The 71,624-nt window shown below is 44.5% G+C and overlaps 2 protein-coding genes across 2 annotated transcripts in view; one reads left to right on the top strand and one right to left on the bottom strand.

Annotated features, from left to right (window-relative positions):
- Positions 1-22,950: 22,950 nt before the first annotated feature.
- On the bottom strand, positions 22,951-47,981 carry LOC306982106 (TSC22 domain family protein 1). The gene is made up of 3 exons (XM_079581904.1): positions 45,342-47,981; positions 25,633-25,684; positions 22,951-23,313 (listed from the first exon to the last, which is right to left on the bottom strand). The coding sequence occupies exons 1-3, from the start codon at positions 47,249-47,251 to the stop codon at positions 23,053-23,055; spliced, it is 2,223 nt and encodes a 740-aa protein (XP_079438030.1). The 5' UTR covers positions 47,252-47,981; the 3' UTR covers positions 22,951-23,052.
- Positions 47,982-53,208: 5,227 nt separating this feature from the next.
- The window catches only part of LOC306981997 (von Willebrand factor D and EGF domain-containing protein), a 28,528-nt gene continuing 10,112 nt past the window's right edge, over positions 53,209-71,624 (top strand). The window contains exons 1-23 of the mRNA XM_079581739.1: positions 53,209-53,308; positions 57,686-57,864; positions 58,342-58,570; positions 59,193-59,258; positions 59,458-59,690; positions 62,657-62,746; positions 62,819-62,957; positions 63,067-63,281; positions 65,409-65,482; positions 65,558-65,840; positions 65,926-66,128; positions 66,196-66,872; positions 66,940-67,076; positions 67,145-67,306; positions 67,452-67,556; positions 67,882-67,996; positions 68,838-69,097; positions 69,168-69,387; positions 69,894-70,031; positions 70,135-70,518; positions 70,864-71,034; positions 71,106-71,416; positions 71,530-71,624. The exon at positions 71,530-71,624 is cut by the window's right edge and continues 184 nt beyond it. Coding sequence (XP_079437865.1) covers positions 53,233-53,308; positions 57,686-57,864; positions 58,342-58,570; positions 59,193-59,258; positions 59,458-59,690; positions 62,657-62,746; positions 62,819-62,957; positions 63,067-63,281; positions 65,409-65,482; positions 65,558-65,840; positions 65,926-66,128; positions 66,196-66,872; positions 66,940-67,076; positions 67,145-67,306; positions 67,452-67,556; positions 67,882-67,996; positions 68,838-69,097; positions 69,168-69,387; positions 69,894-70,031; positions 70,135-70,518; positions 70,864-71,034; positions 71,106-71,416; positions 71,530-71,624 — 4,562 coding nt within the window. The 5' untranslated portion in view covers positions 53,209-53,232. The remainder of the gene's footprint in view (positions 53,309-57,685; positions 57,865-58,341; positions 58,571-59,192; positions 59,259-59,457; positions 59,691-62,656; positions 62,747-62,818; positions 62,958-63,066; positions 63,282-65,408; positions 65,483-65,557; positions 65,841-65,925; positions 66,129-66,195; positions 66,873-66,939; positions 67,077-67,144; positions 67,307-67,451; positions 67,557-67,881; positions 67,997-68,837; positions 69,098-69,167; positions 69,388-69,893; positions 70,032-70,134; positions 70,519-70,863; positions 71,035-71,105; positions 71,417-71,529) is intronic.

The raw sequence follows: 71,624 nt of genomic DNA, 5'->3' as shown, positions 1-71,624 counted from the left end.
AACACTAACCCCCTCCACAGACCAACACTAACCCCCTCCACAGACCAACACTAACCCCCTCCACAGACCCACACTAACCCCCTCCACAGACACACACTGACCCCCTCTACCAGACCCACACTGACCCCCTCTACCAGACCCACACTGACCCCTCTACAGACCCACACTGACCCCCTCTACCAGACCCACACTGACCCCTGCCCTATAACCGAAACTAACTGTGACGTTTCCTCTGTGGTTTGTCGAAGGCGCTGAGTCACTCGCTGGGCGTCACCCGATCACCCTCGGCGTCGCGTGTGCGGAGGTGGAGTACTGGTGGGGCGCGGTTGATTGCGCGTCGTCTCGGGTTCGCGGGGCGGGTAAGAGTGGGTGGCACGGCTCTCAGGTGAACTCCGAGGAAAATGACAAAGCTAAAAATACACAGGAGATAGAGGCTCACCCTGAAAACAGCCCGAGCGATGAGAACAAATACAGGAGAGAGATTTGTGTGTACATTTGATATTATAAACTTTACAGCACTCATGAAAAAGAGAGTCTCGTACTCTCATCGGGCCCTCCCTGTATCAATAGATAAAGATACAATAAAACAAATAGTGACAAGCAAGTACTGTCACCATGGATACACCCTGGTGGATACAGTACCAGATTCTACAGAGTAATGGAAACACAAGCACCTAACCAAGTGGTGTAGAGTAGGGAGTATGGTAGGGTAAAGATCTTTTTCTACAAATTATGACTGAAAATGTACTCTTCAGTTACACCTCCTCCTAATCCTGGTCCCTAGCCCCGAGCCCAAAAGGTTATCCCTGGCAGTAAAATTGTTATTAGTACGTACGAGGTGTTGTTGCCATGGAGACGGCACATATAGTGGCCGAAACAACTTCCCTAATCATTTATAATAGAGTTTGGTGATGTAATGCCACCCACCCCTGAGTCACTTATGCAAACACCATCCGCAGTTCAAAGTATACCAGACAGAAAGGAGATAAGCTAAATACGCAAATACTACTGCGTTTGTGCATCTGTGCAGTTGAAGGACAGGGTTGTGTAACACGGAGTCCCACATGACTGTCTGTGCGTTAAATATGTATTGCAGCTGTGGAACATGCTTATTTGTGATTAGCCACGTTGCATATCGTGGAGAAGGAAGTGGGTAGGAAGTTATGTATCTTCCAGACTTTAAGTCAATATTCAGAGAAGGGGTGGGGTCGGGCGTTCACCTTTTGCTCACTGGCCAGTGTGGCTATGATGGAAAAGTGCACTATGCAACTTTTTATGTTTTTCAGTGACCCAGAAGATGCCTGGGTGGTTAGCATAGCGCTTTCACTTACCATCCCAATGGCCTGTGGGACACTCCAGGATCAAATGTTGTTTTTTTTGGTTTTCACTGCTGATTGAACCGTATCCATGGATACGTATACATTCCATTCCGAAAACCTACCAGAAATCCTAAATAAAACGGAAATAACATTGATCCTGAAGCCACCGAGATGGAAAGCGGAGGCGCTAAGCTAACCACCCATACAGCCACTGGGTCACTGAAAGGTCAAATATACAATAAAATGAACTTTTGTTTTTATATAAAAAGTTGCATAGAGCACCTTTGATGAAAGGCGTCTTTCCCAGTCAAAAGAGGACTGTAGTAATGGTCAAGAATACAGACAGGACAGCAGAGGGCAGCACTACAGTTTTAAGCATTTTGACACACTGGCCCACAAAGAAATTATGAACATTATTATCATTATAAAGAGGATTACAGGAGTGTGGTTTATTTTATTTTGAAGGGAAGCCTCTGACTCCAGACTTTCAGATTTTCATCATTAAAGGAATAGGCCACCGTTTTTACATACTGAGATATGTTCTTACCTAACCTTAGACGAGTTAATATATCCCCGTCTGGTCTTTGTCCGTGCGCTCTTTCACGCAAACGGAGCACATACGCAGCCTCTCCCACATGTCATAGAGCTCCAAAAAAGCTCACGATAGAAGCTACCAAGCTCTTCCACGTGTTCCCTATTTAAATAAAGTTACATGAAGTGTTTTCATGAGAAGTATATTTACACAGAAATGTAACATGTCGATTTTATAAGCAGATAAAAAGGGGTACTATATTGTGAGGCGTAATGATACGAGGAGCAAAACGTCCGCGCAGTAACTCCTAAAGACTTCCCCCGCTCACTTCCGTCAATAACCTTTAGGAGGACGTTGTGCTCCTGTATCATTACGCCTCACAATATAGTACCCCTTTTTATCTCCTTTTAAAATCGACATGCTACATTTCTGTGTAAATATACTTATTACTATTTAAATAGGGAACACGTGGAAGAGCTTGGTAGCTTCTATCGTGAGCATTTTTGGAGCTCTATGACATGTGGGAGAGGCTGCGTATGTGCTCCGTTTGCGTGACAGAGCGCATAGACAAAGACCAGACGGGTATATATTAACTCGTCTAAGGTTAGGTAAGAACATATCTCAGTATGTAAAAACGGTGGCCTATTCCTTTAAGTTATTGAAGGAAAAGGGGGAAATGCACATGAACTACTGTATTTGTCTTTCTTGGCTTGGCTTTCTCAAAGTCCCTTAAAGTTCCCACTTCAGTCACTCCACAGTCAGTGCTGGTTGTGGTGTAGCCACCGCTGCCCTGGGATAGACTGACACAAGTGAGCTTTTGCCAATCCGTTCCATCTGACCACCACCAACTCACTCATCACTCACTCAAGTTTCCTGGTTTTCCGCACACAGTTTTCCATCTAGGTCCTACTCGAGCGGGTGTAAGTGGGACATTGTGTCCTTGTAAATCAGGACGTGCCATCATGTGATTTTAAATTGCTGATTAATGTTGCTGATATTTTGACAGCAGGCACCGGTCCGAAAACTAGGGCAGCATTTGTGATATGTGTGCAGTCCAAAACTGCGGCAGTAACGGGGAGCGCTGTGGAAAGTAGGACAGCAGCAGCAGGGGCGGGGGTGTTAAGTCAGCGGGGGCCGGAGAGCGAGGGAGTCCCTGGCTGCCTTTTGCGTCATGGCAACACGCAGCGAGAAGCTCAATCGCAGACCCAACTGTGACATCTTTAATTTAAAGAAGGAAGAAGTTGGATTTTTCATGCCTTTCACCTGTTTTTAGTGGGCATTTTGAACTCGTCCAGGAGCAGAAGACTGAAATGTGAACTGAATGTAATGCCACCCTACACCACATTGCAGGGGTAGGCAACATCAGGCCCGGGGGCCAAATCCGACCCTCCAACACAAAAACTCAGTCCCGCAACACTACGGGAAACACTATTACACAAATCAGAGACTTAAATGGGAGAAAAATGGGAGAAACACTGTCACCAATTCGGTCATATATTGTGTCCAACGCTGGCATTTGTAGGAAAAGCACTGGAAAAAGATTTATCATTTTAGATTAGTTCAAACCGACTCATATTCAACATAAATAACTTTTATTCAAGTAATTTTAAGTCATTTATTTGTGTGATCCTTCAATTTGGAACCCTTTCAAGACTTTAATGTAAAAAAAAATGTACACTCCAAAAAAGAGCCTTAAAATACATTACAATTTCTTGCTTCTTTTTACAAAAATCCTGTGGCTTTTGGATCATTTTGATGATGGGCTGTGACTCCAGTGACCCAAACGACCATTTTAAGATGGGAATTTTTCCAGTGTGGTGATTTACTTTGGGCTAAAATCGTCATCTTCGGCCCTTGGTATTTTTACAATGAAGAAAACTTGCCTATCCCTGCCATATTTCCACATCTCGTATTCATATGGCTCACATCTTTTCATTTATTTAAACAAGCACAATTCTTACATTGACACACATTGTATATGCTTTTAACAGAGGCCTCTTCTCCTCTGTTTGTAGTGTATCTTTAGAGTGCTTACAATTAGCAGCATTGACAATGGAAACGCTTATACATTTCACATCATACTTATTCACTCGCGACCCGGCCCCGGATAAAGTGGAAGAAAATGTATGGATGGATGGACTTATTCACTGATGAAAATGTGATGAGACTTACAGGACGTCTTTAAACTCTTCATAAAATGATCAGAATCAGTGCACTACATTTATATTCGTTGTCTTATTTCATAGATATTATGCTCTACAGGTGATTGTATAAGTCAAAAGCTCGACACAATCATGAGCATGTGCCTGTTACTGAACATGTGTTAAAGTTCAAGTAAGTATTCAGTATATGGAAGAAATACAGAAATGAACAACATGTTTGGAGCGCTCTAAACTAAACAGGGTTGACACAAGGACTTTAATCTCCGCTGAGGACACTTTATGTGAGAGAAGGGCTAAAGTTGAACACTGGCCGAACTCTTGTGCTCAGTTCCTTCCGAAGAGTTTGTCCTGTACATACTGTTCCTATGCATTTCCCCTTGCACGCACACGCTAACCACAGCTGCACATTTATCACAGGGATTTTTTTTTTCATTGGGCATCTCCTCCCCCGAATGTTGCCGCCCCTCTGTTCCAATTCTATAGGAACAAAACATTTGCTTATGCAACGTTCTCACATATGGAGCCGAGATAATCATCATAATCGGATCAAACGCACAGTTTGAATGGTCACAAATACCGCAAAGGTGTGCAATTCATCTTCCATATGTTTCATGTTGATAACCCTCCCTCCCACTCCCTGAGGTTCTCATTGTGTGTAATCCTGACTCTGGGACCAGCAGGAGACCTCTCCATGGGGTTGTCACCGTCTTTAGTCCTGACTTTGAACCCACTGAAGCATTGAAATGATTGGTTAAAGGAGTATCGAATATGGAGGAGCCATTCCTGGAGAATGAGTTTGCCAACTCGTGACATCAGCAGGAGGAACAGAACATTTTGGGACATTGAGATGGAGACACTGTCTTTCAGAATCTTTCAGCTTCTTCTAATCTGCACATATGAGCCACTCCAAGCTTCCATTCACACAGAATAGCGTTAGCGTTTAGCGCAGTAAAAATATTTGACGAAGAGTGTTTAACGTGCACTGTGGAGCTGAGTGTGCAGTGAAGGCTTTGAACTGGGACGGGGCGGAAGCGCTTCTGTGGAGGGTGTGATTCAGAGTGACACTCTGATAAATCATTATACTAAAGGTGACATTAGTGTGCGCTGTGAAGACAGACAGGTTTACAAAGGATTGCAACGGGAAAATCCGTCAAAGTCAACAGCATTGGAACATTTGGGCGTGTCTTCAGACGACTTAAGCTGCTGCTGCTGCTGCACTATTGTAACACTATTATTGGAACTGGAATTATTCAAGTAATAATTACTCCTAACAAAGAAGCTCTGCAAATCAGGGCTTAGTCAACAGTTGCATGTAAAATACTTCTGGTTATTTTCTTAGTATTTTCAATCTGGCATCAGATGTTGAGTATTACATGGGTTTAAACTGAATTGAAAAGAAGAGGCTCAGGTGGGAGAGAATTCCATTCCTCTGTGTGGAGTTTGTATGTTCTCCTCGTCCATGCAGGGTCTCCTCTTAACAAGACAAGGCATATTTATTTATTTATAACATACACAACGCTACTGCACCTTACAAACGAAAAGTGAATATATATATAAACAGTGAGAACCAGATGTTTACATAGACTTTATAAAAAGACACATTTTCATTTTTTTCTCACTGTCTGACATGAAACTTTTACTTTTTTTCAGTCAATTAGAATTTTAAAAATGATTTCTATTTCTAATGACCATTGTCACGTTTGGAGGAAAAAGGGGGAATCTTGCAAGCCTGAGAACTCCATCCCAACTGTGAAATACGGGGGTGGCAGCATCATGCTGTGGGGTTGTTTTGCTGCAGGAGGACTGGTGCCCTTCACAAAATTAGATGACATCATGAAGAAAGAACACTATGTGGAAATATTGGAGCAACATCTCAAGACATCAGCCAGGAAGTTAAAACTTGGGCGCAAATGGGTCCAAATGGACAATTCTCAAAGCAAACTGCCAAACTGGTTACAAAGTGGCTTAAGGAAAACAAAGTCAATGTTTTGAAGTGACCATCACAAAGTCCTGGTCTCAATCCAGTTAAAAAGTATGGGCAGAGCTGAAAAGGCATATCCAAAACGCATATCACCTCCTGAAAGTGCACATTGTCGTTGTGTCCTTGGGCAAGACACTTCACCCACATTGCCCCCATTGTCTGCGTACACTGGTGTATGAATGAGAGTATGAATGGGTGAGTGGATCCTTGCTGTAAAGCGCTTTGAGTGCCTAATGTAGGTGGAAAAGCGCTATATAAGTTGAGACCATTTACCATTTTGACCATTTTGACCCAAGTTAAAAGGCAATGCTACCAAATAATAATGAAATGTAATATAAAACCGTGAAAATTCTATCTCTTATTCGTCTGGCATTTAGCAAATAGAAATCATTTTTCAAATTCTAATTGGCGGAAAACAAGTAAAAGTTTCATGTCAGACAGTGAGAAAAAATTGCAAATGTGTCTTCTTATAAAGTGTATGTAAACATCTGGTTCTCACTGTTTATATATATTTACATTAAAAACATACATAATACGTATATAATTACATTTTAAGAGTTACATAAAAAATAATGTACAATGCAAGAATTACATTTAACCGTAGGCATAGGAGAATCTTTAACCTCGACTTGTAATGTAAATACTAATGTACTGGAAGTTGATTCCATTTACACGCAGCATAATGGCAGAATGCTGCGTGTGAGTCCATCCTCTTCATGAACAATTTCAATGGGAGACTAATGTCATTCACACTGTAATATCAGTCTGGTTAAAATACCAAAGAATAACCAAAACATCATAAGGACAACAACAAACAAACAACAAACCGGAATACCAACGACACTTTCTCTTTTAGGTACAGAAAGAAACATTTGAGCCCTGTTACACTTTTCTGCCTTTCTGCATTTGAAGAAGCAGTCGCCACAGTATTTCTCATGTGCACCACGATAGGATGTCTCTGTTTTTGCTGATGTCCACACCTCTGTCCAGGCCTGCTCGGGACACTGTGTGCTGGATGGCTGAGACAATGCAGCGAAAGGGGAGAGCATATTCATGTTCCGTAGCGCAGCTGAACTGGAACACTCTGTTCTGATATCTACCCCCTCACTGCACAACGAAGGGGTATGGATCACTGTTTACTGTTGACCTACATCTGCTCCTCCGTACACTGTCTGTGGACATCAGGCCATCTACATTTCTGAAAACACCTTAATAACAATAAGTTGCCGACGTTCACTCACTCCCGTTGTTTATTCTTGTTTTCTTTAGTTGCATTTGTGGCATTAAAATGTAGGGTTAGTTTTGGGGCATTAGAATAGTTTGGACAAGCATTAAATGAGCTGCTTATAAACCCTGTAAAGTCAGTTACATGAAAGAAGATATTAAAGGAGTCAAACTGACTGTTTTGCGTCATGTTGCGCTGCAGTGTGTACTTCCTGGATTGACTCTGTCCTCCACATTTTAAAGACCATAATTCCTCCCCGGACCTGCTCTGCGCTTACAGTGCACTCATCATGACGCCATTGATTTGCCAGCATGCCGTTAGCTGTCATACACACACTGCTGCCTGTAGAGGGCGCTTCATGACTCATCAAAAATGCTGACCAGCCCAGTCTCTCAATCCTACAGTTCTTTCTTCTCATACACATAATTTCACATTTAAAAGTAAATGTCTTTGCTGCATTTGCAGAACAATATGGTTTTAAGGCCCAGTTATGCAGGACATAGATACAGACAGAAATGTGTCACAAAAGGGGGCGTGGCCTAGCCGAGGCGGAAGAACACCTCTCATGGGAATCACAATTTCTTTCTTTTCTGCCGTTTTCTGGCTGCCTCTAAACATATTTATCACATACAAATAAAGTCAAGCCAAAATCAGGTCCATATGGATGTTTTTTTCATCGCAAATTGTTCAGTAGAAAAAACGAACTCATTGCTAATGTTAGCATATGTAGGTTCTTGGTTAGCTTTATCCATTTTTTGAGTATTTATGGGCTGTTGAACCACTTTGCTCCATGTCTCTGTATATTTAGTAGAAAAATATATTCATAATTCAGCATTTGTTAAAATAATGTGGAGAAACGGGAGAAAGTTCGTTTTTTCCCCCCTCTTTGTTCTCCCTCTGGCTGCTTCATATATTGGCAATTCCAAAGATGGTGTCTGTATCCAGAGAGATCAAAAAGAGTACGATCTTCGGCACAGTGTAAAGAAGGAGAAAAAAAATAAAATCCAAGTATTGATCATGGCCTTTTATCTTTTCCCCTCATAATACTCAGACTATGGAGAAATGTGAGGCAGTTTTGTTTTGCCCGTGAGAGGATGTAGTAAATGCAGTATATCATCATCGTCTGTCATTACAAAACAGGCCGCGACACGTACAGCAGGGTTATATAATGAGCCTGCTACATGTATGTGGTAACGCAGTCACTGAGGCAACAACAACTGTATACTGACAACCTTCTCTGTGCTTCTGGACACAATGGTGACTGATTTCATTCATCTCTGTGGACACCAAATTAGTTTGACCTTTTCTGAACTAAGAGAGTCCCACCGAGATCCAGAATCAGTCTATCAGTCGATATGTTAGCATCCACGTTTGCCTCAGAATGGCGGCTTGTGTGTGAAATGTCAATGCTGAGGTGCCTAAAAGAAAGCCTCATGTGCCACGGCGTCCTCTGCGGTGATGATATAAATGACTCGTTGTCGTCTTCCATCTCATCCCCCCGTCTCTCCACCTCTCTCTCTGCTTTCTCCGGGCCGATGCTGGATCCACGTGTCCGCAGTCTCGTGTTGGGCTAAAACGTGCAGAGAAGATTTAAAGACACAGTCGCGTTCCCTCTCGTAGGGAACATTCCCGGTTCCAGCCTGATTTGTGGATCTGGCGAGCGGCGCTGATGCAGCACTTGCTCAGGGGGAAAAGATGGCAGGGTCACAGTGTCCTCACCGGGTCAGAAATAGGCAGTGAGGGGAGCTGGCATTTGCATGGGTTTGGTCTAAGCTAAGAACCTCCAGAATTCAGTCACTAAGTTTTAAAAAAGGCCTGTGTAACCTTCAGTTGTAATGCCTTTTTCGACCGCCGCTTCTCTCGCGTCCTTAAAGAAGGCTGTGGGTTTAAGTCAGGCCAAACAGAATTCTTTGAGCCGACCTCAATTTTATGGCTTTCCTCATCCAGAGCATAAACGGCCCGGCCTATAATTAACCTCGTCTATAGGACACTGCTATCAGAGAAGTCAGATAACGTTACATTCAACCTCTGAGTGTGTATTGAATATGTACAAGAGAAACTCTGTTGTGCTTGGTCATCATCTGCTGAGTGTCACAGAGCTATTTGTATCCTTCCCCTCTGCGTGTGGGTGTTGAAGGACGTCCCTCGGCCTCAGTGACAGCAGTGTCCCAGTGTCCTCTCTTAGTGTCCTCTCATAGTGTCCTCCCTAGCATCCTCCCATCTGCCCACACTGTCCTCCCTAGTGTTCTCCCACAGCATCTCTCTTGTGTCCTTGTTAGTATCTTCTCTAGTGTCCTCACATAATGTCCCCTCTTGTGTCCTTGCTAGTGTCTTCTCTAGTGTCCACCTTTGTTTCCTTGCTAACATCTTCCCATAGCGTCCCTCTTGTGTCCTCGCTAGTGTCTTCCCATAGCGTCCCTCTTGTGTCCTCGCTAGTGTCTTCCCATAGCGTCCCTCTTGTGTCCTCGCTAGTGTCTTCCCATAGCGTCCCCTCTTGTGTCCTTGTTAGTGTTCTTCTAGTGTCCTCACATAATGTCCCTTCTTGTGTCCTCGCTAGTGTCTTCTCTAGTGTCCTCCTTTGTGTCCTTGCTAGCATCTTCCCATAGCGTCCCTCTTGTGTCCTTGCTAGCATCTTCCCATAGCGTCCCTCTTGTGTCCTTGCCAGTGTCTTCTCTAGTGTCCTCCTTTGTGTCCCTCTTGTGTCCTTGCTAGTGTCTTCCCATAGCGTCCCTCTTGTGTCCTCGCTAGTGTCTTCCCATAGCGTCCCTCTTGTGTCCTCGCTAGTGTCTTCTCTAGTGTCTTCCTTTGTGTCCCTCTTGTGTCCTTGCTAGCATCTTCCCATAGCGTCCCTCTTGTGTCCTCGCTAGTGTCCTCGCTAGTGTCCTCGCTAGTGTCTTCCCATAGCGTCCCTCTTGTGTCCTCGCTAGTGTCTTCTCTAGTGTCTTCCTTTGTGTCCCTCTTGTGTCCCTGGTAGCATCTTCCCATAGCGTCCCTCTTGTGTCCTCGCTAGTGTCTTCTCTAGTGTCTTCCTTTGTGTCCCTCTTGTGTCCTTGCTAGCATCTTCCCATAGCGTCCCCTCTTGTGTCCTCGCTAGTGTCTTCCTTTGTGTCCCTCTTGTGTCCTCGCTAGTGTCTTCTCTAGTGTCTTCCTTTGTGTCCCTCTTGTGTCCCTGGTAGCATCTTCCCATAGCGTCCCTCTTGTGTCCTCGCTAGTGTCTTCTCTAGTGTCTTCCTTTGTGTCCCTCTTGTGTCCTTGCTAGTGTCTTCCCATAGCGTCCCCTCTTGTGTCCTTGCTAGTGTCTTCTCTTGTGTCCACCTTTGTGTCCTTGCTAGTATCTTCCCATAGCGTCCTCCTCCCTAGTGTCCTCCCGAAGTCAAAAGTCATTTTTTTCTTTTGTATAGCCTATTAATGCACACTCCAGAACAGTAGGTGGCGCTGTGCAGATGAACTGTCAATGCCACAGACTCAAAACAAAGAAGGAGGTTTGTTCCCATTCATAAGTTTAGCAAAACTCTGATGAAATGTATGGGGTAACTGCCTGAGCGCCCCGTGTCGGGGGCATGGCGCCCTTGACCCGCCCTCGCAGCCTGCACTGTGGCAAACAGAGATTAGCGACAGAGCAGGGTTAAGTTCACTGCGTCTCCTGCTGAGACAGTGGACATGTCCTGAGGAGGAGGGGGGCAGTCTGGACCTGCTCCCCAGGCACGCTTTCACACACAAGGCCACAGTCGGTCACACTGTCACCAGAGTGTCTGAGGGCCAAGTCCAAATGTTACGGGAACATAATTCAATGATTAGCAGTGACAGTATTTTAGCTCCAACGCAGATTAAAAATAAAAATACAACAAAAATGTCCAATGTGCACTGCAAAATCTTATGCATCTAAAAAAATATCTTCTAACTATACTTTAATGGGTTATTGGTAGTTATTTTGTTGTAATATGAAGCATCATTTAACCTCTTACTCCTCGCCTTAACTGAATTCATTTCCTCCAGTATGGCTTTACTCAAATCTAAAAGCTTCTTGGCAGGAGATTACAGCCTCTAGGCCAGTGTAATGCCTCATTTGAAAGCTAAGACCTACAAAACTGATTGTAATGTTGTTGCGATGTGCCCTTGTTTTTGTCACGTTTTTGTTGCTTTTTCACCACTTTCTAGTTGCGTTTTTGTTGCTTTTTTATTGTGTTATTGTTGCTTTTCTGGTATGATTTCATCAAATTTTTTGTTGCATTGTTGTTACAGGTTGACTTTACTAAAGCTAATGCAGTTATGTCTAAGTATATATGGCTTTGGTGGAGGAGCAGTGTCAGTGTAGTAGTAGTAGTAGTAGTAGTAGTAGTAGTAGTAGTAGTAGTAGTAGTAGTAGTAGTAGTAGTAGTAGTAGTAGTAGTAGTTAAAAGCAGTTAAGGTAGACCAGAAAGCAGTAATTAATTGTTCTTTTTAATTGGTGCATAAGCAAAGTTTAATGTCATATCTTTATTCTTTGCCGCAGTATTTTCTGATGTGACTGCATCATGACGTGTGTACGTCCTTCTCCGTGTGCCGTAGTTATTATTTTGTTTTCTTAGTAGACATATTTGAGGTTTGCAAATATTTACTGTGCAGACTTGATCAGCGTCACAACAATCCAGAGAGGAACCAGACAGACCAGTCACCAGACAGATCAGAGAAGCTGCTTGTGTTTTTAGAACAGCGTAGTCAGGCTTTCCACTGGTTATTCAGTTATTCAGCCTTTCCAAGTACTGTCGGATTACTTCACTACTGCAGCCACGTCTTTCACCAGGGAACTGTCTATTCTGTGGGAAAAATCCACTTTGTGATGTTAATTATTTTACTGGGCATGGGCACAACATGGGTCATGCATAGAGGTATGCAACCATAACCATACTGTACCAATGGGCCACACCGCTGGTTTAAAACTAGCAGTCACCAAGGCATTAACTCCTTCAAACTTAGTCAGGATCAGAAAGACATTAAACCAGTTATTTGCACTTAAATTATGTCAGTGACAACAGTGGGCACAGCCTTCATGACTTTTATGCCAGTGACAACAGTGGGAACAGTCTAAATGACCTTTATGTCTGGGCACAGCCTTAATGATGTCTATGTCAGTGACTACAGTGGGCACAACCTTAATTACCTTAATGCCAGTGACAACAGTGGCTGTGACTAGTACCTGTCATTATGTCCCACTCTCCTTTCACATTGATAAAATCTAAACAAAAACAAGAACACGTGTTGTATTGATCACAGTGTATCCAATGTTGTATGTTTATATACATATTTACTGTGTGTCACGGTGTTTATCACTAAAACTACACCTTTTCCAAAATCAGATTTCCTCATCTGTCCTGAGCTGCAGGTCCTGCGGCTGCAGGTCCTGCGGCTCAGGTCCTGAGCTGCAGGTCCTGCGGCTCAGGTCCTGAGCTGCAGGTCCTGCGGCTGCGCTCTGATGTGTGCATCCTGTTTACACACACACACTCCTCTCAGTATGAAAGGCATGTAAGTGAGTGTTGGCCTGTGCCGCCCCTGACTTCGCACCCCTGTCACTCATCTCTATTTTGGGTGCCATCTCTTTGTTTACCCCACGTCAGCTGCTTCGCCCCAAACAGACTTGACCTACATAGACACGCGGCACCTCCACAACAAAGGCATGTGCGACTATCTCTGCTCTCGCCTCATGCCTTTCTTCAAATGAGCTTTTGATCTCATGCGCATAGAGCAACTCGCTAAGAGTACTTTAAAATACACAGAGTACTCATTACTTCATTATTAGGTTATTTGGAGGCTTCGTTAGGTTTGTGCAGGATGGTCACACTGCAAAAAGTTATCAAATATGTCAGATGTTCTTAAAATAAGCTCTTGATTTTGAGTTGCTATTTCAGTGCAGTTACTTCAGAAAAATATGACCAAAAGTAAGGCCACTCTGAAAGGGGACCCGTCAGAGCATGGTCAAGTTCACCGCTTAGCCTCAGGGAAAACGATCGGTGCAGAGGTTAGCATTCCTGCCTCACGAAGGTGCAAAAAAGGCCCCAGGTTCGCTTCCCAAACAGCCGGGTATGTGGTCTCTCTGTGATCAAGTTTCTCCTTGCACTTAAAACAGGCAGAACAGGCTAATCGCTCAAAACGTGGGACAGCTGCTGAAAATCTGTGTGTTTCCTAGTTATATTTATGGGGGCAATGGGCTGACTCAGAGCTTTGCAGATATTCTTGTTTTTAATGGCATATTGTGTCTTTCTTGATACGCATCGCTAGTGTCTTCTCTAGTGTCTTCCTTTGTGTCCCTCTTGTGTCCCTGGTAGCATCTTCCCATAGCGTCCCTCTTGTGTCCTCGCTAGTGTCTTCTCTAGTGTCTTCCTTTGTGTCCCTCTTGTGTCCTTGCTAGCATCTTCCCATAGCGTCCCCTCTTGTGTCCTCGCTAGTGTCTTCCTTTGTGTCCCTCTTGTGTCCTCGCTAGTGTCTTCTCTAGTGTCTTCCTTTGTGTCCCTCTTGTGTCCCTGGTAGCATCTTCCCATAGCGTCCCTCTTGTGTCCTCGCTAGTGTCTTCTCTAGTGTCTTCCTTTGTGTCCCTCTTGTGTCCTTGCTAGTGTCTTCCCATAGCGTCCCCTCTTGTGTCCTTGCTAGTGTCTTCTCTTGTGTCCACCTTTGTGTCCTTGCTAGTATCTTCCCATAGCGTCCTCCTCCCTAGTGTCCTCCCGAAGTCAAAAGTCATTTTTTTCTTTTGTATAGCCTATTAATGCACACTCCAGAACAGTAGGTGGCGCTGTGCAGATGAACTGTCAATGCCACAGACTCAAAACAAAGAAGGAGGTTTGTTCCCATTCATAAGTTTAGCAAAACTCTGATGAAATGTATGGGGTAACTGCCTGAGCGCCCCGTGTCGGGGGCATGGCGCCCTTGACCCGCCCTCGCAGCCTGCACTGTGGCAAACAGAGATTAGCGACAGAGCAGGGTTAAGTTCACTGCGTCTCCTGCTGAGACAGTGGACATGTCCTGAGGAGGAGGGGGGCAGTCTGGACCTGCTCCCCAGGCACGCTTTCACACACAAGGCCACAGTCGGTCACACTGTCACCAGAGTGTCTGAGGGCCAAGTCCAAATGTTACGGGAACATAATTCAATGATTAGCAGTGACAGTATTTTAGCTCCAACGCAGATTAAAAATAAAAATACAACAAAAATGTCCAATGTGCACTGCAAAATCTTATGCATCTAAAAAAATATCTTCTAACTATACTTTAATGGGTTATTGGTAGTTATTTTGTTGTAATATGAAGCATCATTTAACCTCTTACTCCTCGCCTTAACTGAATTCATTTCCTCCAGTATGGCTTTACTCAAATCTAAAAGCTTCTTGGCAGGAGATTACAGCCTCTAGGCCAGTGTAATGCCTCATTTGAAAGCTAAGACCTACAAAACTGATTGTAATGTTGTTGCGATGTGCCCTTGTTTTTGTCACGTTTTTGTTGCTTTTTCACCACTTTCTAGTTGCGTTTTTGTTGCTTTTTTATTGTGTTATTGTTGCTTTTCTGGTATGATTTCATCAAATTTTTTGTTGCATTGTTGTTACAGGTTGACTTTACTAAAGCTAATGCAGTTATGTCTAAGTATATATGGCTTTGGTGGAGGAGCAGTGTCAGTGTAGTAGTAGTAGTAGTAGTAGTAGTAGTAGTAGTAGTAGTAGTAGTAGTAGTAGTAGTAGTAGTAGTAGTAGTAGTAGTAGTTAAAAGCAGTTAAGGTAGACCAGAAAGCAGTAATTAATTGTTCTTTTTAATTGGTGCATAAGCAAAGTTTAATGTCATATCTTTATTCTTTGCCGCAGTATTTTCTGATGTGACTGCATCATGACGTGTGTACGTCCTTCTCCGTGTGCCGTAGTTATTATTTTGTTTTCTTAGTAGACATATTTGAGGTTTGCAAATATTTACTGTGCAGACTTGATCAGCGTCACAACAATCCAGAGAGGAACCAGACAGACCAGTCACCAGACAGATCAGAGAAGCTGCTTGTGTTTTTAGAACAGCGTAGTCAGGCTTTCCACTGGTTATTCAGTTATTCAGCCTTTCCAAGTACTGTCGGATTACTTCACTACTGCAGCCACGTCTTTCACCAGGGAACTGTCTATTCTGTGGGAAAAATCCACTTTGTGATGTTAATTATTTTACTGGGCATGGGCACAACATGGGTCATGCATAGAGGTATGCAACCATAACCATACTGTACCAATGGGCCACACCGCTGGTTTAAAACTAGCAGTCACCAAGGCATTAACTCCTTCAAACTTAGTCAGGATCAGAAAGACATTAAACCAGTTATTTGCACTTAAATTATGTCAGTGACAACAGTGGGCACAGCCTTCATGACTTTTATGCCAGTGACAACAGTGGGAACAGTCTAAATGACCTTTATGTCTGGGCACAGCCTTAATGATGTCTATGTCAGTGACTACAGTGGGCACAACCTTAATTACCTTAATGCCAGTGACAACAGTGGCTGTGACTAGTACCTGTCATTATGTCCCACTCTCCTTTCACATTGATAAAATCTAAACAAAAACAAGAACACGTGTTGTATTGATCACAGTGTATCCAATGTTGTATGTTTATATACATATTTACTGTGTGTCACGGTGTTTATCACTAAAACTACACCTTTTCCAAAATCAGATTTCCTCATCTGTCCTGAGCTGCAGGTCCTGCGGCTGCAGGTCCTGCGGCTCAGGTCCTGAGCTGCAGGTCCTGCGGCTCAGGTCCTGAGCTGCAGGTCCTGCGGCTGCGCTCTGATGTGTGCATCCTGTTTACACACACACACTCCTCTCAGTATGAAAGGCATGTAAGTGAGTGTTGGCCTGTGCCGCCCCTGACTTCGCACCCCTGTCACTCATCTCTATTTTGGGTGCCATCTCTTTGTTTACCCCACGTCAGCTGCTTCGCCCCAAACAGACTTGACCTACATAGACACGCGGCACCTCCACAACAAAGGCATGTGCGACTATCTCTGCTCTCGCCTCATGCCTTTCTTCAAATGAGCTTTTGATCTCATGCGCATAGAGCAACTCGCTAAGAGTACTTTAAAATACACAGAGTACTCATTACTTCATTATTAGGTTATTTGGAGGCTTCGTTAGGTTTGTGCAGGATGGTCACACTGCAAAAAGTTATCAAATATGTCAGATGTTCTTAAAATAAGCTCTTGATTTTGAGTTGCTATTTCAGTGCAGTTACTTCAGAAAAATATGACCAAAAGTAAGGCCACTCTGAAAGGGGACCCGTCAGAGCATGGTCAAGTTCACCGCTTAGCCTCAGGGAAAACGATCGGTGCAGAGGTTAGCATTCCTGCCTCACGAAGGTGCAAAAAAGGCCCCAGGTTCGCTTCCCAAACAGCCGGGTATGTGGTCTCTCTGTGATCAAGTTTCTCCTTGCACTTAAAACAGGCAGAACAGGCTAATCGCTCAAAACGTGGGACAGCTGCTGAAAATCTGTGTGTTTCCTAGTTATATTTATGGGGGCAATGGGCTGACTCAGAGCTTTGCAGATATTCTTGTTTTTAATGGCATATTGTGTCTTTCTTGATACGCATCACGACAGCAGCCTCTGATGAATCTCACAGTCCTCCCGGTTACTGTGACGTGGCATTTCTGTGTTAATGTTGTGTCCAGTGGTTTGTGTTGCTGATGCTGCTAATCCCAGTCTGGACCACACGCTTTAAAGCCACGGGACACCTGCTCTCTCCGCAGGGGGTGGTCCCAGGCAGGACACCCAAAGAGGATTTTTAAGGTCAGTACTGGGGCAGATGGTCTGTACACGTCTGGGAAGAGAGGGATATTTATACGCTCCATGAGCCGGGTCAGGAGCTAAAACAGGACCGTGCTGGTGGTAAACATCATTTAAGGCATTGGACAAAATACACGTTTTGTTTCAGTAATCCTGGATATTCAGTCTGTTTCTCAAAAGCTCAGCACGCTCTGCTCGAGGCAGCACGTCTGAACGTGGAGGAGCAGCAGCTTTACGTCGCGCTTCTGCCAGTCATATTTAGCGCCCAGCCACCTGCAGACATGTTTCATATTTCAATATGATTCCAAACAGAGCTTCGCCTGGCTATCACCAGACTGCTGTGTGCGCTCGAATCATTTCAAACTGCACAGCAGCCTGGGGACCATGGCCCAAATCTTCACATGGATTTGAGGACCAATCACAGAATGAGAAGGAACGGCGCGACTATGATGCGCTATTCGACATACGGAAGATTGTAGTTTGTTTACGAATTTAAAAACAAAATTAAGTTCATTTACGGATCCAACATGACAACAGCAGAAGCATTAGACTGTGTTCTAATTTTTTTAGCTCGAAAGTTTACAGTGGGTACGTCATTGGATACGATGATATGATTGGCTGTGGCTACGTGCAGACACATGATAGACATTCGTTGTGCCCAATAAACAGCTATGGATGATCGTAAACCACACCTCTCCTACGAGAAAATGAATTGGTATGATATAACCGAGAGCCGAGAGTTGGAGGTGCTGATCTTCCGGCCACATAGTTGGGCAGATGAAGTCAGTTTTGTGGGCAAACTGCTCACTTTGTGAAGCGAAGATTTGGTGTAAATGTTTCCAAGGACCTTGGTTTGTAAAAGCCCATGAGCCGCCCAAAAAACTAAATGCAGGCACCATTTCCATTGATACTTATACTGTGAATGGGTCCAATGTCACAACATGATAATTATCTTTGTTTACTTTGGAGTAAATATTTATTTGCCACCATCAAGTATGTTACAAAAACATTCTGCTGCGTTGTCTTGACCTACATTTTTATTGAGCATTGATATATAATTAACAATTTGGATGTGCAGAAGGGATTGTGACAGCTAGAAACGAGTTTGGGCCAAAACTAAATATTGACAGTTTGAACAGTTAGAATCAGGTACCCCAGCTTTAAGGACCTGCTGCATTCAAAAGACTGTGACACACACGTTGTTTGTGTCAGGATTTTGAAATCTGGTCCAGTGTGGTCAGGATAATAATCACAGCGTTATTGGGCCTTTTGTTCTGACTGAACTGATTGATTTGGTTTTGGATTTCATGTTATCCATTAAAAAACGCATCGTCTGTATGGCTTTATTGTGAAACATAAATGACCAGTGCTCGTGAGTCTGGGAGGATTTATCGACAGTCTGAATAACATAAAGGTCTGGCCTGTGTCTTGTGCTTTCAAACATGAGTGACGGCCGTGGCACAAATCCTCTGTGATCCCGGCCGCAGAGAACATCCTGTCCTCAGCGGCGCGCGCTCAAAGAAAGCACCTTTGTGAATGAGACGGGATTTAGGAAAGTGCCATCTGCAGACCAGTGTGGGAGCCACTGACCGCTCCGCCGGCCGGGACGGGGATCGTTTACATTTGTGAGCTCTAATTCACGATCAATGCACAGCGCTGCATGGAAAAATGCATAGACAGATGCCATTTGTTTATGTTTGAAGAGGATTAATAAAAGGACGAGGGAGTAGGGCTAATCCTGTAAAAGCGATCACATATGGGAGATTAAAGGGATGCTACAGGCCGGTGGCTACAGGTTTGAATATATTTGTTCGAATCTGATATTGGTTTTACTGATACCTATTGTAATGTTGAATCAGAAAGCCGAGTGGATCCCAAAACCAGTTTGCAAAAGGAAAAAAAATCCAAGACCTTGTGTATGAACCACACTGGTCACGCCTGTCTAAACTGAGGCCTCTTGGCTATTAAATCAAATCCATACTGTTTCCTACACCGCGATCTCTCTTCAGCATTTGACCGTGAGTGACCATACGTATGTCAATGGGATAATTTTAGCCTCCTTCTTCCTGAAGCTATAAGGAAGTGGGGCACAGACCGGACGTTCCTCGCTCTAATGGACCTTCGATTGAAACCTTTGTCCTTCCTACCTCCACGTGCTTGTCTTAACTATTGGGCTGCAAGGTTTGTCCTTCCGCAATCGAGGTTTTGACTACTGCAGTAACTTCACCATAGAGGTTTTCTTCTGTCTCTGGCATTTGAGTGATCAGGACCGTGGAGCCTTGCGATCTCAGGTTCAGCTGCAACAGATAAAAGTTTGAGTTTCCAATAAAGCAGATTCTAAAGTGTTTAGATAGACGCTATTTGACTCCATCCCGAAATGATTTTAGTCACATGGCTGTCCCCCAGTGGTACTCTGAAACTCGGGGGAAAGTCCTCCAGAAGAGGGCCACATAAAACCCAAGTCTAAAAGTAACATGACTTCCTTCACTCATCATTTTAGCAGTTTATGCATTTAAATGTGTCAGATATAAAAATCGCAAATCGAATCGCAATATTTGTCAATGGCGATTAGGTTTTTTTTGGTTTTTTTAATCAAAATTGCGCAGCTCTCGTCCTACTTTTGTCCTTTGTCTATTTTTTGTTCCATTCCAGCTCCAAAACTAGGATGAAAAAGCAACAAAGAGCGACAAATTGATTAAAAACGGCCTCATATGCAATGACGCCAAACATTTCTGCCAGTTCTTCTTGGGTGTGTTTCAAGGTATAGGCTGCGTTCACCATTGTATCATAGTGTCAGTTGGAGGGCAGGGGCCAATACAACTCTATGGGAGAAATACAATTTTTTATGGCTGAAAGTCCTTTCTACTGGATCACGCTCATGTTTTCGAACATTGTCACCGCTTTCGGACGCCTTTCAGAGAAAATAATTGGACATCTGTTCATATGTGCTGACAGAGAAGGCAGTGAACTTTCAGACAGTTTTTGTTTCATGTGGATTCTCCCAGTGATTACAAAGGTATTCACCAAAAACGAAGAAAAAGAAGTTTCAAAATAGCAGATGTGTTTTTTACGAAAATGAGCGACCATAAAGTGTGATGAAAACATGACAAAAATACAAAAAGTGGCAAAAGGCGAAGAAAATGTGGCAAAAACGCAAAAAAAAAAGCAATGAAAAAAAATGAGCCGATTCATGTGTATTAGAAAAATAAAATAAAATAATAAAAAACGTAAAATTGAGAATTAATTACATTTAAATTCAACTTAAATGTTGCATTGATTATTACAAATATTAAATTGTAAAATGAAATACTAATGCTGGGTATGTAGCGTCATATGCAGCTAACAGGGCGTATCGGGGGTCACAGTTTGGACCTATGGGATACAAGTGTACGCTGCAAATCAACCACCACTCGGTGTTCTGTCTAAAGATAGACGTTTACTTTGGCATCTGCTCTTTGTTAAATCTTCCTTTCTCCAGTTAAAAACACCAAGAGCCTATAAACTACTGGTCGTTAAACTTAAAGGCCTCCAAGTGTTCTTTCATTGAATCCATTCATTGGAGCAAGTGTCACAATAACAATAATTACTCACACACCTGTGCTGTGGAATGTGATACTCTGCACTGTTTGGAACCACTTCAAATCACATTAAACAGACGCCACAACCTACACTCGATTCGACCTTCCCAGGCAGCATGGAGGTCCACGTGAGGCGCACACATGGAGGAGGAGGAGGAGGAGTGTCGGGCTCTGGGTGGGCTCGTGCCTCTGCAGCCAATCAGAGGCGGGGGTACAGAAACATGCATACATTAGGGCCCGACCGCCTGCGCATACATCTCATCTCCGAGAGGAAGCCATTCATGAAGCGGTCATGTGGTTTCTAGGTCAATTCAAGACACAGGAGACAAAAAGGGGCCAGTATTTCTCTACGGGTGAGAAACTATTTTAAAAGGAATCTCGTCAGCTCCAGCACTAGATGTGGAGATTGATTTTAGTTGGCTTAAGCTTAAGTCCTACACTAACTTTAGGTATGTTTTGCTTTTTATGTATATTTTGGCCATTTCATTGAGTCTCAAGAGAAATATTTGAGCTAGAGAGCCTTCTACATGCCAATAACCTAAGTGTGGCTTTACTTAGGGCTGCTCGATTATTGAAAAAATAATAATCCCGATTATTTTTGTCATCATTGAAATCACGATTATTCAAACGATTATTTGTTGCCTTTAAAAAAAGTCTAATAAAAAAAAAAACTGCTGAATATTTTCTGTTTCCTGAACAGTCATAAAAGTACAAATGATTTCATGTTTGCCCCGATTAAGGAGAGGTCTCTGTTTCACACCTGCCCCCTGCTGGCCAGCCCTCACACCTGCGCAAGCAAACTGAGCAGCGCGGCCTGATGACATCATCACACAGCGCCGTTTGTTTTTATGTCAGGCAAAAGCATGAGCCACGGCACGTAAAATGTGAAGGGAAAATAACCCCAGTGCCGTGAAATAATGCAAGTCTGCTTTGCCAGAAAAAAAATGATTAGAAAAAAAAAATTTGAAAAAAAAAAAGTAATATTTTTTCCAATTATGCTAATTTTGTAATCGTTTAGTGTAATAATCGAAATCATAATCGAATTTCGATTAATTGCACAGCCCTAGCTTTCCCCGTCACATTCTTCCATAGAACCAGACCTGTCCTCTGTCTTATACTTCTCGTGGACACATGTAAAACCACAACGGAGCCAGTTTGTTTCGTTTTTCTTTTTATTCGAGGTGCAACTGTCTAGTGCAATTGTAACGTCACATTTGTGATGGGCTTTAGGGACATGCACAAAACAATGACATACTTCCGCTAGGCATCGTTTCTCATTATTGTGTCCGACGCTTTAGCCGCCACACCGGCCACTCTTGAACACTTAATTTGTACAATTAAAAAAAGAAAGGAAAAGAAATCGACATTAGAAAAACAAAAACAAAAACAAAATATCTCTATGTATGAAACTGAATGATCTGGATGTGTTGACACTACAGTACAAGGCCGTGTTGTCGCTGCAGGAGAGACAGCATGTAAAGTGGAGGTCCAAAAACACCTCCCTGAGTCACGACATCACAGGTAGTTTATAACCTGGCAAAACCATAGATATATATACATATATTCTCACACGTAGAAGATAAATATAAAAATCAATATATGTATCTATGGTTATGCACCAGGCACTTGGCAGATTTGCGTCAGAAATTGAGCTGTCCATTAAAACAGTCTTGTTTCTTCGGTTTGTTTGTTGTTTTTTTAGAGCTCCCTAGGACATTTAATACATAAAAAAGACAACAACAAAAGTCCTAGCCCCTTCCCATTCCTAAAAAAATTCCCTGCATAAATGTTTCCATGGACCAGGGAAGAGTGTGTTTGGGTCGGGATGAGAGTTCAACAACACAAGTCCATGAGACGCAAATGATTTGGAAATGTTCACCTCATACATACAAGTCGTCTCCCGCTTTCGGACGCTCACAACACGGTCCGTAAAAAGTCCTCTGTCCTATAGAAGTTTGTCGACACGCAAAAAAAAAAAAAAAAGGTGCATAAACCACAGCACTGGGGAATAAAATAAAGTTTAAAAAAAAAAGTGTTGCTGCGTAGAGTTGTAAACTGTGCTGATGCGTAGTGCTGGGGTTGGTGGGTCGGGGGAGGGCAGAGCAGCATCGTCTCCACGAGCTCCTCGCACATAACGGAGGAGCCCGACATCTGTGGCCACGCAGAGAAAGAAAATACAAAAAAAGTTCCTGTCTGCTCTGTCCATCCCATCATCACCATGACAACGATGACGACGACACTGGGACGACTGCGATTGTCTGGAGCTGGGGGGGGGGGGGGGGGAGGTTGGACACGGACATTGCTGTAGCTCCATAAGTCCGGTCAGAAAATGTGCAACATAAGAAAGTGGTCGGTCCTGCGGTCGGTCCTGTGGTCCTGCGGTCGGTCCTGCGGTCAGCGTAGGTCTGGGTGGTCGATTCACAGTATGGCAGGACTTCCCCTCCGCTCTCCCCTCCTCATAGTGGCCTCTGGCTTCCAGTGTGTTCACGCCGACATGTTCTGAGAGGGTGGCAGAGCCGCCTGTGTCCCGGTGGAGCCCACCGCGGGCTGGCCGGGGCCCGTGGGTGAGCCCCCGGTCTGCACCTGGGCCTGGAACTGGGCCATCTGCTCCGGGCTGGCCAGGGTCTTGAGGAGGGTGTTCTCCTGCTCCAGCTGGGAGTTCCGCTCGATCAGCTCTTTGATCTGCTCCTTCAGCACCTCCACCTCCTCCCGCACCGCGTACATCAGGTGGCTCTTCACCAGGTCCTGGACACAGGGGACACAGGGGACACAGGGGTTAGTCTCAGCGAGGACAGGACAGAGGAAGACTGGGGTTCGGTATATCGTTGGGAATAAGCCCTGAGCAGCCAGATCACGGACATGAAAGAGGAGGTGTTTTGGTATTTGGAAATAATAATGGCATTAAAACACACTATCATTAGATTACACTTTGTTTGTCAGAAAATGTCACTTCCTGATTTTCAAGCGATCGCGACTTAAGCCCCTCCCAACCCTCCTCCCGCTCCCGTTTACGAAGACAAAGACCAGGCGACCCGTGCAGCTGTAGTGGATCTATGGCAAGTGTTTTCACTTTGCGAAGACAGGATTAAGCTAAGCAAGAGACGGAGACATAAGGACAACATTTCCTAAATACAAAGAGCCTCAGGAGGAGCTGTTTGGGAGAAAAGAACAGCTACTGATTCAAAAAGAACGAGATGAACAAGGGGTCCATTTTTGTTACAATGTTTTTTCTCTAAAACGCAATTTTGCATAATACCTCCCCTTTAATGTAACACATTGCAGGTGATTAGTATATTTTTTTCTATGATCTGATATTTTCATATCAGAATGAGCCGCTGCATGTGTAAAAATGACATTGATGATATTTTCAGGAAAAGAAAAACACTGAATCAGTGGAAGGTTTAAATGTTTAAATGGGGATTTTGGAAATCTTATTTAGTCTTTGAACAAGTTAAATCAGTGGTTCTCAAAATTTTCCCAAGTACAACCTATGATCAAATCAGGATTAACCAGGTCTTATAAGAATGTAATAGACCTAAACTGGACACTTTGAGGTCTAAACGAGAGAAACCCCTCACTTACATGCACAACGAAACCTATATTTTATGAAAAAGAAGTCTCTAAAATTGTCGAGGACCCATAGTACCACCTGAAGAAGCCCGTGGGGGACAGGTACCTCAGAAAAACCTTTAGAGTTCACATTAATCTTTTAAATACATCAAGAAATCTACATGTCGGGCAGGGAATTGGGCACAAAAACCTCTAAAAATAAGTCTAAACATCGCAGAGTTCCTGACTTTGTTGTCTGCAGGAGCTCATTTATGTAGAGCTTCCATAAATCTATGGGTAAACTTTCTGTGGATTACTGTGAGTAAATGTGACTTTTTCATTGTTTTATGGGTAAAGTCCAAACAGGCCCAAACCTCAACATTGGGCCTGCGGGGTTTCATTTTAAATATACATATGATCATCATAATTAATGTTGACAATAACAGTGTTTCCAACCTGTACATACTCTCCTATTGTCCAATTGGAGTGATGGGACTTTTGCCACTTAAAATGTAAATGAAATCAGGATACAATAAACGGCAAATAATGTTCAGTACAAAAGCTGGTGTTGCCCACTTTGCTATTGTGCGGTTTCTTTGTGTGCCTTAAACTACATCTGTGTAAAGAAACCTCAAAAACAGCCGGAAAATATTGTGCTCTTGTCACAAATAACTAAGACTAACTGATGCTTAAGACTCGATTTCGTCTTGAACACTGACAGTCCTTTGTCCTTTGACCGATGCTGCACAGTCGGGGGAGTCGGAGGCTGTAGTTGTAGTTCTAAAGTCTGGCCCTGCACAGGATACTGTGAGAGTCAGGTGGAAACAAAAGCCCGATAAAGCCATCTATGAAGGGGCAGTGATAAGACACGATCTACAGTGGAGCATCCTTTCAGCGGGCCGCCACCCCTCCGGCTCTGCTCTGCCCCACAAGCAGAGGGAACAAAATGTTCTGCTCCACAGTGGGAGGGGCCAATAACGCGCAAGCTATTTATACCGAGCGGAGGGGAGGCTGCTGCTTGCCTAGCAACACAGGACAGGGAGGGAGAGCAGAGAGAGGGGAGACTGAGTCCCTCCTGTCCGAACAGGAGGGAGGGGGTGAATCTTAACATGGCCCACATCATGCCACCGAGCTCGGGTATTTCGTCCTGGTCGTGACAGCGACATCGCAATGTTTTTGTCCAGTGTTAAAAGCAGCACAATGTGCATTTTACCCAACTCTGCTCCAGCTCTGATAAAACCAACAGCAGTCGCCATTTTAGTCATTCATTCATTCATTCATTCATTGCAGAGGATGGGTTTTTAACTGGTTTGAATAAGCATTTCGCTCCCCTTTTCAGTGTAAATGTAATCCTATAGCAGACACTGAGCTGGGCTAATGCCAAGGCTGAATTACAAGAGGAGCCTCAGTGATGTCGCTATGCGCATTGATCTAAAAGCAGCGCGTCAGGGTTACATAACAGCGCAGCACATACATGAACATGAGCGGCCTATTTACAAACAGCACGACACTCACCATTGCCTGTTCAATCTTGTTGTCGATGGCCACCACACTTGCGCCCGAAGAGCTGCAATAAAGACAGAAAGGCACGTTAGAAACGGTGTATAGAGAGAGCAATAGACCCAGATAACGGGAGTCTGAGCCGCTGCAAAACGAAAGCAAAAGCACAGATAAAACTGTCCGTAATAAACAAAACAAAAAACCCGCAAAGTGTCTTTGGACTTCGCTCTGAGGGAAGCGCACCGCTGCATCAACAGCGCACTGCTGTGATGGCGGAGAATGAATGAGCCCCTCTGCCCGCTCACTGTGCCCTCTGCCCGCTCACACTGTGCCCCCTGTGCCCGCTCACAGTGCCCCCTGTGCCCGCTCACACAGTGCCCCCTCTGCCCGCTCACAGGGCTCTGACACGTACCTATCAACCCGGACCGATGCGGTCTCCTTCCCGAGCACAGAGGACAAAAACGATATGGAGAAATTCCTCAGCTGACAAACACCAAGGTCCATCGCCACTGCGTAACACTGGGAGTTCATGCTATCCCGTCCATTAAAAGCCCCATAGGAAGTCCGGAAGCAGCGCACACTGGGACTCCAGCGGTACAAAAGTAAAAAAATACAGCATTCTGGGGCTGCCCAGGCGAAGCACCGCTCACAGCCGGGACACAGCACAAAGAGTGAAGCAGCAGCGGGCTGCAGCTCCGCACCGCGCGCCTCTCTCTCCACTAATCCATGAGCAAACAGCGCCAGCGCGCGCTCATTGGCGGAGAGGACGATGATCTGAATAATAGATGCGGAAGACGCGCCCCCATTGGCTGAGCGCGGCTCCTTCTCATCATGAATGCAGCATCCTGGTGCTGTACCCTGTGCAGTCCTGGGCAGGACTCAGGACATGCTTATAGGACAGAGTCCCTGAAGCTGCTTCATGTGGACAGCGCTCACAGCGACTCACACATCACACATGCAGGCCCACTGTGTGGAGCAGTGTCTCCCCCTGCTGGTCACAGTGCAGAACACACTGTAACACATGGGGCTTAAGAGCCTTCATCTCATCAGGACCATCAGCTTCATCAGCTTCATCAGCTTCACGTCAGCCTGGGATTGTTTGTGATAAAGCTAATCTTTAACATCTGTAATAACATGACTAAGTATTATCTTCTCTTGTAATGAGCTCCATGGGCTCTTAACGTCTTTGTAACGTCTTTGTAACGTCTTTGTAACGTCTGTGTCTTTGTAACGTCTGTGTAACGTCTTTGTAACGTCTTTGTAACGTCTGTGTAACGTCTTTGTAACGTCTTTGTAACGTCTGTGTAACGTCTGTGTAACGTCTGTGTCTTTGTAACGTCTTTGTAACGTCTTTGTAACGTCTGTGTAACGTCTGTGTCTTTGTAACGTCTTTGTAACGTCTTTGTAACGTCTTTGTAACGTCTTTGTAACGTCTTTGTAACGTGTCAGAAGAAATATACAAATATTATAACTTTTAGTTGCAATAATAGTAATAGGAGTAGCAATGTATAAGTAGTAGTAGTAGTAGTAGTAGTGTATAAGTATAAGTAGTAGTAGTAGTGTATAAGTATAAGTAGTAGTAGTAGTAGTGTATAAGTAGTAGTAGTAGTAGTAGTAGTGTATAAGTAGTAGTAGTAGTAGTAGTAGTGTAGTAGTAGTAGTAGTAGTAGTAGTAGTAGTGTATAAGTAGTAGTAGTAGTAGTAGTAGTGTAGTAGTAGTAGTAGTAGTGTATAAGTAGTAGTAGTAGTGTATAAGTAGTAGTAGTTTAAGAGTGGTGCGCACTGAATGGGTGCTGCTGCCGGATGCTCTCTCATCGAATGCAATTTCTCCATCTGTGAGATCAATAAAGTACCATCTTATCTTAGTAGTAGTAATGTATAAGTAGTAGTAGTAGTAGTAGTAATGTATAAGTAGTAATGTATAAGTAGTAGTAGTAGTAGTAATGTATAAGTAGTAATGTATAAGTAGTAGTAGTAGTAATGTATAAGTAGTAATGTATAAGTAGTAGTAGTAGTAGTAGTAGTGTATAAGTAGTAGTAGTAGTAGTAGTAATAGTGTATAAGTAGTAGTAGTAGTAGTAGTAGTAGTATCTAAGTAGTGGTAGCAGTAGTAGCATTAGTAGTAATAGTGTCTAAGTAGTAGTAGTTGTAGTGTATAAGTAGTAGTGTCTAAGTAGTAGTAGTAGTAGTGTATAAGTAGTAGTAGTAGTAGTGTATAAGTAGTAGTAGTTGTGTATAAGTAATAGTGTCTAAGTAGTAGTAGTAGTGTATAAGTAGTAGTGTCTAAGTAGTAGTAGTAGTAGTGTATAAGTAGTAGTGTATAAGTAGTAGTAGTGTATAAGTAGTGGTAGCAGTAGTAGCATTAGTAGTAGTAGTGTCTAAGTAGTAGTAGTGTATAAGTAGTAGTAGTAGTAGTGTATAAGTAGTAGTAGTAGTGTATAAGTAGTAGTAGTAGTGTATAAGTAGTAGTAGTAGTGTATAAGTGGTAGTAGTAGTAGTGTATAAGTAGTAGTAGTAGTGTATAAGTAGTAGTAGTAGTGTATAAGTAGTAGTAGTAGTGTCTAAGTAGTAGTAGTAGTAGTTTATAAGTAGTAGTAGTAGTAGTGTATAAGTAGTAGTAGTTGTGTATAAGTAATAGTGTCTAAGTAGTAGTAGTAGTGTATAAGTAGTAGTGTCTAAGTAGTAGTAGTAGTAGTGTATAAGTAGTAGTGTATAAGTAGTAGTAGTGTATAAGTAGTGGTAGCAGTAGTAGCATTAGTAGTAGTAGTGTCTAAGTAGTAGTAGTGTATAAGTAGTAGTAGTAGTAGTGTATAAGTAGTAGTAGTAGTGTATAAGTAGTAGTAGTAGTGTATAAGTAGTAGTAGTAGTGTATAAGTGGTAGTAGTAGTGTATAAGTAGTAGGTCACACTGTAGGGGCTCTTCTCAAACTGGATTCATGGTCTAGATATGGGCCTCCCAAAGTATGGCCTGGGGGCCAAAAGCGGCCCTAAGATCTCCCTTTGGTGGTCCTAAGTTGTCACATCACCAGAGATGGCTGAATGATTCTATAATGTTATTGTGTGACAGAGCTACATTCTGGTCACCGCTGACCCGTGGCCCTCTGTGGCCCTCTGTGGCCCTCTGTGGCCCTCTGTGGTCTTTAATGACAAAGCGTTGGACATCCCTGGTCCAGAAAGGAGCAGAGTGAGCCTGACACTGGCCCCTGTGGAGGAGACGGGCTCCGCTGTGATCAGCTCATTGAGAACATGCTGTTCTAACAGGCGAGACCACTCCCCTCCTGCACTGAGCAGTCACTACTGCCCAAAGCATCGCCATGATCACAGTGAGGGACTCGGGCCACTTAGAAGCAGACTTTAGGACAGTTTAGTTACGAGGTCCATAATCACCATTTGATTAATGACAGGCTCTAGCTTTTTGGCGGAGAGGAGAAAGATCCTTGTTTCATAGAAATTATAAGTCAAATAGTCATTCTCATCATGAAAATAAGTTCAGCTGACTACAACGAAGAGGTGCATATCTGTCCAATGTTTGATGATGATGTTTATGTAACAGCTCATAAACCTGACTGTTGCTTTTAACACTCAATCCATAGTGTGCGACAGGACGTGTGTGTGACATTACCGTGGAAAGGGGCTTGTACAGGTCTGTAGAATGAGTGTAAAGTGAGTATTCTGTGTGAACCGTGGCCAGGGACAGAACACTGAGTTCTGGGGCAGGTCTTCAGCTGCTCAGCCAGAGCTCGCTGCAGGGGAGACCTTACACACCTGCCCTCAGTATCAGATGAGTAGGACTATGACATGGACGGACTGCTCAGTGTTTTCACTGATAAACTCTGGGAGTCCTTTGTTCTACAGGTCTGTGCTGTGATGTGTTGGCTGAAGCAGAGGGGAAGGAGTTTAATAAAGTGGGTGTTATTTGTCTCAAAGTAAAACTGGACTGACTCTGGTTCTGTAGTTTGATACTCAGTAAACAGGGAATATGGGTTTAAGGTCACAGTTGGACATATCAAGTGATTGATATGGTTGGCCGAGTGTTAGCCTGACCACCATGCCAGCATATGGAATGACTGCATTCACACAATCCACCGCTCCCACATGCGTGTGCACGAGTAGAACACGATGTTCTTGAACACACCACGAATCCTTCAGGGCAGCTCAGCTCTTTTTACTCTCTGACGGGGGACTTTTTGAATCCAGGTAACAATATAAGGTCTAATTTAAAGGCACTTCAGTATGAAATCATTTTAACAACAAGCACATGTCCCACAACATGTCCCACAACACGTCCCACAACACGTCCCACAACACGTCCCACAACATGTCCCACAACACGTCCCACAACACGTCTCCACACACGAAATGAAGTACATTCCATCACAACAGCCGCTCCTACGGATACGACATGAAAACAAAAGCCTATAATGTCTTAACGACCCCCCACTGGTCCCTGACCCTCCAGCCCAGGCAGCCCCCTGCTCGCCCCAACAACAACAACCCCAGAGCGGGTTACCTCTTGAGGTGGCTCTCCAGCTCCCAGAAGAGCAGATGAACGGCCATGGCGTCCCCGCCCTGCGAGCGCCCCGTCCCTGGCAGACACTTTTCTCTCATGGATGCTCCTGTCAGGCTAATCACTCACAGCGATCGAGTTGGGCCCCCCCTCTACCCCTCAAAAACACCTCCTCCGTCCTCCTGCCCTGCGCCCTTTGGCCCCGGCCCCCTCTGCTGTCACTCGCGGGGGCTTCACATACGGGCACGGACCAGACCGGGGCACAGGCTGAAGCTGTGTACGGGGGACGGGAGGACGGGTGTGTGTACTGCACAGTGCGCGGGAGTGTGTCGAGACTCGCCGATCGCCCCGGCACCGAGTCGCCAACAAACCTATAGACTCCACGCTGATTGGGGGAGAAGTTGGAGCGCAGTGATGTCACCCACCCCCCCCCCCACACTCGCCGTTACGTAAACCGCCAGCGGAGATTAAGCCGATCGGGCCAATCGGATGAGCCATTTTTGACCACACACCCGTCATCGGTCTGCTAAGCCCCTCCCCTCTCGCCGCATCCTTCTCCCAACGCCAACGAGTCCGTCCAAACAACACCTCGCCAATATCGACAGAAATGGCTAGAAAATGTCTGTCTGCAACCCAAGCCGGAGTGACCGTTCATGGCTTTAGAGCTCGGCCGGTCCTGATCACCCATGCACACACATACACACACACACACACACACACACACACACACACACACACACACACACACACACACACACACACACACACACAGGCCTTCATCGTTCACGTGCCTCACATGGAACTCCACGCTACACCCCAGACAACACAGTCATACACAAAGCAAAGAGGGTGGACACTTTCTGAGATCCAAGTGCAAGCAATGGCGAAGCTACTGCCTCAACTTTGGATTTATTTGAAATGACAAACAGTTTACGAGGGGCGTACGTTCCCTTTGTTATCGGAAATGACCGAGATGATTAACCTCGTTAGGAAAAGGTCAAATAGAGCCCGTTCTTCTGGGTTCATTTGGCTGAATTAGTCTCAGCGCCACATGAACTGTTTTTTCGACGGGGAAAGCGCGCAACACGCCGACGCCATTTGCTCCGAGACTTGTCAAACTTGGAAAATGGAGGCGTTCTCATATTGACAACTCTGACCCGGGCCATGTCCCTAATCCATGTATCTGTACATCGTGTTCCTTTAGGTCGGGACGTCAGCGCGCATGCCCGGGCTGGAACAAAAGGGCCGCATCGCAGACGTTTACTTCCCACCAATCGCAGGCGGCGGCGGAGATCCGTGCGCCGACCTCACCCATAGGCCAGATGGGATGTTCTCATTCATTATATATATATACATCTATCTTGGGTACAGTGTGGCCCGTGCAAAGGAGGGTGACTGACCCATATATTACCTAACCTCTATAGTAAAGCCGCACATGTACACACTTAGATAACAAACCGCTGCTGATCCTCATCAAGGCAGATTAAATAAAACTCGCACTTAAGTCGGCCATTTGGCCCCGTCAGCGCCTTGAGATGTTTGCTGATCCTCTGACCAAGTCTTCCAGAAAGTGTGTGTGTGGGCACGAGACCAAATGAAGACTCGGCGAGTGAAATGTGATGCTTTTCAATGCCATTTTAACCTCCTAACTCCCGCCTTTTTCCATCATTTTTTTGTTGGGTTTTCAACTCATTTTTGTAACTTTTTTGTCATTTTTTGTCACATTTGTCTTTTTTTTTTTTTATCACATTTTTGTCATTTTTTTGTCAAATTTTTGTCAAATTTTTATCAAATTTTTGTCATTTTTTTATCACATTTTTGTCAATTTTTTTTATCACATTTTTGTCATTTTTTTGTACATTTTTTGTTATTTGTCAATTTTTTATCACATTTTTGTCATTTTTTGTCACATTTTTGTCAAATTTTTTATCACATTTTCTTCATTTTCTTGTCACATTTTTGTCATTTTTTTCGTCCATTTTTGTCAATTTCTTGTGACATTTTTGCCACTTTTTCATACATTTTTCGTCACTTTTTTGTCACATTTCCATCATTGTTTCCGTCTCAGTTTTGTCGCTATTTTCACACCTTTTTTTCCAGAAGCTTTTGGACTGGGGTAAAGCCAAACTGGAGAAAATGTGCTCGGTTCAGGTGGGAGTTAAGGGGTTAACGTCTTTTTTTTCTTCCTTTGGTTTGGATGGTCAATGCCTTCATCCAAATTGAAGTTTTAAAGGTTTAGAAAAGGCAAAACTGAGAGTGTCTGATCAATTATCAAAATGATCATCAGCCATTCTAGATTCTGGATTTATGTTGGACTGTGAAGGTGAAATCTTGTACTAAATGTTCAAACAGTGTATTGACCAGTGCAGTATCAGGTCGGGGGGTAATAACGTGGTGGTCGCACATCCCCGCCACACCCTCTGGAGCTTATATAAGGCGGGTGATGGCGATGCGCTGTGACGTGCCTCGGCCTGAGCACAACAATGCAAAGGTTGACCGAAGAGACTACTATAGCGAAATGGCTACTTCGATCGGATCAGAAATCTCTCTTGAACCTCCGTAAAATGCAAACTCCATTGATGAAATCATTTGGAAAGGTGAATGTGGCTTTCCGTGCGATCCTGAAACCCCTAAAAACAAATCCTTCTAAGAAATACTCTCAGCAGAAGTGACACGCTGTTCGGACCTTATGTGCTTAACTAAAACGTCCCTCGTCCAGGAGCCAAAGGGATCCGTGGAGATCTTGGCTGTGTGTGTGGTGCGTCCTGTTGGCGCGTCGTCGTGCGTTTGTGTGGATCTGCGCAGACTGGCACAATCCGGTTTTGGTAAGCTCCGTGCTCTGGCTTTTGCGAGCAAAGAGCGAAGCCTGGAGCTGGATTACACCGTTTGTGTCATTATCAAGCCTCAACTTTACATAATCAGGTCTAAAGGCGTTATATTCTGTTCAATGGACACTCGTAAAAACTAGTGAAAAAACGTATAAAGTACATGTGCGTGTCCTCGATCAATATTTGGATAAATGGATATAGGGCTACACAATATCCTCAAATTAGAGTTGTGGCAATATTAGATGACAGAATATATCATATCGTAATCAGCAAGACGACACAATCCATCGCAAAAAATGTATTGTGCATCTCTTGCTTACACGGCCTTTAAAAGATCTGCACGAGAACTTAGAAATGTGCAGCGTCTTGTTTAAGTCCTGAGATTCCTAGGGAGCGTCAGAGGCTGTAATAGAAAGCAAAGGCGCCATGTTAACTATCCTTACTGGGTCACTTAAAGTTCATATAGTACACACTAAGGCTGGGACTTCAACATATGAATTTTGATCACCGTATTTAATTTAGAGCTGCTCGATTATTGAAAAAATAATAATCACGATTATTTTTGTCATAATTGAAATCACGATTATTCAAACGATTATTTGTTGCCTTTAAAAAAAATCCATCAAAAAAAAGACAAAAATCCAGCAAAAAAGTGACAAAAAAAACAGCCAAAAAAGTGACAGAAATCCATGAAAAAAAGACAAAAATCCAGCAAAAAAAAGACAAAAATCCAGCAAAAAAGTGACAAAAATCCAGCAAAAAAGTGACAAAAATCCAGCAAAAAAGTGACAAAAATCCAGCAAAAAAGTGACAAAAATCCAGCAAAAAAAGTGACAAAAATCCAGCAAAAAAGTGACAAAAATCCCAAAATAAAAAAAATAAAAAAATAAAAAATGTAATTGTTTTTTTGCGATTATGCTAATTTTGTAATCGTGTACTGTTGTAATCGAAATCGTAATCGAATTTCGATTAATTGAACAGCCCTAATTTAATTACAAAGATTTAATCGCATTTTCAAAAAGTCCAGAGCCGGAACCTTGATCGTCTTGATGAGACGATAGAAAAGATCGCCGTTACACAGCAAGTGTTAGGCTCTTCATGGCAATGTTTTATGTCGCACAAACAAACTAGCTTCAAGTAGAAGTAGCGTGAATGCTAATGGGATTGTTGTCATCATTCTGTGTTACTGACTTTGCTGATCCCGTGTGAATGTCCGTACAAATTCAGAATGTGTGGGGGATGTTGGGAGAACTCGAAACACGAGTAGCACAATCATCTTGCTCTGAAAACTAACCTCAACTTACTCAATAACAAACGTTTAGTCAGACAAAGTGAAGAGTAGTTTCTAGATCCAGATTTGTGCTCGATTTGTTCAATTTTTAAAAGCAATTCCTGGGATTGTGTCATTTCTGGGACTGCCTGAAAAAGGCTGTAGTAGTGAGATGATGGTGAGCTTTTCGCACAAATACAGACATCATCACAACAGTTGGAAGCAGCACCCAAACATCTCCCTGGCGCTGGCTCTTCAGGGTGAATGTAGTGTGCAGAGCCAGGGACGTAACAATGGCTTATGTAAGAGCCATACGGAGCATGAGAAAGAGCCGCAGGAGAGACCGGGGAGAGGGGGACACCTGCTGGGAGTCGAGACGGCATTATAGTCGTGTTTCTTTTAATGGAGGCAAAAATAGTACGCCGACGTCTAAACGGCTAGGATTTCTGGGACTCGATGACAATGAACCAATGGAGATTTTGAAATGTATAGTGAAGTTTTCATTCACATAAAAGCATTTGCACCAAGCATGGCATCCTAAAAAATAAATATAAAAAGGAGAATAACATTTTGAAGGGTTGCACATACACCAGCATGTCTACTAAGTTGATCCCAAGAGTCCAGACTAAAGTCCAGGGCCTTTTCTGGTTTGTCATTTGCCCATTTTGTGACCCAAAGCACCAGAAGACTTCAAATCAATGTTTTTGAGAAGCGCTTTTAGTTTAAGTATTCGAGCAGTAGCGTTTTGTTTTAGTTGTAACTGTTTCTACATTCCTTTGACTGAGACCTGTCGAAAGACCTTCGCAATCATCAAGCTTGCTCCAGACAAAATGGCATCAAGGTCCTCAAAGAACAAGAATCACAAATGCTCCTCTTCCAAAGTACTGACGCTGTGTCCTGTGCGTCACGAGTTGCCGTCTGCTCCCGTAGTCTCACGCCGTCAGTAAACACAGCCCCGGCAGTACTCGCAGTACCTCTCAGCGGGTGTGGAGAAATAAAGCTCCGGACTGACACTGCGCTCCCCACCCGACAGCGGCTCCAGTGTCCAGAGACAAACAAACATTCACCGGCTGAGGCCACCACCTCCGGCGCGGCACACAAATGTTTGCCTTTGCAGACCGTGACTGTGCATCTTTTCAGTTCAAAAAAGGTTCCCAGAAATGCATTCCCGGGTCCCGCTGTCAGAGGGTTACGTCTATAGGGGGGCATGTGGAGAAAACGGTTCCAATATGAATCTAAGGAGACTTTCCGACTGGTGGTACTTGGGTTTGTTCAGGTACTTGAGGTTATGCCTGACATTTGTTGTGCATCGAAGGAGTTCTCGCTTAGGGCTGCTCGATTATTGAAAAAATAATAATCACGATTATTTTTGTCATAATTGAAATCACGATTATTCAAACGATTATTTGTTGCCTTTAAAAAAATCCATCAAAAAAGTGACAAAAATCCATCAAAAAAAAAGACAAAAAAACATCAAAAAAACGACAAAAAAACATCAAAAAAATGACAAAAAAACATCAAAAAATGACAAAAAAACATCAAAAAAAATGATAAAAATCAATCAAAAAAAGATAAAAATCCATCAAAAAAGTGACAAAAATCCATCAAAAAAACGTCAAAAAACATCAAAAAAACGACAAAAAAACATCAAAAAAATGACAAAAAAACATCAAAAAATGACAAAAAAACAGCAAAAAAATGATAAAAATCCATCAAAAAAGTGACAAAAATCCATCAAAAAAACGACAAAAATCCATCAAAAAAAAAAGACAAAAAAACATCAAAAAAATGACAAAAAAACATCAAAAAAAGACAAAAATCCATCAAAAAAAATGACAAAAAAAACATCAAAAAAATGACAAAAATCCAGCAAAAAAGTGACAAAAATTAAAAATTAGAAGAAAAAAAAAACGTGAAAAAAAAATTGATTTTTTTTTTTTAAATAAAAAAACAAAAAATTGAAAAAATATATTATAATCGATTTTTTGCGATTATGCTAATTTTGTAATCGTTTATTGTTGTAATCGAAATCGTAATCGAATTTCGATTAATTGCACAGCCCTATTCTCGCTGGATTCGATCTATTTCTTTGGACCCCTTTAGGCCTGATGGTGCTAAGATTACAAAAGATATTTGTCATCTCAGCCAGTCGTTGAACGTTTATGTGTGGAAGTGGAAAGGAGGAGGATTTGCCAGAAGGTGAAATTCCGACGTGGAATTGACTGTGTGAGAAAAGAACAGAGCACGTGAACCAAAACAAATCAGTATCGACGAGTTCCAACAAGAAAAGGTGGGCCTTCCAACTCATTCAGAACGCCAGGACGAGAGATTGAGTGCACAGGAATGACGCGAGATGACATTTTGATTGAGGTTTTTTTAAGGGTTTGTCAGATTCCATTAACACGGGAATCATCAAATCCTTTTACATTGCGTTACTCATATTTCTATCACAAAGCAGAAGGTGATCATTACGATGTCACATACTGCGTTTGGCGACTGACAAGGCTGTTGACAAGACAGTTTGAGACTTTAAAGGCTTAAGGTGGTGCCAGTATCGTTCAGTTACACCCCAAAACCATAAAGAGCGTGTTTTTGCAAAGCTGCCTTACAGGCCCTTCCACCAAACGCACGCACAGTCTGGAGTTTAAGGAGGCCTGGAGAGGTGTTACAGTTAGCATGACCTTCAGCAACTTGATACGAGCAATCGGGGCAGTTAAAAATTAGTGACACCAATAAACGTTACTTGTATCTGTCACATAATAATCATAAAAAATACAAAATTCTATATCTTTCTATCAAAATCACTTAATGCATCATTATATTTCATCCTTAATCTTTGAAATAGTATTATTTTCATTTGCAAATTAAAACACATTTTAGTATATTTTATGCAAATATGCTAAATGCCATATTTTTATTATTATTTTTGTCATTGCTTCTGAAAACGTAAGAAAAATCCTGGCTCCGATGAATGAGATGACTTTCTTTGTTCTTTGATAGATTTTTTTAATGATATACCATACACAAGTTAGCATTTTCTTCCTCTATTCCTAGTGTCGCACCATATGACATGACGTCGCACCATAATATATTATAATATATAATATATTTTTATCATCTTCAACCCAGTCAGGGCACTTTGATCGTAGCCGACCCGAATGTGTTCCGAAAATGGTTTCCATTGGCATTTTTATTGAGCGTAATCTTGGAGTTTCGATCTCTTCTAACATGTTTCTTAATTCATTTAGCAGTTACTTCTGTCTAATGTAATTCTTCTGAACTTGGTAAAAAATGTATCCCATCTACATATTTATTGCACTCGAATGGAAATCCCAATTTTACTGGTCGCAATTAACACATCTCAAAATTAACATTATGAATGTAGTTTTCTCTTTTGATTCTTATGGCCAAAGCATAAAAACTACACTTCTTTGAAAGCAATGATTTAAATCTGTTTTACTCCTATTGTGAAAACGTCTGCATCTACTTTTAAAGCCGTTTCAGCAGCTTGTTGTTGTTTTACTAAGTGACAGTGTTGCTCCCTGACAGTTGACAGATGTATTTATAAAGCACTTTCAGTGAAGAACTGGGATGTTAAGAAATGTGTGAGAAAAGTTAAGAAAGTTTGAACCCAATTAACTACAGGAATAGGGTCTTTAAGTGGACATGGGGAGAGTGACCTGGATTTTGTGTTGCCCTAATGAAGTGGAAATAGTAAAAAAGTCACTCATTGCCTCTTTTTCAGATCAGAAAAGTACACTTGTATATAAGAACTCTAGGAACACAAGGATTTTTTATACCGGCAGCACAAAGTCTCGTATCATGCTTTTTACTGCAATTTCCATGCCAAAATAAGCGTAAATCTGGCAATTAAATGTGTTTTTATGTGATGTATTTTTGATGAATACTTGGAACTGCGCCTGCACATGCATCGCGTGTTGCAGTAGCACATCCCGCTTGATTTCATAGGTCAGTGAATCTCTGAGACGTGAAGGCTTACGTAAACTGCTGTCTGTCATGGGGACTATCCGTGAGACGAGGCTGCCCTCTAGCGGCGGCTCGGGAGGATGAACTCTTCAACATCCATATCCAGCACTGAATAATTTCTCAGCCTCGGGGTGTGTCTGTCGCTCAGTGTGTTTAAGGGATGAAATAGTGCCTGTGGAACCCCCACCGAGCAGGGTTTACGTAAGCCAGGAGTTGAGCAAGACGGCGAGAGCGGAGCCGTGGATTCTGAGACCGAGGAGACAGTTGGTGAGAGGAGGGCGGGACTTACATAAGGAAAGGAGCGTATAGGGGTGTGCAGGTGACGTTACAGCATTCTATAGAGCCCATAGACTAATATCAAGGCCAGAAGTGTATGAAAGAATTTACTCATATACTACATATCTATTTATTGTTGGACGAGGTTTATGGCTATTTAGTTTATTATGTATTGGATCTTATCAAGTAGAACCTTCGATATACCTTTGATTGAAACAACAAATGAAGTGAAATGCAAACATGTGGATTCAGTGTCACTTTCTGTCAGGTGTTCACACTGTCATGACTTTGTCCTAAAGCCAAAAGCAAAACAAAATTCGGGTTGTTGAGCAGCACTTTATTCTACAAAGGCTTTCCAGTAATGCCCTCTACAGCTTTAATGTCAGCCAATTCTATTATTGTGTTTCCGTGAAGCCCCTGTGAGTGTCTAGAAAAGTGCTATACAAATAAAGTGTATTATTATCATAAGCAGGGCATCCGGTGCCGACTGTTGCCCAATAACCGTCCGAGGCATCTGCGACTGAAGGGCTTCAAGGGCCTCGTCTCCTCGAACGCCACAGAACTGTCTGAGTGGACTTTACAAAAGAGCAACAATCCCGGGACAAAAAGATGGAAGAAAGTTTGATTCTCTGAAGAACAAAAAGGAAAAACGTTACTGGCATCACAAGCAGATCCACCTGAGATGTTTTCTACGCGCCACAGAGAGGGGGCGCCATGATCTGGGCTGCTCCCATTTCTTCTTGTTGCATATTGAAGTTCTTCTCGGAACCTTACCGTGCAAAATGTGAATTTTTGCCATCTTTCTGGTCAACTTGGGACCGTTTTTTCCATTCATTTTCATCTTTCTGAAGGAACTTGTCAGCTGCACATTTACGCAGACTGTAAGAGTAAAAATCTTTCACTCAAGTCAGAGTTCTGTCACTTCGAAACGCTTACATCAGAAAGTGACTCAGTGCCCACCAAACTTAATCCAAACTCATTTTCTAGCATCAGTTTGTCATAGTGATGGCACAATCTTATAAATGATTGCTTCATAACACAGCGGTGCGACTGTTGTCAGGCGAAAGGACTTTAAGCCATGATTAATGTGGCAGATTTATGGAGCCGGTGACTAACAAACACTGATGAGGGAAAACATTCTGTGGACTTTGTTTGGAGATTTGGTTCAAACACTGCACTGCTCCCATTCGGTCTTAAAGGTGCCGCACCTCTTTGTTCACAAACAATGAAAGAAAGAAGAAGTTGTGTCCAAACTTCACAGTACAATTCTTCACGTGAATGAATTTATAAACATGACTTTCACGGTCATTGATACAGTAATGCTAACAAAAGCTAGCCTGCACGTTCCCAAGCAACAAAAATGCTTTATCACTGCACGGACAGTCATGATTCTTGGCAGATTAATCAATAACCAAATTATTTGTTAGTTGCAGCCCTAATACACTGTTATGGTGTATTAAAGCTTTAGAATGTTATAAATTCATTGTTACCATGGAAATCCGCCATGTTAGTACCTTTTCCAAAGACTAATATTAGCTAAAAACACTTAAAAAAGTGAACAGGATCTGCCTGCAGTAAATTAATCTCAATATAACGCCTTTCGTACACTCCACTATCCTTAAAGGGACACGGCATAACTTTTGGACTGTACTGTTGCCATTAGTGCAAAACATGCTCCTATTGACCAGCTCGATACAGAAAATACTATTACTGCAGGGAATAATCAAAGAATGGATATGGATGAGGACCTAATCTGTTTTAATCTCAAATTCTACTGACTTTAGTCACATCTCCATGGAGACGAGCTGGAGACGCACCCACTCCCGGTAAAGATACAGCCATGTCTTAGATAACCTGAGCCGGTCACAGCAAACACACACGTTTGTTTGTACATATGTAGGTATTTTTCCAATGATGAAATGATCTATCATAAAATAAATGCAAGTATTTCAATTTTATTTAGAAGTCAAATTCTACGCGGTGTGCCTTTAAGGTTAGTATTACGTAAATGTGCAGATCTTCCACACATTATTGTTCGGTTTTCTGGTTCTAGATGAAAAATGTTTCAGTATAGGTATCGGGGAAAAAGTATCGTTCAGGTATCGGTATCGAAAACAGTAGTAAAGCAGAATAAAATGGGTGGATGGATGCTAGCACCTTGTCAGCTCACTCTAACTTTGCATGAGTTGAAACCCATGGATAGGGAACGACACATGGCCAAGGGTTTTGTGTAAACATTCTTTTCTTCTGTGCTCACACATAGTCTGTATCACTGCACTGACTTGTTTTCATGAATTTTTCATATAGTTACAATCAGACCTGCGGTTGTTTTGTCGTTTCATTGTGAGAAATCCTGCATGAAATACTTGTCACTTAGGGATCTCTAAAGAGGAGGAAAAAAAGGTGAAACTTTCCGTGGGCCTTGTCGGGCTCCTGTTCTTTGTCGGACATAAACCCGTTTGTGATGGAAGCCAGAAAGTGGATGAGCCGTGTGAGCCCACGCAATGTTTTCCGCCATAAACGTAGCCAGACAGGCGTTTCCTATTAGCGCAACACGATTAGCCGAAGCCAGCTGGGCCAGTCGGAGCGCTGGGTCGGAGTTTTCATCTGGCAGCGGGATTTCGAGGAGGAAGAATGTTGGTTTGTATGAAGAGAAAACACCACAGACAAATATTGCTCACAAAAGACGAAGCTCGGTTATTTACATTTTTGGGGAAGGTTTAAACATGCCTAAATCAACACAATCTGTATCAACTATTCGCAGAGATTGGTCACTTTTATTACTTTTATATTTTCAGAGGGATTTGTTGATAGCATTGACTTGAAAAGCGCTTCAACTTAGCACCTTCTCCTTCCTTATGAACGCACTCCTTTGACAGCTTTGGCCCGGCTCCAGCTCCGGCTCCGGCCTGCAGGCTTCACTTTCACTTCAACATGGATTCATTCCAGTGATTTATATCCGAGAGCTCGCAGCGTTTATTCATCTAACTGATAAGAGCGAGAGGTGACAGGTCGTGCACACCCACCAGCTGTACTTCTATGCACACACCGACGGTAAAGCAGTGAAGCGCCGCACCTGCAGGGCCACCAGTAAAGTCAAAGAGGAATTATTATGTAACTGAAGCTGACAACCTGTAGACTCCAGTCCCAACGCACCAACACACTGGCAAAAGGCTTGAGCAAACTATAGGGATGCACCGATCCGATACTGGGATTGGATATCGGAGCCAATACTGGAAAAAAATATGGGCTTGGGTATTGATACCGAATATCTGATACCGGTTTAGGCTCTCACCTTTATATAAACAAACTTAATCTCAGTGAAAGGACATGCTGTACCTCATTGTGAAGCTCTGAACAACTCTGAAACGGAGATAGTTTTACTCTGCGTACTTTTAAAGGGGGGGTATTATGCAAAATGGACTTTTTCAAGCTTTACATAATGTTATTATGTCATTCCCTTAAAAACATGCCTGAAGTGTTGCCTTGGCACATTCACGTATTTTTGAGTAATCTGTAAAAACTCTGATGGCGGCCATTTTAGGGATAGGTTTGCCTGAGTCCTCCTAGGAACGCCCCCACCTCCTGGAGACGCCTCCGAGCTTTGGTCACCAGCCGAGTAACCAACCACTGCTCCTCAGTAGAACCCCCTCCCCACTGATGCCACAGACAGCGTGTGGAGGGGGCGTGTCTGAAAGAGTCAGAGGTTCTTAAAGAGACAGAGGCCTATTTCAAGACATTCACTACAGCCATTTTGAGAGAGACATTTTATACAAGGCAGTTATTCTAATTTACTGCATTTACAGACCAACAGAAGGTTTCGTCATCATTGTAGTGTGATATAGACTGGTGCTATGTGACTGAAAAAAGCATAATACCCCCTCTTTAATAGCCGTATGCTAATGCTAGTGTCAACGAAGACAGAAACGATGACTGGGTCAAACATTAAGTAATAAAATCGGTTTGTAATTTAGTTTATGTGAATATGTTGTTTATATTAATGGATATTTGATCGTAGAAAAGTCCAGTGATCCTCATTTAATGTTTTTCCATTACACTTTGTTAATAGAAACCCGCTCCATATGAAACAGATAAAAGAGGACCATTCACTGTCACAAAAGCCTTGTGTTGATGCTCAAACCCCCAGTATTGGTATGAAAAGTTGGATCGAATGCAAACAAGGGCACAGTTTACACGGCGACAAAATTGGACGTATGTTTCTTTTGCACAACAATGCATATCGTATTGTCTGACACCCGGCCTCACAAAAACTCTGGAGGTGGTAGCTTCATGTCTCAGCGGGAGGCCGTTCTCAGCCTGAACACTGATTGGCTGCCCCACAAGCTTATTATATTGTGTTGTGAAGCTTCTCACATTAATATTTAGTCACAGAACGGTCTGTAAATAATTTGCATGGACTTACTTTTACTTTAGAAAGCTCCAGAAAAGCCATATTCATCCCAGAAAGCATAAACAAATAAGCTGTCTTCCTCTGTACTCGCGGCGCATATAGCATATAGCATATAGCATATAGCATATAGCATATAGCATATAGCATATAGCATATAGCTGGGGTAGGCAAGTTTGCGTCACGAAGGGCTGATTTTCATCATAGCCAAAACACCAGGGGCCGAACCTCACTATTGTAGCCTAAAGTTAAGAACCATTTTCTGCAAATGCCAATGTTTTACATCAGTGGTTCTAAAGCGGTCCGGCTCCGAGACCCGCCATTACCTTAATGACAAAGTGTGACCCAAATAAAACTGTCATTTGTCATATATCGTATAAAATATTGCATTCACCACACGTTTTTATTGAACAAGCCGTAGATTTGCTTTGAAGACTGAAATTATGATCAAAACAACCCAATAATACTCATTTTAACAGAGTCCAGTGTGTTTCCGTGCAGTTTTAGATAAGATAAGATAAGATAAGATAAGATAAGATGATACTTTATTGATCTCACAGATGGAGAAATTGCATAAAATTGCATAAGATGGAAAATGTTGAAAAAAGTTCCCTGTAGACTCGCGACCCACTTTTGAGTCCCGACCCACCAGTTGAGAATCACTGTTTTACATTATATATGACCAAGTGGGATGTTCTCCAAAGACATTTAAAAAAAAATTTTTTAGTGTACTTTAACAGGTATTTGATCCCTTATATTTCTCAAAATCATATTGGGGGCCAGAGGCTCTGTGCTTAAGGGCCGGATTTGGCCCCCGGGCCTGACGTTGCCTACCCCTGGCATTTAGCGTATATAGCATTTTCTGGACAAAGATGATCCCTGCACTTCCAGTGGTTTTGTTGGCACGTCCTTGTTTTCATATAAGAGCAGATCGAGAGAGGAAGCTGCTGCGTTTTCCTTGACACTATTGCCGTGTAAACAGCACCTCGCTGAATCAGCAGAATCAAGGGTGCAGCTGACTATTCAGGAGGTGATCAACATCAAACAGATGATTCATCAGCCAGCCCTTCCCAAAGTCCAGTGCGTCACGGCCCCGCAGCATTATGAATTCACCCTTTTCAAAGACATCACGACAATCAGGACACTGCGGACAAAGCTGAAACGGATCACACAAAACGAGTCTTATCGACGCATTCTCGATGGAACGCAAATAAATAAGAAGCGCATTAACATGAGGTTCAACTCCAGTTGCACTTGGGGAAAAACCAGGGTGAGGCCGACGAACACTCCCAGGCCTGTAGGCATCTCCGTCCTGCCCAACCTGAGCACTCCACAGAGCAGAGTTCGGGGGAGAGGACGTGCGTTTGGATCAAGAATCAAAAAGACGTATCATTCATGTACTGGCTTGAAACTAGCAGTGGTGGTCAAAGTGCTTTTTAACAGAATTGTGGTCAGAGCGCTGGCAGTCACTGTCCTGTCAGTCTGCCCCAGGGGAACGATACGTGGCTTATCACCAGCGGCTGTGGAGGGAATGATAAATCCCCTTTCTTTGTGTGAAGTGGGCGACTTAAATGTCATGTGAAAAGCACTATAAATAAGATTCCCTTCCCGTTTTCTGATTTTTCAGTCTTTAACAGGGTCATATTTCTCTGGATATGGTTTGATGCAGTGATTAGAAGGACAGACTGGGCTGAATGGGTCGGCCGCTGCTGAGTCACAGGCTCGTGGTGACTCAGCAAACCCACAAGGCCTGTCCAGTCCGGTCCCTCTCCTGCTCCGTCTGAGTGTAACCTCCACGCAGCGGAGAGGGGCGACACGCGACACCCGCTCGGCCCCAGAGCGCATGAAACCGGAGAGGTGTTTCTGCGACGGGCGCATACTCTGGCAGGACACCCCTGACGCCGGGTGAACAGCGGTGACGTAACAATGCCAGGCTGGAGGAATTACAGCCGACAGACATGAACTACTGCAATCCCTTTAATCCACTCCAGCGAGCGTTCAATACAAGGCTATGACATCAACGGCATAACTCCAGCTAAACCAGACTCTCACTGCAGGACTAATGCCATAATATAATAACCCGTCTACTCACTGAAGGGAACAATGTTTAAAAAAACGCTCACAAACATCGAGAGCAGACTTGTGACACTGTGTAGCATTTTGACAAAACCTGCAAATCGACAGTTCGGATATTTACAAATAATACGTCATAAAATGGTTTCTATTATAGATAAAGAGCTATATTTTTAAGGGGAGGTGCAATAAACGACATGTATAACCTTGATATGTCGACATGGAGGTTGTGTTACTTCCTCACAGTGACAAGAGCGACACAAATATTTACTGTTGCTAAGTGAAAAAGAAATTCCTAAAAGTCAAACGTCTTCCATGAGAGACTTAAGTAAATGTGAATCAACTTGCCACCACTGTTGTGCTAGTGTGTGCTCACCTATCGTCCTCTCCGTCGGCAGGCTGACTCCGGAGCCCCGCGGCCGCAGCCATGAGAGCACTGGCCTGGGCAGATATCCCCATGTGGCCCCCTTCCACCGAGCCCTCTGTCCCAGCTGAACCCGGGATCCCCAGCCTTGGCAGAGCCAGCAGGCCCTGGTGCTGGAACAGCAGTCTGTGGGCATCCTCCAGATGGGAGCTCCTTCCTGGGGAGGCGCTGAGACCGGCCATGGGGGCCAGGAGGGGCTGCAGGTCGGCCTGGAGAGCGGTCAGTGGCATGGCCCCATAAGGTGCCGCTGGGCCCGGCAGGGTTACAGGCAGGACCGGTGGCTGAGGTTGAGATGGCATTCGAGCTGGGGGCAAAACGGCCTGTGTTGTGGGGGCTACATGAGTGGGGGCACCCTGGCTGGGAGGCCCCAGCTTCTGGGTGAGGCCAGCAGCAGGCTGTCCTGGGAGTTGCTGGGTCAGGCCGACGGGGGGCTGCACTGGGAGCTGCTGGGTGAGGCCGGCAGGGGGCTGGGTAACGGAGGTTGGAGCGATGGGGACTGGTGTAGACATGTGAGGCAGAGGAGGTTGGACTTGGGTTTGGAAAGGTGCAGTCGGCTGGATGAAGTCGGGCTGCCGCACAGGTCCCTGTGCTCCCCCTGAGTGGAGCTGAGCTGGATAGGCCGCCTGAGGGTGATGGGAGTCTGCAGCATAGGGCAGCTGCTGGGGCATGATGTGCAGAGGCTGACTGACAGCCGCTGGTGCCCCGACTGCTACAGGTTTCTGTAGGTGAACCCCCATGTTGCCCTCCTGTATAGGGACATAGGACACAGGGGCTGTTTGGACCACCCCCTGCGGTGGGCTCTGCATGGCAGGGGGGCTGCTGAAGTCCTGGTGTGGCTGATAGGACTGAAGGGTGTGAGGGGCTGGTTCTGTCTCAGACATCTCCAAACCTTTAGGCACCTCTGACGCTGCCGCGTGAGGAACTTCCTTTTCATAGTATTCAGTACATGTCCATCTGCCCTTCCGAAAGGGCTCAGAGTTCGTGTCTAGTTTGACCACCCTGAAGCGGGAGCCAGTGGCAGTCTGAGTTTGGGGGGCAGACGCTTTAATGTCTCCCCCAACATTAGTGTTCAAGCCTGCAGACGCAGACAGAGGCAGCCCAGGGGCCACTGCAGTGTTCCCACTGCTGTGCAGGTGCACATCGCTAACACTAGAATGGATCCCTCCTGAAGGCTTAGTACTGTCCAACAAGGGCACTCTTTGAGACTGGGACGTTCCAACTTTGGAAACTGTAGTGGGACTTGAGCTGGCTAAGGGGGCAGTGGGCAGAGATGGCACAGAGGGGTCACCTGCAGGTATGCTGTCAGGGTGATGGGGAGGCGGAGGGTAGAAGGAAGGGTTCATAGAACCATTAACCATAGCAGCGTGTGTGTGCGGGCCCTGCGCCATGTGAGCGAGGACGTGCTCATTGGGGGACACCAGTCCTGGTGTGTCCACTCCATGTAGACTGTTTAGTGTCTCATCAGAGGAGCTCCTCCCGAGGAGCCCCGTGTCTGCGGCTCTGGGCACAGACACATCCAGGATGTCACTGGAGGACAGGTCCTCCGTGTGGGACTCATCCATATCATCGTAGCTCTCCGTGTCGTCCGCCAAACTGTTGTTTCCGCTCACGCTGATCTGGGCCGAGGTCACACTGGTGATCTGGAAGCCACTTTTCTTCTTGACCTGGGTTCCTGGAGCCTGAGACTGGTGGTGGAGAGCAGGGGATGAGGAGCCGGCCTGCGCTGAGGTGTCCTCCGCTGTGACGCTCGAAGGTCCGGCTGTGGAGGGGGCAGACGTCCCGCTGCTGCCTCTCCGGTAGTTGTAGGTGGATTTCCTGCCTCCAGTAGCGGGAGGATCCCCGGTAGAGTCCTGGTGGTGCATGGTGCCGTCAGCCGGAGACCAGTGGGACGCACACGACTGTTTTGGTCTCCCTTGTAGCCAACAAAGTTGCTAGCTAGCTTGGTCAGAAAGCAGAAGCGCGACACCACAGAGCCATAAGTGACAAGTCAGATGATCGATGTCCTTTAAAAACACCGCAGTCACGGCACAGTGTGATGTGAGCACTGTTTGATTCCACCAAATTGTTCCAGCAAAGGTGTCCAACCAAGCAGGTCAGTATTTGAGTAAAGTGTAAATTCAAAAAATAAAACAAATGCAGCTAGCTGCGGGTTAGCATGTAACGTCTGCAGCGTTAGCAGCGCCGTTAGCGCCTGTCGGCAGGTTCTGTTTAGTTCTGACTGAGTCTACAACATCCAGTAAACACTCCAAACATCAGATCAGATGCTCCTCACAGCGAACACAAACCGCCCTGCTGCCGCTGTATGTCGCAGAAATCACTGGTCGCATCCATGTCTGTGTTGGGCTCGGTGTGAGCTGAAGAAGAAGCCAGTTTGTCAGAGTTTAGTCACTCCGCAGCAGCTGCACGTGAACCCTGTCGTGTCTGCGGTGATCCATGCCTCGCCTGTCGGCCGTGTGTGCTGCCTCGGCCTCGGCCTCGTCCACGGCCCACACCGGTGCGTACGGTGGCAGTAGCCCTGGGTCTCCCGTAGATCTGACCCTGGGTGTCCGTGAGTGTAGCGGCTGTCAGCCTCAGCTCAGCCTCAGCACAGGCAGCAGGAGGGACCGAGCAGCGCTGCTGCGCATGCGCACTGGGCCGCTCCTGCTCCGCGTCATCAGGAGGGCAGTGAGGGCAGACTGCACCGCTCTGCAAGTGCACACGTAAACCAATGGTTCACCTGCTTTACCTCTGCTTTGCATTATATTACTAACACATGACTCCATTAAGACACCATAAAGTCAAGCTGTTGAACTGCTTGGTCTTTAATAGCATCCTAATGTAGCCCGTTAGCCTTGTCTCTCAACGTTTTACACAATAATATAAGCCGAATATAGGTCAAGTGTAAGAAGAGTACGTAAGCTTTTTTTATTATTATATTTCTTTCGTTAGAGTTTTCATTGTTCAGTAACAAGAATGACAAATACTGAGGGACACACACAAAACTGGAAATGTTTCATAGAAATATTTGTTTTATTTATTTTTACCAAAACGTAATGTCCTATCCAACTTTATTTATAATGCACTTTAAAAACAACATTGACCAGAGTGCAGAATTAACACAACAGCAAAAAGTCGTAATAAAAATAGGAGTACCAAGGTAAGTAAAAATACAACAAAGACAGGCAAATAAGATAAAACTATGCAAAATTGCAATAGTCAAGGAATCAAAATGTGAGGAATGAAGATTAACCACTTTTAGTCACATGTTCACTTTTTGGGTTTGACTATTCACAACATAAAAAAAATAATACATTGAAAACTTTTAAAAGACACTTTTATGGGGCAAAAAGAATGCAATCCAGCAAAAAGACACTTGACAGCACTGAGTTAAATATGCTTTGTTTTAATAAAGAAGTATCAGTTATAAACAAGGTCTAAATCACAAGAGAATAATATGCAATATTTCTTAACGCATGAAAAAGTCATTCATATTGGCCTAGATGTATTCCAGTCATCCAGAATGTGCTTTTATGTGTAAGTTTAATTTACATAACAGACAATTAGTGCTACAAGTCCTGACACAGAATCTACTCCGCCTCCTATAGCTGTGTTTGCGTTGCACTTGTTCAACGTTTTCCCTCAGGCGACAAGGACTTATGTCGAAGGTAAAGCACGAGGGCAGCAGGTATGGGGTGTGTCGAGGAGCTGATTGTGAGGGGAGAAGTTCAAACCCGTCGCAGAACAGCTTCTAAGAACTCACTGCTGAACAGACCTGTGCGGGAGTTTCAATGAGAAGGCTCCAGTTTAGCTGAGTAACTCCACATTGCGACATTGACCTAAAACATGCTCAATAGACTGACCGTGAATGTGGAGAAGTCCCTAATGAATAATATAGATAATATCAACAAGTTAGAGCTGGGTGATATTGACCAGCACTGTCCATCAGTCGTGTGCTCCTCATTTGGCCTGAATATCTGTGGAAATGTTTTACTAGATCTGTCATGGCGACGTGCAAACAAGCAGCAACCTCCCTTTCCTTTGGTACGGCTGAGTTTTTTTTTTTACCTTTTTCTGTGAACTGCATTTGTGGCTTCTGTGTCCATAATGGTCCTGAAGGAAGCAGCCTTTTAAAAGTAAACAGCTAGCTTATGAGCTAAAGACATTTGAGACCTAGAAATGTCTCCTTCTGAAACCCTGAAGAGGCACCAAGACCCCAAACAGCTGCGGCACAGTGGAGGCGTCAGAGAGGAGCAAAAAAAAGGGACAAATAAGGAGGTATCCAGGCAAGACTCACAGCTAAGCCACACTAGCCTCTATCCCTACTAGTGTTCTGGCTAATGGACATTCGCTGGAGAATAAAACAAATAAACTGTTTTGCAAAAATGTACTGGGGATAGTATTGAGAAGCTTATTAAGAAATGGGAAGAAGATATTGGTTTTACTTATACTGAAGCTGATTGGCAAAAAACTATTCGTGATATTTACTCTGTGTTTCTGAGTAACAGATTAAGAGAAATGCAATTTAGAATCTTTCATAGGCAGCATAGGACCCCTTACATTTTAAATAAAATGGATCCTTCTAGATCTTCTTCATGTCTTAAGTGTAAGCAGTCACCGGCGACATACATGCACTGTTTTTGGTCATGTCCTAAAATATTACACTTTTGGCCTTATTGCCAAAGAGATAGGTGCAATTTTAAAATGCCAAATTATTTTAAATCCAGGTCAGTTTTTATTGGGACTGCCTACTAAAACAACATATTCTAATTCTAAATTATTGAAAAAAATCCTTTCCTTGGCTAGGAAAAGCAAATTGAACAAGTGGATTATGGACAAACCACCTACAGTCACAGAGTGGTACAGTGAGATTTTTAAAGTGTTGCCAAAGGAAAGGATAAGTGCTAAATTGAGAGGAAATGATGATTTGTTTTTAGATATTTGGCAGCCTTTTATAGATCACCTACCTGGAAATCTTAGAGATGTTATTATTAAAGGATCAGCTACAGTAGCGCCTAATATTTTAGATGAATAATACCGTGTTTAACTTTGATGTTGTTGCCCGTGTTGGAAGAATCATTGTATTTTGTTTTGTTTTTTCATGGTGTGCCCATCTTCTATTTATTTCATGTTTAATTTGTTTTATATAGTCTGCTCAGTGGTATTTGTGTATGTGTGTTTTGTTATTTAAAAAAAAAAAAGCCAAATAAAGTCTTATTAACAAGAATAACTTAAAAAAAATAAAATTAAAAAAAATAAACTGTTACTCTCTTAACAGGAGATGGTGAAAGACTGTTGTGGAGCGGAGGGAGCTGCACAGGAGGAGGAGGAGGGAGGAGCTGACCAGTGCAGGACACCACGCTCTGAAACAGGGACAAACCCAGGAGGCGGTGCACCATTTTGTGTTGTTTCTTATACAAAACATGATTCAGAGACATAAATCACAAACTTGAATGAAATTGCAAAATTCAGTTTTGTGTAAAAGATGTGTTTGTGTTAAGTCAAGTAAGATGGAAACCTCCCGTACGTAGAAAACATGTGTAAAAAGAAAATATGTTAATGGAACATATCAAAGTAATGCCAAAACATCTAAAACCAGGCTGAAATACATGTACTTGATTGTAGGAAAACTAATGTCTGGTGTAGGTTCTAAAATGAAATGAAGCCAGCATGACTCGCTGCGCCCTTAGCATGTCCAAAGTTAGTAATCCAAAACACCGTCAATAATAAAATGCAGGGAGTCAAGATGTGCCGTTAAAAACTCTTTAGTGAGTAAAAAACATACATTAAATGACAGACAGGGGATTACAAAAAAGGGGTAGCAGAGGTCAAAAAACTGTTTGGCTCCATTCTGTGAGCAGCGCTCCCCACAAATGCGACACTGTGCGCAGCGTCATGATACAGCGTCATAACCAAACAAAATATGACAAAAAACAATTTACCAAATACCAAAATTATGATAATGAAAATGATTACTTAAACCAAATAACTTGAAGAAAATTAGACCAAAATAACCATAAACCAAAAACCCATAACGAAATTACCAAAAATTGCCAGACAAAATAATTATGACTTAAACTGATAAACTATTTACAGAACAAAACATAATTTAGGCTCCTACATCTGGCATTGGGATAGATTATATATAATATACATATATTTTAATGGCCATTTTTTTCATGTTGTACTTGCTGATAGTAAATCAGTCACCTGACCACTAGATGTCACCCAAGACGTTTTTGAGTGTGTAATCTAAACACCTCTGCTGCTTTACAAAGGTTTAGAATTGATTGATTGATTGATTCATTCATTGATTCATTTATTTATTGATTGATTGATTCATTCATTTATTCATTCATTCATTTTTATGCAGTTTTGTCCTTTGAGACTCAGTGTTTGCAAGCGAGGCCTGTTTCAAACACATCAGTTAGAATTAGTACAAATACAGATGTGTCATAGAAAAAAACTTGACATCACTTCAGTTTCTAGTTAAAACTGCAGTAATTTTCTACGGGCACATTCTCCTGTCCTTATAATAAAGTTTCAAGTGTGACCAGGCTGGACTGCTTCAGGTCCTGCTGAAAGCCTGTTCCAGCTGGAGAATTTGTAAATAAACCAGAGAGTTATGATGAGTTACACTCCAACAATGCTCTTCTGGCCGTTTGGAAAGGTTTTCCCACTGGAGCGTCTGGAAACAGTCTTCAGGCAAACGTTTGAAAATCTCTCTATTGATTGACTTTATGCTGAGCCAAGTGTTCAGTGGTGTTCAGTTCAGATGCCCAGTCCTGTTTTGTTTCTGCTGTAACCTCTCCTTTTATTCATCCCACAGTCAGGAGGAGTGAGGACAGATCTGTGGGAGAGAAGGATGATGATGATGACGATGATGACTCTCTCACGGGGCGACACCTGCTGCCGTGCTCTGCTCTGTCATTTCCTCAGGTATTTGTCTTTGGTGTCATCTTGCTGATTTCTCCACGCTCTTCTCTCTCTTAAAGTCCAGACCCTGCAGGTGAAGACAGACAAAAATGCCACAAGAGGGCAGCAAATTTAAGAAAACGAATGACAATCCAAAACAATGTATATGTAAATGTACAGTGTAGTAAAGCAGGTAAAAGGCTGCCCTGTTTTATGCTCACAACACATTTGGCCAGTTGTTATAATAGGGCTAAAATAGATATCAAAGTTTGGCAGTTTTTAATGATGACAATTTGAAAGCTGGAATGAATAGGTGAATGTGTGAGGGCATAACTTAATCCAAATATGGTCATTTACTTTGTGGAAGAAGGAATCCACTAAGGGATATTTTCAATTTTGAATTCCTACCTGTTTTATTGATTTATACACTACCACTCAAAGGTTTTCAGCAGTGCTAGCATAATGCACGAAAGTTCTCTAATCATCAATGACCCTCTCACCTGATTAGCTAACACAATGTTCCATTAGAACACTAGAGCGACAACATCCATAATCCCCTTCTGAGCAAATCATTGTAACTAATATATATGAGCAAAGCAAAACCATCAGTGTAAACCTGGTAGGGATGGGCCATGAGATTAAACTGTGATGTATGAGATATATTCGCCCTCAAATGAGCTGCCAAGCTTTATACACATGACATTTAATTGATAACAAACTCTCTTAATGTTAGATAAAAACAGTCTCATATCACTACTGCAACATTGTGAAGAAATATGAACTGTTTGAAAGCATCCTCCTCCTGCGAACAGAAGAAGTACCTCTCTGGAGGGTTGATATAACGGTCTGTAGTGAAGCCCCTCCCTCTCCTCTCTGCTCCCTCCCCCTCTGATCTCCCTCTGCCTCCCTCTCCTCTCACAGATGAGCCGGAGAGTGGACGGCGTCTGCAGACATGGACTTCAGCTGCCGAGGTCTGGCCCTGGCCTCCCTGCTCTGGGCGGCTCTGCTGACGGCCGAGGCGCAGCGCGGTAAGGACACCTCCATATCTCTGCTCATGTGCCACGCGGGGCGTCCCGACACTCGCGCTTTCACACACGTAGTGGGTGAAGTGTCTTGCCCGAGGACAGGACGTTGTTGGTGGGTGATTGGACTGCCAACCCTTCTGTGGAGAGAGTTAACATTCCTAGCGCTGCTGCCTCACACATGCACTCACCATATGGAGTCTTTACAGCATCAGATGTGTGAAATATGAAGAAACAGTGAAAGCTCCTTCTGGGCTGGAGCGTTAGGACCTGAGAAAGTTCTCAGACTGGAATTACACGGTCACATTTAGCAAATTGCTGAGGCCCCAACGACCGTGTTTAGGTCATTAAAGCCCTCTGCGGTCACCCTGGGCTCTTCACCTGCTGACCCCGTAGTCTCTCTCCTGGATGTGCCTGTAAGAGGTCGGGACATTAGCGGTGCAGAGAGTCTCCCCCAGGACAGACATGTTTCAACGAGAGAAAACTAAAGCTCAAAGCCACCAACCTTTGATATAGACCAGCAACATGGGGGTCGTGACCCCAGGGGCAGTGGGGTCAAATGAACCACATGTCAATAAATCATGGGCTTTATTTCACCACTTTGAAGACACTTGATTTATTTTTTTGTAAAACTTTCATTTTTTTATATATATATATATATATATATACATTGTTTCAGATATACATGAATATAGGCTTTGTATCATGTACTGATGTGGACTGTTGAATGATGATGAATTACCAGGAGGACAGTGGGGGGGTTGTTGCTCTGCAGTTTTACATGAAACGCTTTGCTTTGCTTTTCAAATGAATGAACAGTAGGGATGTAACGATTCATCAAAACTTAATATAAAATTGATTTAAACAAAAAAGAAAAGATAATGGTAAAATAATCAATGTTTAAAGGGATATTTCAGGATTTTTGACATAGGGCCTCATTTCCTAGTTATCCAGAGTGTTGATGAATTCTGTTTTTTTTCTTCTTTTTTTTTAAGTCATGCAGACCTTATATTTGAAGAGTTTAGTGGTGTTAGGCTAGTGCATGTCTATGGTAACTAGTAGCCTGCATTAAAAACAGTCTGACCCAAGCACAGTGCACCTGAGGCAAATCACTTATAACACCAGACTACCCATAGAAATGTCTGAATACTTTGAAATATGACCGTTTTACATTTAAAATAACTTATTTGAGCAGCATCAGCTTCCTGGTTGTAAGCTAGGCAGCGGCGGAGTGATCTGCTAGGCTACCGGATCTACAGTAGTTTGTTTACCATTACTACACGTGGAATTCACAAAGGAGATTTCTACAAATCAGATATGGCAACGTTTGGAGGACGACCCCATGATTTTGAAGAGGTTTTTAATGCAGGCTACTAGTTACCATAGACATGCGCTAGCCTAGCAGAGCTTCTCTGTGATGTGCACACCCAGGAACTTAGTGCTGGTCACCCTCTCCACTGCAGCACCGTTGATTGTTAGAGGAGCTGGGCCGCGCTCTTCAAAAGTCCACAACAATCTCTGTTGTCTTCTCCACATTTAGAGAGAGGTTGTTCTGTGTGCCCCACATGGCCAGACTGCTCACCTCACTCCTGTAGTTTGACTCGTCTCTGTTGCTGATGAGACCCACCACTGTTGTGGTGAGGTTTGAGCCGTACTTTGGAGCTCAGTCATGGGTGAGCAGAGTGAACAGGAGGGGGCTCAGCGCACAGCCTTGGGGAGCCCCCGTGTTCACTGTGATGGTTCTGGAGGACTTGCCGTCGACACGTACAGCCTGTGGCCCCCCCGTCAGAAGCTCCATCAGCCAGTTGCACAGTGATGTGTTGACCCCCAGGTGGAGCAGTTTGTGTATTAGCTGCTAAGTGTGTTTTAACCTTTAGTTAAAGCAAAGCAGCATCTCCATGGAGACGAGCTAAAAGTTGGGAGTCAGGCCTGAGGATCGGCGAGGCCACTCACAGTTAACAACACACCCTTCTATAATGAGTTCAAACCAGTTAAACCAATGTGTTTGTGTTCGATACTGTACAACACGCATCATGACACACACACACCAAAATGAAAGGAAGCCTGTATTTGAAAAACAGTAGCTGTGGGGTTCAGACTGAGGGGAAGTCCCAGCAGCAGAGGTCCATATAAAGGTGCGCAGACCCTCTCATCTCGGGCGGCAGCACATCTGGCCCCTCTCCGAGCTGTCGCCGCCTCCCCTTCCTCCTACAAGCCCCATAAACTCATTACACACTCACAATTGGAGGACACTGGCTCCGCGGATGGTCCCCTCTCAGAAGTTTGGATGCCCTCTGGCCCCAGCCCTGTCAGCGACCCTTCCACCCCCGCCCCCTGCAACCCCCCTCGGCTCCCTCTCCACCGTCGGGTAAACAGGAGCATTTGGGCCATGTCGTTCACATGTGAGGGAAGACTGTAGGTCACTGGTTTAAATGTTTGATAGCCCTAGATTAGGTAAAGCTGCACTACAGGTTTATGAAAGTCCACATTTGAATAAGATAAGATCAACCAAACTGCTGTGTCCTATTTTGTAGATTAAAATTAGAACGAATGGCTTGTTCAGACAGTGTGAACCTCGGCGTCCTGCCCAGACCAGTTAAAGGCATAGACAGGTTTAATGGAGAGCGCCTGGCTGGGCTGTGTTTACTGTGTGTGGGAAACAGCAGCTCCTCCAGCCGCGCCGAGGAGCGTCATGCCCCACTGACTGCACTCTCTTCCCGGGCCGGGAGATGACTCAGAGGTCAGGGCTCTGCAGGAATGTCCGCCCGGGTAATGGGCAGGTGAAGCGATCCGATGGTGCTCATGGTCCGGGGCAGCGTCCCACGTGAGCAGCCTGTTACTAATGGTCAAAATAAAGACCGTTTTAATAAAGAGGATAATCTTTGTGGCCAAGCAGTGGAGCCGGTTGAGCAGTTTCAGGCCAAATTTGGTAATGATGTTGCTTGTTTCATGAACCCCTTTTAGCCGGCAAAACTTCACCTCAATAATGATAATGATGATGCAGTGTTTTTGTTTCCCTTTTTTAAGTACTGTTTTAGTTAGGGTTGGCCTCATTTCATGATAGTGGTGTAAAGTTTGATCCATTTCACTGACTCAAGTTAAAATGAGTCACACACTTTGAGTCGTTTGATTCAGTAAGGCAGTCTAAGAAGAACAATAGCTTACATACAGATTTATACCTCTTTTATTGTTATTCATGGTATTTTGTTGTTTGACTCGCTAATTCAGGCCTATTTGCGCGAGGCTTAGCTGGGAGTTGGCAGTTTGATTCATTTCAGTGCCATCGATTGACGTGAACCACAGAGTGATTCGTTCTCCCAGTTCATACTAGTGGACACACACCAAAAAAGCACCATCTTATTGATTAGTGCAGCAGTTCACTCTCTGCCTAACTAGAGAACAGACAAAACACTTGAATATGTGTATTTAAGGGGACTATACGGAGTTTAAAAATGTTAAAATTAAGCATTTTCCTCCCCCTACATGTTTCAACAATGCCCAAAGGCAGGGGTAGGCAAGTTTGTGTCATGGAGGTCCGATTTTCTTCAATGCCAAAACACCAGGGGCCGAAACTCACTATCGTAGCCCAAAGTAAAGCACCTTTTCTACAAATATAAGTTTTGCAAATAATATATGACATAATCGGGTGTTTTGCTGGGAAATGTGAACATATTTTCCACATTTTAGAGTCCTTTTCACATATTTGGTCTCTGATTTATGAATAAATGTTTCTTCAAAATTCTCTTGGGGGGCCAAAGGTTTTATGCTGGAGGGCCGAATTTGGCCCCCGGGCCTGACGTTACCTACCCCTGCCCTAAGGTGTAGAATGAGCCCAGACCTGTTCACCACAACTGCCTCTAAAATCCTGCACTGTCACTCAAAAAGGTGTTAATTCGGGTCAGAAGTGCCGTCATGCACGAGCTTGATATAGAAGGTGCAGTTACACGTATGACCTGAGGTGGCAGTAGTGAGTATAACATGGCTAACTTGCATCTAGCCACTTTAGATATACTGTATTCTTGTAATGTTGAAAGTACCTGCTGAACCAATGAGACGAGCTGTGTGCTTTTATTTTGGCGTGCTGGATCGAAACAGGAAGTCACTTCTTGGGCAGCGTTTATGATTTGAAGTTATGCACAGAGTCAATTGCACATCACCATTGTCTGATCATTCTCTCCAAAAGTTCCAAAAACCTCTTTACAGTGGACCTGCTTCAATCAATAGACTACTAAGACATTCTATGATAACCATTTCATCCCTTGGAGCCACAGATAGGCCAACAGTTAGTAGCTGTAGGTAATCTAATAGGAAAATAGGACCACAGCCAATCAAGCACTCATAACTGCACCACTTTGAAGTCAATCTTTTCTGTGTGAAACCCAGAGTGTGCTCCCGGGGGCCACCGGGTCCTGCGCGACCCTCACCGCAGCACGGCCTTCGACTCCACCGAGCTCCAGAACACGGCCATCCAGGACCTGATCTGTGACCATGACCTGGCGCCCGGCTGGTACCGCTTCATCCTCGACAGCAAGCCCGCGGAGATGCCCACCAGCTGTGTGGAGGTGAGGCGGTTTTTCTCAGGACTTCAAAGGTGACCACCAGCTTTGAGACCTAGTGTAGCAGTTCCCCACACAGCTGTGCAGGGCTGAGATGACTGCTGTAATAACCACCTCCAGGCCAGCGTGAGGGGATAATGAGCACTGTGGCCGTAATCACTGTTTATTCCCAAGAGCCGCTCTCATCTGTGTACAGTGGAGGTCTCCCAGGTTTGTGCAAACATGACAGCTTGCAGTTTTAACTTCAAATTGAACTGTTTTGAGCAGGCAAACAGGGAAGAAATGATAAATATATCCATTTGAGACTTTTGATAGAGAGTGCATCCAATTTGGTCACAATTACGACCAAGAATCTTGTGGGTGCGAAGACTTTTTAAAAAAATATTTCGAGACAGTTTCACTTTCAAAGTTGATTGAGGTTCCTGCAGTATGAACAGTTTGCTCTTAAGACATATTGTGGGATCCTTCCTTGTTTGTGTGCAGATGAACCACTGTGGCACCCAGGCCCCTGTGTGGCTGTCACTGCAGGGCTCTCCTCTGCCGGCCCCGGGGCAGATCCGGCAGCTGGCAGCTTGTGCCACATGGCAGTTCTTCCACGGCAGCACCAAGGACTGCTGTCTCTTCAGAATCCCCATCTCCATCAGGAACTGCGGCCCATTCATGGTGTACTACCTGCGGCCCACGCAGGGCTGCATGGGCTACTGCGCCCAAGGTAAGACTTAGATCCCTGTCTGTGGACACACGCCTAACACACGGGTCACCCACTAATTTGTTTTTCCCAGTGGCTGCACGGTCAAACAAAAGAAAAGAAAAAAAGACAGGGTTTGAATCAATCTCACAAACTCGTGCTTATGAATCAGGCGCTCTCCCTATAGAACTAAAGGAACAGGCCGGGTAGGAGTTGAAAGGCCAAATACACAGTGTTTTATGAGGTGAAACTGGAAGTTTGAGAATCACTGCATCACAGCAATGAATTATTGCATCAAAATTCTCAAAAATATGTCTCAAAACACATTCATGACATTCTTTGCAGAAACTATCTATTCCTTTTAGTCCAGTTTACTTGATAAAGATCCACATTTTCCCTCATTCCTGTTTATTTGATTGTATGCAAATCTCGATATAATGAATGCAAGCCTTGATGGCCTAGTGGGTAAAGCTTCTGTTTTGGGTGGTTCAGCGCGGTATTGGTTTGCTGAATGTGTCCCCATTCACCTTGCAGTATTTCCAGTCCAAATAAGAACAATGATAAATGCATCGATCTGTTCCGTGTGTGGCACTGAATATACTGTACAACATGGAGACAAACCACTCAATATGTTCCACTTGTTTAGCTGCTCCGGACGTGGCCCCGAGGCGCTGTGCTCCGGGGCAGATCGAGGCCAATGGCAGATGCACAGGTAAGACTTGTCGTATTGTTTGAATTCATGAATAATGCTCATTTTGCACATTCTATTTAAATGAAAACATTTGCCACTGAGTGATTTACAGTTTGAATAAAAGCGTTTGCCGATTCATATTTTAGTCCATAGTTAATTCATTTGCACGTGTAGCCTCTACGGTCGTGTCTGTGAAATGTAACTTGTTCCTGTCCCGCAGCCCCCGTCCCTCCTCTGCCGTCCCGCCCCATCATCACATCTGAACTGGTGGGGGGCAGCGTGCATCTCCGCTGCTCCTTCTCCCCCCCGCCGTGGAGGGGTCCGCTGGGCTTCACCGTGCTGTGGGCCCGGCACATCGGCCACAGCATGAAGGCGGAGGTCGGGCAGGAGAGCACGCGCCGGCCCTTCTCTCTGGTGGAGATGGATGGGGTTCACTTCAGGCTCGGGGAAACGGTAATCTCTACCAGACCCGTAGGAAAAGTCCCTCGCCGGGGCTCATCTTCACACTGCCCAGGCTGAAAGAACAAAGGCAGGGTGGGGGGGGGGGACGGAGGAGGGGAGATCAGTTACAGATTTGACAGCATGAGTCAGAGGCGAAGTGAAAGCATGTTAAATCCATTACAGGCAGTCTCCATAAGCTCCTCAGATAGATTCAAAGCTCAGACCTCCACCATGTCATCTGCCTGTTTCTTTCCGCCAGGATTATGTTTGTTGATCACTGAAGTCATTAGAAAATGCCAGTCTGATCATTAGTTTAGTCTAACTTGGAAAAACAAGCAACAAACAAGTCTCTAAAAAGTGCATGCCCTCTGTAAGACATGACCTCATTGATGACGACCCATCTCTTGCAGAGGGTAACACACATTCGAAATCTAAACAGAACCATGCCACTCAATTTGCTGCTGTGGCCGTGATGTAAACATTGTGGACAAATACCATCTTTTCATGGAGTTTGTGAAGATATTCAAGTGCCAAGCCAAAAACTAGAGACAAAAAGCTGCTAAAAGACAATCAATGAAGGTATAAGGCTAAATGGCTCCTTTAATGCTAATGCTACTGATCGGCGGTGACCACAGTGGTCCTTAAAGCGTTCACACCAAGAACCAAGAAAATATTTGAGGTTCTAAGTAGCATCAGGCCTAGATGAGAGAGAGTATCAGACCTAAAAAGTAGAGCCGTGTGTGTATGTGCCGATCTTTATCACTTTCCATACCTATACATACTTGGGGTTTGAATATCTACCAATACTCGATACCAACCAATACCAAGAGACTCCCTTAAAAGTGGCTTGCTGTGAGTGAAAAAGTGAGTGGTCCTTTGCAAGCAGGTTTTTCATTTATAAACTGAAATCGAACAGCATTCAACAAAAATCACTGGACATTTCTATATAAAATGTCCTCAGCTTCATGGCATAAGCTGGTTACATGGTGACATGTGGTGTATGATGACACTAGCATGAGCATGCTGCTGCTTTCTGTGCTATAAAAAAAAACAAAAGATCCCCAAAGCAATGCATTAAAACTTAAAAAATAATGGGCAATTTAAATGTATTGTATGTAAAGATTTCATTATGTCATGGTAGGAGGTGGTGTGAAGAAAATAAAACCCAAAATGCAGGACTGCAACAAAACTAGTGATGTTTAATGGACGAAAACCAAAATAACAAAATCCAGAGATAACCAAAAACCGGGGCTGACGTAGACAATGACACGAATACAAGAGGAAACGGGGCACAGGTGAAACACATCAGGGCGGGGCAGGCAGGTGACGAGGGAAGCAAAGCAAAATCACAAGGACAGAACACACGTCAATATAAAACACAGGACGAGACCAAACACAAGAAAACATACAAAAACAGGTGTTCAAAATCACTGCCCATAACATTACGTATGTCTAAATAACTGCAGCCTTCTGGACCTTCTAACTGCGATCAAAATGTGATTTTCATTCTATTGCAATTAACCTTTTAGCCTAATTATCCAGCCTAGAGATAAACAAACCAATTGGCATTTTACTGTCTGACATCCTCAGACTGTAAACATGTTGGCTCTCAGGCCATGGAGGAGCCTGCTGCCGTATTAGGTCATGGGTCTGGAGAGCATTATGGACCTTATCTGTGGACCATGTGCCCGTAGCATTAAGAGCCTCCCCCCTCCTGAGCTCATATATACAAGTGCTTCTCACTTCACTCACTGTGACTGAGCCACTCACTGTGTTCAGGAAGACCAACTGCAGCCTGTGATACTAGTCATACATACTGTACAGTAACTTAGTTTAGTTTGTCGGGGACCGTGCATGACATGAATCTTTCAAAGGAAAAGATTTGAAAAGACATTTGAAGTGATAGTCTGTTTTGTTTTACAAATTTAGTAGATTGTGTATTGACCTGCAATTTGACGTAACATACGTAATATTAAATAATCATATTTTCCCTCCCTTTGCTCATTTCAGGAACTAATCAGAATCCCCGGGCTGTCACTTCTAATCAGGAGGGAGGGGGAGGGGCTTGATCTTTTACTTTTGAAAGTTTGTTCTTGCTCTCCTCAATTGGCAAACTTGTGGCTTTCAGGTCAGGAGGGGAGGAGGAGGACTTGATTGTTTATTTTAAAATGTCACTCTCACTCTCCCCTCACGTTGCAGTCTTACAGATTATCACTTTGTTAAAGGAATAGGCCACCGTTTTTACATACTGAGATATGTTCTTACCTTAGCTTTGACGAGTTCTTTAGGACCTGTCTGATCTTCACCCGTGCCTTCAATCACGTAATTTGGCATCCGCACAGTAAAGTGAAGATTACTGCGCGGATTTCGAACTACTCCTGGTATTATTACGCCTTACAATATAGTCCCCCCTTTTATCCGCTTAGAAAATCCACATTGTTTAATTTTGTGTAATTATACCTTGTAGTATAACACTTCACGTAACCATATTTAAATAGGGAAAACGTGGAAGACCTTGGTAGTTTCTATCTTGACCTGTTTTGGAGCTATAGAGGAGAGAGGGAGAGGCTAAATGCTAACGCCGTCTGTGCTGTGTTTACGTGACTGAAGGTACGGGTGAAGACCAGACAGGTCCTAAAGAACTCGTCAAAGCTAAGGTAAGAACATATCTCAGTATGTAAAAACGGTGGCCTATTCCTTTAAGTAATCGTTACAAATGGCCTCCTTCAGTATCGTGTCTGATTATGCTGATCTTTGCACACAGCGGGTTTATCATTGATGCTGAATAACAAGGGTTCCAGAACTGGCCCTTGTGGGATCCCCGTTATGCAGTGCTTCAAAGTGGACAATGTAGTTTTTTGTCCTTGCACATTATCATCCAGGCTTTTGGACCCTGCTGCGCGCATTTGTTGATTTCTGATGATGATGACTCTGGTTTCGTTTCCATTCTCTCTCTCTGCTCCTCTGCGGACGCCCAGTTCTCCTGCAGCGTGTCCACGTTTGAGACCAACTCCAGCCAGAGCCGCTCCCCGGTCAAAGAGAGTGAGAGCTTCTTCGCCGGAGTGCAGGTGATGTCCCCCACGTAAGCGTTGGCCCCCCCCCATGCCGTGCACACATACTAACCGGGGGTTGTGGTGCAGTTCTCCCCAGGCCTTCTGCACATTGCCGAGGACGGCCGGCAGCACCAAGTCAGCGTGTCCAGCACCGTGCCCATACCCTGCTTCGACCAGCAGAGGGGGCAGTGTGGCCTCTCCCTCACACTCGGTGTCCAGGAGCCTGGTTAGTACCACATTGCACCAACAAAACAAATCAATCGTTTATAGTTTACATTCCAACCAGAGCTACATTTTTTCACTTATAAATATAAATGTTGCGTTCCCAGATTCAGGGCGAGAGGAGTTCCCCGACGTGGCGCTGTCTGACTGCCAGGTGGAGCTGCGGCCCGGCCCCTGTAACGGCAGCGAGGCGTGTGGCCGGGCCGTGTTTACCATCACCGCGGTAACCGACTTCACACGTGACCACAACCGAGCGAGCCTGGTGACCGCGCGCTTCAGCCCCACCGCGCCGCGCCTGTGGACCGGCTACACGCCCACCCCTCTCAAAGTAAGGCGAGGCGTGTTTATCTATACCACGCATTTTGTACACAAAGAGCTGGGCATGAGTTCCAATGGAATCGCCCATATATGGTCACGTACTTTAACTAACGCTGAATTATGAATATACTGTCTAACAATATTCAACACAATTATATTTAAGATTTTGCAAAAAAAACAAAAATGTACCTAGCTTTCTATACTTTGACCGTTTTTATGATTTGTAGTTTATAGTTTCACTTCCTTATTGGACACTGACAGGAAGTGACATAGATAGAGGCAAAACATTTTTAATTGTTGTCGTGCCAACCATGTTATGTCAATGGGGAATGAGTGAGTCAAACTGCGACGGCGTTTTACCTCTGTCTATGTCACTTTGCTTAAAATCAATTAAAATCACTGCTTCACTGAAATGAAATTAGAATTATTATCCATCTAAATAAGACATTTCTTCAAAAGACTTAAAACCTGTCATACGCACTTAAAAGAAAAACAGAAAATGCTCACCAGGAAGCTAACGTTTGCTTCATGCTACATGCTTGCAACATACAACTTTACAATAGAGCTCCACTCTCCGGTCCGGAAGTAAAATCCCCCTTGCTTTGAGACCGTATTGATTTGGAATAAAGTCTTTAACTCCGTAACTCCGTCAGCTTGGGCTGAATCCAGCTCTGTGGTTATAAAGCGACCGCAAAGTCAGACGCAGGTGAAAAAAGCACGTATGAGATCCATCTAGTTTACGAACAAATACAGTTTAACTGCGAGCCTTCGTCCTAGAACTACATTACCCAGGATGCTCGGGAGTCCCATGATCTACTACGAGGCTTTTGATTGGTGGAGCTTGACGTTCCCACACGTGTTTATTTATTGTAATGTAGACAACAGATTATAAACAATGTATTCAAACATAATGCAGGCAGATAGTTGACGTTTGATCCAAATCTAACACTGAGAGTAAGAAAAACGTCAGATGGATCAAAAAATGTTCCCAACGATCCAATTAAACGAACCACCGATCATTTTTATTCCAATTAGCAGGATTCAGATTGTTTAATAGTGAAATAATATAGAACTTTTGTCTGCGAAGTAAAAGAAACTCGCCGTGTTTGCTGAAAACCTGGTTGCCTTGACCAGCGGGCGCGATGTCGCAATGGTTCTTGGGATACGGAGTTTCTATAGTCAGGAAGTGAATTATGTCACAGCCTTTTACCTTTGCCTTTTCTTCAACATTATGTCTTCTTTTTGGATTGAAATGAAACATTTTATGGTCACGAATTGCTACATAGCTGATTAGCTTTTGCGGTGACGTTAAACTCTTAATATTTGAATTTTTGGAAAATCGACGGTCGTGTAGACAGGGATTTTTTGCTTCCGGAGCAACAAGACCGCAAGGGGCGGGACTGTGGAGCTCTATAATAAGTATAAATATGTTTACAGAGTGAAAAAAATGTGATTCCTAAAACACACTTCCCTCCCCCTTGACTAGGCCACGCCCCCTCGTATCACGCATTGCCATCTGTATCTATTGGCTTGATCTGTGCTCTTTAGAATGCTGTTGTGGCTCCGACGTTATAGAGACGTCCCAGAAAGCCACATATCTAAGACTATATAGGCTTGAGAACATGTGTCGTGTCTGAACGACCATCCCAGGAGCCTGTGGGGCCTGCTTTAAAACTTCTGAATAAAGTTGTTGTTTTAACAAGGGGTTGTAAATGTATTCAGCCCCTCTCCGCGGTGGTCTCCGAGGGGCATGAGGAGGAGTGGGTGGGGGTGGGGGGGGCATGAGGGGCCAACAGGTGTAGACAAACACCCCGGACATTCCGTTCAGGCAGTCAATGTTATTCCCCCAACGTGACTTTAATCACAGTGTTGTCTGCTGTGTTGATGTGCAAGTGCCAAGACCGAGGCAGCGGGATTCACCAGAGCTGTGTTCAGACGAAGGCTCTGCAAAAGGGTTCATAAATCAACCTAACACCCAATGCAAAATTAGGTTATATATTGGAAAATGACATATAAGCAGCTTTGAAAATTGTAAATACTGCCAAATAATGAACACGTGTCAATCAACCATTTATATCGCACTTGCACCGTGAATCGAACAATGTAAAAACTGCAGCACGCTTATTTTGTCCCTCAGGTCGTGGTTCAGGACCTGCCCACGTCCATGTGCTACTCCCTTACTGACCCCCACGTCCTCACGCTGGACGGCAGGTGAGAGGAACATTCAGCACTTGTTGATTTAAATAGTGGCATACAGTTGAATGTGTGGATGTGTGTCCTGTGCAGGCGCTATGAGAACCACCAGACGGGGACCTTTGTTCTGTACCGGAGCCGTGTGCGGGGCTTCGAGGTGCACGCTCGGCAGTGGGACTGCGGCAGCCGGCAGTACGCAGTGGCCTGCACCTGTGGGGTTGCTGTGCGCGAGGGCAGTGAAGTGGCCATCTTGGACATGTGTAATGGGCAGAGGCTGGAGACACGGCCCCAGCTCACCCTGAACCCCTCCAGTCCAGGGTACGGCAGGGGTCGGAGGGTCAGAGTGCTGGAGTCCCACCAGGGCAAGAAGGTCACCGTAGGTATCCACCTGTTTTATTGTCAGAGTTCAAAGGCGTGTGTGTGTGGACTCTGCCGATGTGATAGTGTGCCGATCTCCACAGCTGCTGTTTCCATCCGGGGCTTTTGTCAGGGCAGATGTGAGCGACTGGGGGATGAGCCTGGCCGTGCGGGCCCCCAGTGTGGACTACACCCACACCCAGGGTCTGTGTGGCACCTTTGACCACAACATCAACAACGATCTGCAGAGTCCTGATGGTGATGACTACAGCCCTCAGCAAGTGGGCCAGTTTATAGACACATGGAGGTGAGCCGCCGTGTCTGAAATATCCACATGTACAACAGACTGTTTACATGCGTGTTCTGTGTGTCAGGATCACACCTGGGGACAGTCTGTTTGACAGGACGCCGTCTCTCACGGAGGACGACTGGACTACATCCTTCTGTCACTGCTCCCACTCAGCCCAGAGCCCAGCTCACACCCACTGCACTGCTCAGGACCATGTGGACCACACGTCTGTGTTCCCCTCCATGGACACCACCCTGGAGTACCTGAAGGACATGGACATGCAGAAGACAAAGAGACAGGCCATCGCTGATGTGACTGTGGTCCAACACCACAGGTTCTCGTACTTCTTCCCTGAGGATCACTTGGCAGTAGCCAGGCCTGTTGTGGAGCCCCGCTGGCCCAGCTCAAGTGGACTGACCTCTGCCAAAGCCCTGGAGCTGTGCCAGCTGGCCCTGGTTAACTCCACTGTGGGTACAGTGTGCAGAGGGCTGCTGGGCAGGCGTCTAGACGACGCAGTGCACCTGTGCATGCTGGACCTCCAGCTCAAAGATGACCTGTCCTGGGAGAATGCTCTGATGCCCTTCCTGGAGAATGAGTGTGAGCGCAGACTGTTGGAGAACAGGTCCCGCTCTACAGAAGGCCAGGAAGCAGTGGTCACAGCTCTGCGCTGTCCCAACCTCTGCAGTGGAAACGGCTTGTGCACAGAGTGGGGCTGTCAGTGTGACCGTGGGCACAGCTTCCACGACTGCAGCGTGGCCATCAGTAAGTTCTTTAACCCCCCCACATGTGTTTGCAGTTATACCTGTATGTAACAGGAGCGTGCCTGCAGGTCAGCCGGTGGAGATCACAGACCTGGAGAACAGTGGGCTGTGTGACATCAGCTCCTCTGACTGCCGCAGTGTCCGAGTGTTTGGCCTGGGGTTTATCCACTCTGATGAGCTGAGCTGCTACGTCACCAGACTCATGGTAACTCCTGTTCACTCATACACACACTGCGTCATGTATGACCATCAGATGTGTTCTGACTCCTGCAGCACATAAACGGAGCCTGGCTTCCAGGGGAAAAGCAGAGGACTAAAGCCACGTTCCTGAGCTCCAAAGCCCTGGACTGCTCTGTTCCCTCACTGAGTGGCTCCACTGTGGCCCCGCGGGACTTTCTGATGAATGACCAGCCCTACACGCGCTGGGAGATCAAAGTATGAACACTAGTGTACTGATCAATCAACTCAGGGCTATAAACCCACATTGAAAGTTTGAAATAGTAGCTTTGAGGCTGGAAGAATGTTCATACACTGAAACATTGTAATGACCTCTTCATGTAACCACTTGTTGAATGTCCAGGTGACCAACGACGGCTCTCGGTGGACTGAGAGCAAAGTCCTGACCATCTTTGACGGAGTGTGTCTGCACTGTGAGGCCGCACACACAGGACTCTGTAAGTTAAAGGTAACACTCTGCTCTCACTGACTAAACACAAAGCTCCACTCACTTTCTGCTTCCACTGGTGAAAAGACGGATGGTAAAAGGGACTGGAAAGAACCAATAACTTTGCAGACTTACAAAAGGCAGGAAGCTAAAAATCATGTAAAAATGTAACACAAAAAGTCTTTATTTTAGGAGATTAAAACACTGCACATATACACATTTTACCACTCCTACATGTTTGGTTTTAGTCCTTTTCTTTTTGATTGGGTTTTTGTGAGCCCTGTGTGCCTTTTCTTCGGCTTGTGCAGTGGTGCTCTAACAGAAGCTCTTCTCTGTGTGTGGGTAGGAGGGCACATGCAGCATTGAGGGCATGTGTTTTTCAGCAGGAGATCCCAATCCCAGCAGCCCCTGCCTCCTCTGTGACCCCAGTCTGTCCACTCTCTCCTGGTCAGTCAACCAAGGTATGTTCAGCCGGATCGGAAAATCACATTAGCTAAGTAGTCGTCAATTGATGTGTTTTTTCCCCCAAAACTCGAAGAAATACTTATTTTCGTTTGTACTGTTGTTGGCGTCTGCTTGACTTCCCAGCATGCTCTGCTCTGAGTGCCCCTGAGCGCGGCAGAGAGCCCGTCACATGGTTTCCCACATGTTAGAGCTGCAAACAGAAAGCTCACGACGCGGATTCATTTTCACAGCAGTCATCAGGTCCTCACTGGGGCAGACTGTGGGAACAACTGCATTTATATCCTTCAACCTGGGACCCTCCGGCTGTGAGGAGACAGTGCTAGCATTATGCCCTTGTCGTGCCCCAGAGTAACTGTATAACATTTGCTTCTTATAACATGCTTTATTCAGGCTTTAACAACTCATTCAGACCCCTTAGCTTTTATATTATTATTATGTCCTTGTCTGATGATATAATAAAATGCAGTTATGCTTTAGGCCAGCAGAGAGTCTATGTCCTCCTTTTGTACTCTGGCAGCTCGGTCAACAGTTTAAACTGAAACTGAAAAAAAGAGATAAGTCCTGGCAAACATGCTAATCAGCGCAAGGAAGAGAGTTTGGTCCGGTACATCTCCCTGTGACCTATCTACGATTAATGAATCAGGCACGAATGAAACATACAACACTCCATCTTATTGTGGAGTTGAATGATGTAGAGACTACATTTGCCTCCAGGCCTAATGATCAAACCTCATAACACGTACTTGAATGTACCTGCCTACAGACGTGTGTACAGATGTGTCAGTTGCTGTTGCAGTCATCTGTTTTCATATCTGTTTTCTGCTCCTTTCTCCTCAGTGAACCAGGCCCCAGTGTTCCACCCGCCCCAGGAGCAGCTGCAGACCTTCGCAGGAGAGAACTTTGTTTTTCAGTTGGCAGCATCAGACCCTGAAGGTTCAGCTCTTCTTTTCCAAATGGACCAGGGGCCCCCAGGGGCCACACTGTCCCCTGCTGGGCTTCTGATTTGGAAGGTGCCATCAGTTCTTGAAGAAGTCAGCCATTGGATCCACTTCAGCATGTCGGATGAGTGTAATGCCCAGAGCAGCATGTCTCTGCAGGTGTGAGCTGCACTCAGCTTGTAGCATGACTTGTACATAAAACAACCCCCTAATGCTCCCTGTGCCCCAGGTCAGTGTGGGGCCATGTGGCTGTCAGCACGGGGGCTCCTGTGTGACAGACGTACAGCACCCAGCAGGTAGGGGGCGCTACCACTGTGTTTGTCCACCCGGGAGGACAGGAGAGCTGTGTGCTGAGCACATGGACCAGTGTCTGTCTGCTCCCTGCCCCACTGGAGTCTGCATCAACACTCCCACCGGCTTCAGGTGCGAGTGTCCCCCCGGCCTCACGGGTAAGTGACTGTTCTTTTACACTGGTGTCGTTTACATTATGTATGAGCCAAATTAATCAAAGCTGAATCTTAGCATTCTTTCCCCCTGTCTTTTGGCCCAAGTGGCGTTCACACTCCATCCTTCAGCCTAGAAATGTGTCTATCAATCTTTTATGCTTTTGCATCCACACATCGCAGGCTATTTTCAATTATGTACAAACATTAACTTGTGGGTTTCATGTGGTTTTTACTTCTACTCCTTCAGAAACTTAGACGTTATAAAATTACCCATCCCTGTTAAAAATGACCAGTTTGACAATTGACTTCAAGAGAAGAAACATTTGAAGATGGAAGCGAAACAACTTAATCCACCCAGTCCAGTCGATGACATTTGAAAACTCTATTACAATGGACAATTCCTGGACTAACAAGAGCCTATACAGAGATCTTCTGAAATGTATAAACAGTGTGAGTTAAAACAAAGGGACGATTAGAGCGTTAACTTTCTGGTGTGTTTGCTGCCTCAGGGGTCATGTGTCGGCTGGATGTAGACGAGTGTGCGCTCTCGCCATGTTATCCCGGAGCGCAATGCTTCAACACATTTGGCTCCTACAGCTGTGGTCCCTGCCCCAGGAGCACCACGGGCAATGGGACCCTGTGCTCTGGTAAGACTAAGCTACTTGCTGGTGTGTAAAAATACTAAAAAGGCTGACCATGAGCTGATATTGTTAACATTCTATAGCTGAAATCCTTGTCCTTTCTCTTCAGTTGATGATAAGCCAGTGTCTGTCCCCTCCACACCGGTCCCTCACACCACTGTCGTGAAAAGACCCCATGTCCTCCTCCCACCGACCAGGCGTCTGAGCAGCTCTCTCCTGAAGACCCACAGAGTCCAACTGCCTGGCCCGGCAAAAGTCCCCGCACAAAACGATTTGAAGAAATATCCACACGGTGCCATTGAAAAGGACGTGGGAACCAAAAATCTGTCCAGATCTCAGGCTGACGATTCAGTGAAAATCCTCCAAACCACTCTAGGAGGAACCTGGCGTGACAGAGATAAACCAGTGGCTGCCGTGACCGTTTCTAAGGAATTCAACAATATAATCACTCAAGGAGCTCATTCCTCATCAGAACTACGTGGACCTAGAGGGGGTAAGTCCAGTGTCCTGCGTCCTTTCTGATTGGAGCTGAATGTAGGATTCAGATGTGTGTGTGAACAGAAGCGGACTAAGCACACAGCCCTGAGGGAGGCCTGTGAACAGTGTTTCTATTGTTGCTCTTCAAAGGAGCGAGCTCACTTTAGTCCAAGATCCAGTTGCACAGAGGCATGTTAAGTATCGACTGGCCGATATATCAGGCCGATATCTGGGTATTGCAATGGAAAGAGCTTAGTCAGAGCCTTTAAATGGGCATCCTAGGCCTCAGGGGAGTGGAGAAACTCACTTAGGAGACACTGGTCCAAAGGCAGTTCTCGTTCATACATCTTGTTTCCTATAGGCTCCAGCAGGTCTTTGAATGTGTCAGTGTCTTCGAGCTGCGCCACTCGCCCGTGCTTCCCTGGTGTCCTATGCATCGACCGCAGACCTCCTCATGTGGGCTACGTGTGTGGACGCTGCCCCCCGGGTCTCCACGGAAACGGCCGTGTGTGTGTCAAGGACCCGAGAGCTGGTGAGTTCTTATTTTTGATGATCTAAAGTGAATATTGAAGGCACATTTGAGTCTTTTTTCCTTTTTTTTAGGATTCAAACCTGTCCCACAAACACTGGTCAAGCCCGTCCTGTCCCGGCATGAGCCCAGCCGGGTGTCCCTGCTGCACCTCCCCTCTCTGCCCCACAGACGCAGCCACCAGCACCTGTCCCCTGCCTTCTCCAAAGCTCGGGGACCCAACCTGCCTTGGTCGGCACCGGGCAGGGGAGGGGGCACTGGGAGGAGAGACGCAGCGGGCCCCCAGACGGACAACAGATCATCATCTCCACAGGGGACCGTCCCCAGATCTTACACTGCGGACAGGAGCGCGTTTACAAAGACTCCGCATGGGACGGCAACAGAGGTAAACATTTGATAAGCTGCCGTCCAATTACAAAAAAAGTATCAGTAGGTTTGATTTTTTGGGGGGGGGTGTCATTTCAGCAAAACCGTCACCACACAACGGCCTCCTCACAGCCATCCCGACAACCGCTGACGGAGCACCCACTGACCCCGCCGCAACTGCTCCTACCTCACCTGCAAACCCTCCTGCAGCCGTCCAGACCTCTGCC

The sequence above is a fragment of the Gobius niger genome (genome assembly GCF_951799975.1).
Source record: "Gobius niger genome assembly, chromosome: 23".
Lineage (NCBI taxonomy): Eukaryota > Metazoa > Chordata > Actinopteri > Gobiiformes > Gobiidae > Gobius > Gobius niger.
The sequence above is the reverse complement of the archived record's forward strand: the minus strand, read 5'-3'. Positions and strand labels throughout refer to the sequence as shown.

Bases quoted from the DNA above. Each gene is read 5' to 3' on its own strand.
- LOC306982106 (XM_079581904.1), bottom strand. From the start codon at position 47,251: ATGCACCACCAGGACTCTACCGGGGATCCTCCCGCTACTGGAGGCAGG. The intron at 25,685-45,341 runs GTGAGCACACAC...TCTTTATTGCAG, and splicing joins GCCGACGGAGAGGACGATAG to CTCTTCGGGCGCAAGTGTGG. The intron at 23,314-25,632 runs GTGAGTGTCGTG...CCCTGTGTCCAG, and splicing joins ACAAGATTGAACAGGCAATG to GACCTGGTGAAGAGCCACCT.